Source organism: Sus scrofa, chromosome 17, assembly GCF_000003025.6.
Source record: "Sus scrofa isolate TJ Tabasco breed Duroc chromosome 17, Sscrofa11.1, whole genome shotgun sequence".
Classification (NCBI taxonomy): domain Eukaryota; kingdom Metazoa; phylum Chordata; class Mammalia; order Artiodactyla; family Suidae; genus Sus; species Sus scrofa.
Window position 1 is genome coordinate 20,839,754 of NC_010459.5, and position 72,089 is coordinate 20,911,842.

General features: G+C 41.7%; 1 protein-coding gene across 3 annotated transcripts; it reads left to right on the forward strand.

Moving 5' to 3' along the window:
- BTBD3 (BTB domain containing 3) lies at positions 5,007 to 38,464 on the forward strand. 3 transcript variants are annotated; one of them, XM_021078053.1, is made up of 6 exons: positions 5,031 to 5,192; positions 27,174 to 27,253; positions 30,031 to 30,313; positions 30,812 to 30,902; positions 31,468 to 31,586; positions 34,515 to 38,464. In XM_021078053.1, exons 3-6 carry the CDS (start codon positions 30,171 to 30,173, stop codon positions 35,545 to 35,547), a joined length of 1,386 nt encoding a protein of 461 aa, XP_020933712.1. In that variant the 5' UTR covers positions 5,031 to 5,192; positions 27,174 to 27,253; positions 30,031 to 30,170; the 3' UTR covers positions 35,548 to 38,464. The 3 variants fall into 3 exon arrangements, with proteins under 3 accessions (XP_003134302.2, XP_005657722.1, XP_020933712.1); XM_003134254.5 differs by lacking the exon at positions 27,174 to 27,253 and having other exon boundaries at positions 5,007 to 5,192; XM_005657665.3 differs by lacking the exon at positions 27,174 to 27,253 and having other exon boundaries at positions 5,030 to 5,192; positions 29,469 to 30,313.

Here is a 72,089-nt window from a genome sequence, read left to right on the forward strand (position 1 = left end):
TTGAAAAGTATTGTGTCAATCAATGACATTTGTCAGTAGGATGAAATATTAAAGGGAAGAAGGAGGTAGAACCTGAAAAAATAACTAATATTGTGCCTACTAGTCATTTTATTAAATTTTGATTTTTCACACTCAAATATTCTTTTTTTTTTTTTTATCTTTTTGTCTTTCTGTCTTTTCTATGGCCGAGCCTATGGCACATGGAGATTTTCAGGCTAGGGGTCGAATCAGAGCTGTAGCCACCGGCCTACACCAGAGCCACAGCAACGTGGGATCCGAACCACGTCTGTGACCCACACCACAGCTCATGGCAACACCAGATCCTTAACCCACCGAGCAAGGCCAGGGATTGAACCCGAAACCTCATGGTTCCTAGTCAGATTCGCTAACCACTTAGCCACGACGGGAACTCCTCCAATATTTTTATAGTAAGAAATAATTATATGGCCATTGTCTTTATTGAAGAGACAACATTCTACTTGTGTTACGGATCAGGTTGAATTCTTATTTTTCTTTTTAGGGCCACACCTGTGGCATATGGAATTTCCCAGGCTAGGGGTTGAATTGGAGCTGCAGCTGCTGGCCTATGGCACAGCCACAGCAATAGCACATCTTTAACCAAATGAGCACTGCCAGGGATCGAACTCACATCCTCACGGATACTAGTTGGGTTCATAACCCACTAAGCCACAACGGGAACCCCTGAATTCTTCTGTATAGCTTTAATTTTAAAAAATCATGGAAAGAGAATGCTGTGTATTAATATGTAATATAGAGCTATTTGTGTTTTAAGTCTAATTTTAAACCATTTAATGCTAATGCATTGGTTAAATTTGCAAGGCACCATTCCAGGGCTTGTAAAAAAAATTTTTTTTAATTGGGCCAGGATGTATTTTAACTTATTTCACATCTCCTATTATTGTCATTATTATTCATCAGATGATAATTAACATCCACAGCTACAGGCCATTTCTTTTGATTTTATTAAAACTCTTCCTTTTCTAGTATAGAGTTTCCTTTAATCTCAGATTAATTTATTTCCCACTCACTATAGCAAAGCTCCTGAAATGCATATATTCACAAATTCTTATAATAAAATAACATCCTGATTCTTTCTTTCATTTTTTTAATCCTGATTTTTTAAACATTACGAAAAGGCTGTGTATCTTCCCCAAATCATTTGCTCTTGTCTGTCCTGCTGTTCCTTTACTCTCATTCACAGTGGAATACTTCAGCCAAAAAGAAAAAAGAGGTTACGTCATGGTCGACAGCACTGGCTACAGGACAAAGCTAATGGCTTTGTCCACCTAGTTGGTTTCCAATGCATTTATTCCTCATCTATGAATCCCAAGCCCCACTGTCTGTTATTGTCATGTTACTTTTTATATATTTTCCTCATATATTTCCATGAGGTCAGGAAAACTTAGTTTTTTGTTTTTAACTCTAAACTCTCCCTTAAGTACAACAATAGCCTTGACCAAAAAAAGAATGAGAAGACAAGGAAAAGAGGAGCTTTGACCCTTGAATGGCCTGCAAAGGGCCCTCTTGCCTCACTCTTACTGTACTCTGTGAGCTCTGAAGAAAGGGACTCAAGACAATGAGAATGTTATTTTATTTATCAGCTTTGCTCAAAACGTTTTTTAAAAGATGCTGTTTTACACCATCTTTTAAAAGATGCTGCTTTGCACCTAACCAAAGTGTGCAAAACTGGGAGCCGCAATGGAGGCAGGGCTAGGAGAGTGAGCCCCCAGCATGAACTTCCTGAACCAGGTACAACTGGCCTTATCATTTATGTCCCTCCTATGGCACTAGCTACAATCTGCCTTAAGTTATAGCTGTAGTTATTTACAGTTTTCCCTAGGGCATCTGATAAATTCCCTGAGGGCAGGGATGTTGCCTACTACACAATAAATGGTAATATTTGTAGATTAAATGGAATATCTTAACCATTTTGCATGCTCCCAATAGCTACAGGCTTGTCCCCAAAGGGATTCAGTAAACACAGTGATTGCTATATCATGCATCTACTCTAAGACTGGGAATTATTTCCAGCATAAACTCTTCTTAGGTTTCTCCTCCCTAGTAGCAAGTAGAGTTAATCGAACCGACACTTAAATTGAAACGAAATGTTCAAATGTGAATTCATATCGCTGCTTTGCATGTTTGGAGTTATAACAGTACTGCTAGAATCTATCTTTACTTAATGGCTCATTAGGCATTCATTTGCAAATAATTAAAATATTCATATGTATCACCTTTTTGGTATATGGTAGCTATGGCTAAGAAGATCAAAATTATGTTAGCTCCTAAATCAATTTTTTTTTTAATTTAATAGTATTACCCAGTGAACTGAGAAAATCCTCTCACAGTGTCAATATCCACCTTCTCCCCTCTTTTGGTTTTTGCCTCTGGGATTCATTCATAAGTAATAACAGTTACCACTTATTCAGACTCTAATATGTGCTGAGTGCTTTATCCATTTTTATTTAATTTTTCATTAATAACCTTCTAAATTAAAGATCATAATCCCCATTTTTCAAATTAAGATAATTATCTTATATAATCTTCACAACCTGGCAAGGCATAGTAGTCAGGTTTCTTCAGAGAAACAAAACCAAATAGACAGACAGACAGACTTACTTTAAGGAACTGACTCACATGACTGTGGAGGCTGGCAAGTCCAAAATCTGCAGGGTGAGCCAGCTGACTGGAGACCCAAGGGTAACCTGCAGTTCAAGTCCAAAGGTAGTATGCTGAGATAATTTCTTTTTTTCTCAGGGGAGGTCAGTCTTTTCCTATTAGGACCTTCAACTGATTGGATAAGGCCCACCCACAATATGGAAGGTAATCTGCTTCAAAGTCCACTGACTTAAATGTTGACCTCACCTGAAAAAAATACCTTCACATAAGCATCTAGACTATATTTGACCATATATCTGAGTTCTGTGGCCTAACCAAACTGACGCATAAAATTAACCATCATACAAAGTAAATATTATGATTCTATGTTACTCTAGGGGAGCAAAACTTGCCAACCCAAAATGTCTCTAGGTATGCAAATAAATGGTATGCAGATCTTTTCCACCTGAAAACAATCAAGGCCTGAAAGACTCAGGAAGATGCTTTAACCTTTACCTGAACTGCTTACAAATTTTAGATAGAGGACTTATTCCAGGAATAAAGCTGTCACCAGACATACTCTCAAAGAATATGGGTTGGGTGTGGTGAGGGAATAGGGCCAAAGAACAGAGTCCACTCTGTCTCCTCTTGTCTCTTCAAGGCCCAGCAAACATTTATTTACCAAACATTTGCTTTTCCACTTTTATAGGAATTGCCTTCCTCCCCTTTGAAGTCCCAAACCACTCGCTGCAACATCTTCTCTTGTCTTTAAACTTGAGATGGTGTTTATGATAAGGCTTTGACCATTTAGGTGAGTTACTCAGTTTTTTCTGGCTCTCTCCAATGTATACGTTACTAAACTTTTGTTTGGGATTCATTCATAAGTAATAACAGTTACCACTTATTCAGACTCTAATATGTGCTGAGTGCTTTATCCATTTTTATTTAATTTTTCATTAATAACCTTCTAAATTAAAGATCATAATCCCCATTTTTCAAATTAAGATAATTATCTTATATAATCTTCCCCTGTTAAACTCTCTCCTGTCAATTTAATTCTTAGATCAGCCAGAAGAACCTAGAAGGCAGAGGAAAATTTCTTTCCCCCTGACGTTACAGATGAACAACAGTAAGGCTCATAGATATTGAGTAATTTGCACATCAGATAGTCTGTTATAAAGTATCTGGAATTTATAAAGGTTTTTTTTTTGTTGTTGTTTTCCAAAGCCCATACATTTTTAATTATATATACTGTCTCTCAAATTAATAATTTGTTCAATTAAATAGAAATACGTTCGTTCAGGGCCAAACTCACGTTAAAAGATGCATTTAGAGACAGTAGCTGTATATTTTAGAGATCAAATTTATCCACTAATAAATATCTATTAAGGACAAACATCTAATCTAATGAAAGAGGTGTCTGTCATCAGAAACAACTCTCTACACCCAAACAGGCAGTGACAAAAACTAGGGAAACCTTCTGCCCTTCATAAGCTCTGAAGACTTTTTTCCATGCATTCTATTTCTGGTGTCAACATTTGAATTCAGGACTTTCCTACTTCTTACCTGGAATTTATATGACAACATTTCACATCCTGTTTTCACTTCATATTCCTAAATTCTGCATTTAGTCAGATCACACAAACACCAAGTCCTTCTCCCCCTCATCTTTAGTATTTCTCAATTATCCACTAAAAAAGCCAAAAATTTGAAGTGAAGTATCAAAAATCTTTTCCAGACAAGCTTCACCAGTCACCATTTTTGCCCTTCACTATGAAAAATGAACTTGTTAAACTTGTCCCCAAGATTCATGAGCTCCTATATTATTATTATTATTATTTTGCCATGTCCGCCTTTCTATTGACCTTTCTCCCAGATGAATTTACCTCCTAACTCCACCTCTTTCCTTCTAGGATTCTCAAAGTTTTCTCTTCACCCAGCCAGAGGCAACTGTCGTTCATATTGCTTAAGTACATAGTTAAGGTTTGCAGTTTTAGGTACTGGGTGATCTCTATTTATGCACTTTTCTCACCTGTTCAAAGAGAGGTCTGGAATCATTGCTGGAAGAGGAATCCAAAAAATAAATGCAATTCATTCCCCATTACCTGAGGATACCTTGTCCTGCACAAAGGCTCTACCAAAGTAGGTGCTCAATAAATGTTTAACGCATTCATTGACAAGTGATAGAAAGAAAACTGAAGCTTGTGGGGCAAGGGCGAACATGCGGCTCAAGGAAGGGGGAGTTCTGGCTCTCTCCCACCTCCCTACCTTTCACCGGTCCAGGGTCACCACCTACTTCAACACCAGACCCTAGGAAGAGACAAGGAGTGCGCATGCCCCGTATCGACCGGCGCCTCCAGGCGCGTAGCCCACTCGGCCCCGCCCCTCCCGCCACTCGGGCGGGCGGCGCGGCCCCGCGGAGCGTGCCCTGCGTGCGGGTGCCCGCCGAGCCCGCCGGGCGGTGGATCCCCGAGTGCCCGGGCCGGGGCTTGAGGAGCCGGCACCGGGCCGGGGCGGCGAGGGGCGAGCAGCACAGGAGGCAGCAGTGTGTGAGAGGACGAGGACCGCCGGCGGTGAGTGAGGGCGCCCAGGCGAGCGGACGGGCGCCTCCGCGCGTGCGCAGCGTCGGACCGCCGGGCCAGGGGCGCGCTCCCGGCCGCGGGCTGGAGGGGCCAAGCGCGGCTGGGCTGGGACTGGGTCGCCGGCCGGCGTCGGGCCCCGGGATGTAGGGGCTGCTGGATCCCCCACCCCGGTTAGAAAGGCGCTGGCGGCGCGGGCGAGCTTCCTGAGGGGCTCCAAAAGGGACGGTGCCGGCCCCGCGCGGTGGTCCGGGCCCGAGGGCAGGGCCGACTGCAGCTGAGGACCCCGGGGAGGGGCGAGGCGAGTACCTCGGGGCTCCTGCCGGCGGTGCTGGTGCCTGCCCCAGTGCAAGACCCCTGGCGGTGGCCGAGGTCCCAGGAGGGGGCGCGGCCCGGCAGCTTGGGCACCGAGCAGGTGGCGGGGCCGCGCCCCTCGCCCAGGGAGGCGCAGGCTGGAAAAGCCAGCAAACTTCCCTCAAGTAACTTTATTGAGGCGTCTCCTGCAGGGTCCGGGGACGGGGCCCGAGGTGGGGGCCCCGGGACCCCGCACCCCGGCTTCGCCCAGCCCTGGTGGCCACAGGACCCCGGCGAGTGACGGTGGGCTGCGGGTTCGGTTTCCTTCTGGTCCTGGAGCTCGCCCTCCCAAGTTCTTGGCCGGTTCGCTCTTGAAATAGGTGTATGAGTTTGGTGTTTTGGTACGAAGTATGTTTTCTCTCTTGGGAAGAAAAAGGCTTTTATTGCCCGGTCTTTTTTATCTCAAAGAAAGTGTTGTTAGGGCATGCTGGGGACTCCAATTTATCAAGAAAGCTATTGTCCTGTGAATGCTTGGAGAAAGCCGGCTAATTTCTATTATTAGCAGTAAAAAGACAAAGGGGGATAATTGTGCTTTCTTTTTTCTTCTCTCTCTCTCTCTCTTTTTTTTTTTTTTTTTTTTTTTGGTTTACATTTTCTCGTCCGCCTCACCCTATCTTGGAGTACTGTAGTTCGCAAAATTGGCCGCACAAAAAGATCACTGGGGAGTTTTAAAACTCTCGAGCTCAAAATTGCACCCCAGACCAATTAAAACACGTTATGTGTTTTGAAAGTTCCCTTGGCTATTCCAGTGTGCAGCAGAGTTTGGGAACCACTGGTTTAATCTAAGAAAAGTCAAGATTTTAATTTTGCAAAGTAGCATTCAGTTTGTAACTGAGATGAAACTCTAACTTCATTTTCCTGAGTCGGGAAGGACTCACAAAGGGTGGTTTGTTCCTCTCCCTGGGAGGGAGGAAAGCGTCTCTAATGACTCAAACTTTAGCTGAACTATATGATGCGACTCTAGCCTCCAGAACTTTGTTCTTACTGATGTTCTGAATTTCTCTGCGGAGTGTTGAATTTCTTGGTGGTAAGCCCACCTTCTCTGACCCCTGCCGCAGCCTAGGGCCTTGTCTTGGTTTTAACCTCTCAGCCTTCCTCTCCCTCCTCCCCAGGTCCCCTCTTTAACCATCCCCCTACCCCAGATTGTACGGACTCTTTGGGGGTTACAGCACGTTACCATGGCAACTGGTCTTCCAGGGGAAGTGGGCGGGTCCTACCTTTGGTTTTTTGAATAGGACTCTTCCTTTTCTAAAGATTTTGAATCACTCTTTTCACTTCTTGGCTCAGGTAAGGGTGAGCTCTTGCAATTCCACTTTTTCTTTCGAAGTAATTACAGAATTATTTATAGATGTTGTTATATAGAGTGATAATGCTAGAAGCTTCCTCCCCTGAATATTCATTCTTTACCAATCTTTGCACTAAGAACTTGTCTAACAAAGTTCCCAAAGAGGTGGAAATAACTTCAAAAAAGATCCTTTGGGGCACACAGGTCTAAGAATTGTATGCATCATTTGTCTATGTCCGAAGACATATTTGAGAAATTTTAAAAGTGAAATGTAATTCTGTATCCACGCAGAAAAATGTCATTGTCCTCTCGTAAGTTGTTTCGTTCCTAGAAAGTGCTTTGCCATGATTCTTTACAAAAAGTTAAACCACTTGTAATGTTATACTTTAAAATAACAAAGGAAAGGCACAGTTTGTCTGCAGATCCGCCCACTCCTTCAGTTCCCCAACACTCAACACATCCAAAGAAAAATGGTTTTTTTAAAATTGTTCATCCTTTTATGCTCAAAACAGGTACTCTGTAGTCATTCAATTCCAGTCATCTTTCAAGGAACTCCTAAATCTGTTCCCAACAAATAGTTCAGGCATATTTACATGTCTTCAGGCTTTTCTATTTTTTGAAACTTTTAAATTTTTACTGTGTGAATAATAGAATTCGATCAGTCAGTGTGATTCCTAGCATGTATTGGGAGTTGAAGAGGTTCTCTCTTGTGTTATGTGCTAGTTAACTTTTGGTTAATTGGACTATTAAGTTCTGTAAAGCTAATTTTCTCCATTTCAGTGAGAAAAGAATAATGAAAAATCCTCATTCGGTGGCACTTGTAGTTCAGTAGAAATGCTGTGCAGCTAAGGGAGTAAACTCTGACCTTGTATTTTCATTGCACATTTAAAAATTGCAGTCTAAGTCACTGCAGTTTAGAATTTCTATTGTTTCTGTAATTTTTAAACGTTTTAAAATAACAAGCAATTATCTTTGTCGTATATATTTTGGGAATTACCAAAAAAAAATTAAGAAAATAAAAATCACAGTGACATCATCCAGAAATAAACAACTGTTCACAGGACAGTGTACTTCAATTTGTCCCTTTTTTGTCTGCATAAATACGTATTTTAAGCAGAATTGGCATTTTAATTTCATTTGTAGTTTTAAATACTGCCCTCTCACTTGGTATATCACCAGCATCTCCTATGCCCTTAATCTTCTTTGAAAATAAGACTTTTTAATGATGGGTTTGTCATAGTTTGTTTAACTAGTTTTCTCTTGTTTGGCATATTTCCATAGTAGTGTTTGAGAATACAATATTAAACTGGTTTCGAATCCTAGCTTGGCCACTTCCCATCTAAGTGACCTTAATTACCTAATTATTTGATTGTATTTCCTTTATCCGTAGACGGAGGATAACAAGTGTGCTTGCAGCATAGTTTTGGAGCAAGGTCTTCAATAGCATCTGGCAAAGGCAGTAGGTCAGAAAGTAGCAGACACATAGGCGGGGCTGGGGTAAATGCCCTAGTCTGAAGGCCTCACTATCTCTGACTTGCTCAGGCTCGATTTACAGATTTACAGCAGAATTCCTGGGGCAGAGGTGAATTCTTTTATGACTCTTGAGGCCTGTTGCCAAATTGCTTATGCCAAGACGCATTGATTCCCTTGCACACTAAATGGTCTTTACATAGTTTCAGCACTTCAGTGTTTATTCTTTCCTAAATTTTCTATAAAAATATGGTCTTATTTTAATTTCTGTCTTTTGGTAACTAGTAAAATTACTAATTTATGTTTGTTTTAACTTTTGAGATTTGTCTATGCAGGTACTTTGCCCATTTTATTCTTTTTTTTTTTTTGTCTTTTGTCTTTTTGTTGTTGTTGTTGTTGTTGCTATTTCTTGGGCCGCTCCCACGGCATATGGAGGTTCCCAGGCTAGGGGTCAAATCGGAGCTGTAGCCACCGGCCTACGCCAGAGCCACAGCAACTCGGGATCCAAGCCACGTCTGCAACCTACACCACAGCTCACGGCAACGCCGGATCGTCAACCCACTGAGCAAGGGCAGGGACCAAACCCGCAACCTCATGGTTCCTAGTCGGATTCATTAACCACTGCGCCACAACGGGAACTCCCCATTTTATTCTTAATTGATGATTTTAAAACAGATTTAAAATAATCTGTTTAATATAAAGAGTATTGTGCCTTTATGAAATGTGTAGTTTTTTTTTTTCCTCTGTGACTTATTAATTGTCTTAATTTACATAATGGTGTTTTCCAAACAAGATATATATTCAAATCTATCTTGTCTTTCTTTAATGAGTTTTCCTTGTAAATATTTATGTTTGGAAAAACCAGAGGTGAGTAAATGGGAAAAAAAAAAGTAGGAAATATATTAGATTTTATCATTCTGTATTAGCACATGGGCATGAATTGTCTTACAGTACCTCTTCCTCCTGAGCCAGCGCCTTCTACCTGCACCATCTGTTAGACAGCCCATGCTTTCCTCATTGGGTAGTGGTCTTTATTAAGTTCTTGACTAGCTTTTGGGTCTAATTCTGTTTTAGATCTTACTCATCTGTCATTGATCTCTAATCTTAATAGTAAATTGTTTTACTTGTACATTTAGAATCTATAGAAATACCTGGTAGAGCTAACTCACTCTTTAAAAAAATCAAATTATATTCATCTTTCTTTTCAGATAAAGATTATTAACTTATCTTTATTTTAAAATTAATACATGCACATAATTAAAATCTAAGAGCACTAAAACACTTGTGTAAAATCAGTGATCCCCTCTCCCATCCCCTTAGTCTCCCTCCTCAGTGGCCACCTTTTGACAATAACAGTTCCTTTTGAGTTAATCTCTGGGGCCACACGTAAGGTTTTTTCCTCTTGAGTTGCTCAGGGAGTGGTCTTCCGGCGGCAGGACCCTGCACTGAGGAAGCATCCAGCTGCATGTGTCCGGGAGGCATCTGGCTAGAGTCTTAGCATCCTCTTTGTAATGAGGCACTTTGGGGAAGGTGATGGTGTTCTCTGTCTCACAGTTTTCACTGTTGTATCTACTCTCCAAGCATCAACCTCCAGTCTTGCTGGGCTCAGGGACTTGGGCCAGAGCAGTACAGCAAGAGGGTGGGAAGGGCTCTGGGAAGCAGGGCTTCTTAGACAACTTTACTAACCTTATTTTAGTCCCCTACCCATTCACCTTGAGTTTTGCAGCAAACTGAAGGGCTTCTCAGCTTTCCCCACTGGTGGTGTAGCATTTCAGTCTCAGGTCAGCTAAGTTGCTATTTGTCTGTCTATCTGCTTTCCACTTTGATGATTTTGTTGTAATTTCCATTATAGTTCTTTACATCCTTGGGCCTCTGTCTTCTGAAAAGATCTCTTTACTGCCATTTTGTGGAGTTTAGAGAGAGAATGTGCTTGAATGTTTTGTTAAACCTGCCATTTTAACCTGGAAGACTCTGCAGATTGATTTTTAGAACTAAAAAGTGTCCAGTTTATTTTGATTCTTTGTCTAATGTCATCACATAGAGTAGTCAGTGTTTCTCTTAAGGGACATTAAAAGTTATGCTGACCTTCTCTCTCTTAACAGAAGTGCTATTTGTTTGTTTAATCTTTATGTAAGTCCTAATATTTCTTGTTAAGATTCTTCTTGGATAGTTATGTTTTTGTTGCTGTCGTGATGGGTTCTTCAAGTTGGCTATTGTTGGTATAAGATGGCTGTTGAGTTTTGTGCCTTTATTTTATAGTTGGCTCTTATTGTAAGAGCTTTGCAGTTTATTCTCTTGGGTATCCTAGTTATATAATCAGTTATATATAATGACACTTGTGTCTACTTCTTTCTAATAATTATACCTTTTATTTTAGTTTTGTGGCATGCTGCACTAGTATTAGCATTCTGAAACATAAAATACTTCTGGAACATTATCAAATAGTAAAGCAATATATTGGCTTTTGGTTTATCATAATTCTTCATAAAGACAAAGGAAATCCATCCTTTAATTTCCAATTCACCTAGAGTTTTTGTTGTTGGGTGTTTTTGATTTTAGTTTTAGGTGGTGGTTTTGTTTGTTTGTTTTTCTTTGAGGGATAGGAATTGAATATTAGCAAATTACCATTAGCAGCTACAGTTTAGTTAGCACTGGTATTTCCTAACACATCTACTGCCTTAAGTCCCAAATATTAAATTGGATAAATCTTCTTTTTGAATAATCCTTTAGAAAAATGAATTCATGACAAAATTAAAAGATAACATATTCAATGCATATTTATGTCTTCTGTAGTGAAGCTGAGTGAGATACAGTCACCAGGGTTTTTTCAAAAGAAAATATTATAAATTGCCAATTTCAGCAATCAGTTCGCATATTTATCTATTGGCAGCATTTGATATAATTGCTCATTCCCCCTTTTCTTTAGGGCCGCACCCATGGCATCTGTGGGATCCCAGGCTAGGGGTCTCATTGGAGCTGTAGCCACGGACCTACACCACAGCCACACAGCCACGTCAGATCCGAGCCACGTTTGCGACCTACACCACAGCTCACAGCAATAGCGGATCCTCAACCCACTGAGCAAGGCCAGTATTCCCTCTTTTTTGATTTGACTTTCTTCATTTGATTTTGAGGACACCACAGTTTCCTGCTTTTCCTCCTATACCCCTATTGTCCTTTTCAGTCATTTAAAAAATTTTGTGCATTTTTTTCTTTTTTCTCACACCAGCCTGTTAATTTTGAATGCTTCAGGGCTCAGCTGTTATAGGATTCTTGTCACAAACAGTTGTAAGACTTTAATAAAATACCATGTAGCTCCTTACGACTTGCAAATGTTTATTTCCAGCTTGGGTAGCTCTCTTAAACTCCTGTTGCATATATCCAACTCCTTTTTTGACTTCTTCACTTGAATATTGAAAAGTCTTCAGTTTTATGGACTAATATGGAATTTCTGATCTTCCCTGCAAACCTGCTCTCTCTGTAGCTGCTCCATTTTGGTGGGAGATAGCTCTATTTTTTAGGTTATTCAACCCAGAAACCTTGGAATCATCCTGACTCTTCTCTTTCTCTCCCACTCTATATCCAGGGTGTTAGCAGTTCCTGCTGCCTTATCTTCAAAATGTATCCAGGATCCTGTCTTTGAAATAAATCCAGGAGTTCAACCCCTTTTCCTGCCTCTACTGTGAGCACCTTTGTCCCGGTCTCCAACACCTGTTGCATGGATGGTTTCAGTGGCCTCTCCTTTCTCCTTCGCTGACTTCGTTTTAATGTTACCAGCATAATAACCAGAGTGATCTTTTTAAAATATAGGTCAGATATGCTTAAAACCCTCCACTGTCTTTTCATGTCACTCAGAATAAAAGTCAGATTCCTCATGATTCACAAAGCCCGTCATATTCTGGGTACCATGAACTCTGACCTCATCCCCACTCCTCTCCCTCTGCTGCTGTCCATTCCAGCCATCCTTACCTCCTTGCTGATCCTGAAACATACTGGGAATATTCCCGCTTTTAGGTCTTTGTGCTGGATTTCCCCTCTGCCTGTAATATTTCCTCCCCAGATATATTCATGGCCAGCTGCCTCACCTCCTTCACTAAACTGTCACCTCCTCAGTGATGTCTACCCTATTTACAGTTGCAAACTATTCCCTGTATCTCTCTTGCAGTGCTTTATGTTCTCTTTTTCTGTAGCATCTGTTACCTTCCAGATGACTATATGTCTTATTTATTGTGTGTTTATTTTTGGAGAATTGTCTCTTTCCCCACCCTACTAGACAGTAAGTTACATGTGGGCAGTTATTTTATATGTCTTCAATAATGTGCCCCAACTGTCTGGTACATAGAAGGGGGTCAGTAAATGTCTTTCCAATAAATGGATATAGTCTGCCTTATCTTTTTCGAGTAAATTTCTTATAAAGCAGTGTAGTCTTTCGGCATCTGTGGATACAGCATTGGTGATTTACCATCTCACCAGCAAGGGAGAAGTTGAAGACTGTGTATAATTGATATGAATACAGTAATACAGAGAGTGATTATGAGGATTAAATAGGATGATGTCTCTAAAGTGCTAAACTGTGCCGTTGTGTTCAGGAACAGGTCTCTTAACTGTCAGAGAGCCTAGCCAACTGCCTCCATTCACATTTGAATGATGTGGGTTGAATTCTACTAGAACCTACTCTCTTTGGATTTCAGTTTTTAATCCAGGTGGGCAGTGACCTCAAAATACCAGGAGCCTGAACTCCCTGGTAGATAATCAGTGATGTTCTATTCCTTGATTTCTTCTTTAAGCCATCCATCTGTTAAAGTGGAATGCAACCACTTGTTTTTCTTCTTTTGTACTTCCTTGCTGTTCAGACCATCTCCCCATCTCAGTCCCCTTTAAATCCTTTCTCCTCTGAGCTTCTAGCTGAAGTAAGTTCTTTTATAAGGTGATTTTGAAATCCTTGAGAGCCACAGAGAAGCACCTAGTTGAACATGATATTAAACCCACAAAATCAAAGGGTCTCAGTCCTTGGCCCTCAGTTTTCCTGATGAGTGTGCACTGCAGTCATCCCTGCAGCAGTCATGAGAGAGTCGTTCTGAAGTTTTGCTTATGGAATTTCTAGTCTCTTTTGTGTCCTTCAAACCTGAGAATATCTCAGAAACATCAGATTCCCTCTCTTTTGATAGAACAAGAAATATTTGTATTTCTGAAACATACTAGGAATATTCCTGAAACATACTAGGAATATTTGTACTATTGCAGTTGCTGTGCAGATAAGTGGAGTCATGTGCAAGAAAAAAGATAATTATTTCAGAGACCATGTAGGTAGTCAAAGAATAAACAATAACCCCAAACCATAATTTATATATCTGTGGAACTGCATAAACCCCATATCAGTAACCTAAACACAAAAATGTGAACATTTTCTTCAATTTTTGTTTTTTCTCCAAACATAATCTAGTTCCTTATTATTATTCTTTAACCTCCTGAAGTTTTCCTACTAGTATAGGAGCAAGGTGTAAACACTTTGGCCACGGTCACCATACGTACTAGAAATAAAATTTCAGAAGCACCATTGTTCTGAATGCATCTATCCAATGAATTTGCCTTGCCGTTGATTCTCAGACTGATATTCTGTTTGGATTTTGCTAGTGTGAAGATTCATTCTTCAAGAAATATTACTGTTACAGTTTATTTAGAACCCTGAACAGTCAGTACTGTTGACCAAGGCTGAGTGGAAAGCATTGAAGATTGACCTGCCTTTCTGTTGCTGAATTGTGAAATATCCCTTAGGTTAGGCTAAAACTAAATTTTAAAACACACCTTGTTTTTATAGTTCTACAGCTGGGCAGGAGACCTGTGTAAGCATTTGTTTCCTTTGTGAAGGTTTTATTTATTATTATTTTTTTAATTGCCACCTTTTCTTATATTTTCAGTTTTTTGGAAGTGGTGATCTTGCCTACCCAGCACCAGCAAATGCACCTACTCTGTAGAGAGGGGCTGATTTTAGCCTTCAGCTGTTATATTTTAGGTCTCTGGAAAGACAAGGGATTACACCTAGACTGCCACCTATTTTCATGCCTTTGGTTGTGGAAGGTTAAGTAGAAAGTCGAGTATAAAATATACTTAGATGTGTTATTGGAGGCTTATTAGGGAATGATCTACATTCCTAGAAAGTCTAGAAAATGATAAAATTTTTGAGATTATAGCAGGCCTTTCTTCTTAAAATAATCTCACTGTTCACATTAAAAATGGTGACAAGCTGCCTCGAAGCACCTCCTGCTCCAGATGCAGGTTCAGTCACCAAACAGCTGTGCTGGCTATTGCTTCCTCTGTTGCATAGCTCTTCCCCTTCCTCCTCCTGTAAGATACCCATCCTGGCAGGGGTGCATCTCAGAGTGCTCTTTCCCCTCCTGCAGTTTCTTCCCTCAGGCCTCCTATAGCCTCAGGAGATGAGGTGAACAGGTGCTAGGAGCTGGCCCCTGCTGTTGGAATGGGCAGTCACTGTCACTTCTCCCTGCACAGTCTCTCTCCTGCCAACTCTCCCCGCACCCCAGAGGATTACAGCGCATATTTCAATAAGCACTGTAGAACTTCTTCATGGGAATCAGTAGATTTTCTAGTTAACATACTATTCAATGAGTGCTTCTTTGGAACCTATGGGATCAGCCCATACTTTCCTGAAGTTCTAGGTTACTTTATTATCTACTTTCTCCTGTCAGTGCCATGAAAGACTCCTCAAAATGCCAAAATCAGTCCTGAACTCTCGGCCAGGACACAGCTCCCTTTGCATATTCTCAAACTCATCACCCTTGATGTACTCTACCAGGTGGTTGTTGGTTAAGGATCTCAATACCTAATGGTGTGTGGGTTGGGTTATAGGAAAATCAGATGCCCATGATCAGGTCAACCTGTATTTTTTTTTCTTTTTTTTTTTTCTTTTTTTTTTTTTTTTTTTTTTTTTTTTTTTTTTGTCTTTTGTTGTTGTTGCTATTTCTTGGGCCACTCCCGTGGCATATGGAGGTTCCCAGGCTAGGGGTTGAATCGGAGCTGTAGCCACTGGCCTACACCAGAGCCACAGCAACGCGGGATCCGAGCCGCGTCTGCAACCTACACCACAGCTCACAGCAACGCCGGATCGTTAACCCACTGAGCAAGGGCAGGGACCGAACCCGCAACCTCATGGTTCCTAGTCAGATTCGTTAACCACTGCGCCACGACGGGAACTCCTCAACCTGTATTTTTGATTTTACAATCTCTCTATAGTAATCTATAGTTACCGAATGTAAGGTGATCTGGAGGATCATAAACCTACTAACATGCACAACATCTAAAATCTTAAGAGTGAAGCTGGGGAAGTGTTAGAACATCAGCTCTTTAGTAAAAGGCAGTTTTTAAATGAAAAGTCACTGCTAGTAGATTAAGTATTTCCTTTGTGTGGACTTTGCAAACTCAACCTAAATGTTATTTCCAACAGACTATTTTCTACTAATATAGAGAAAGATTTTGATATTACATGGTATCAAGTACTCTATATAGAAAGATTGCAGTGGTATGAGGGTAGGCAGGTTCTGCCAAATGTGGGTCTCTAAATGAAGGGAGAAAGTGAAAAACAGATTCTCTTAAATACAGCACTGTGCTTATCTTAGAGGAACAGCAGAGGTTATTACTTCTGATTCTCCTAAGGAAGTATGGTGTAGAAGAGAGCAAATTATCAGAGAGAGAAACTTGCTTCTTTCTTGCTGGTTTGTGTGAAGCTCCTAGAGGCAGTTGTCTGCTCTAAGTCCATTTTAAGTTTTTCTCTTAAGGTCTTCAAAGAAGATATCAATTGTATTTGAATTTTCTGAGATTGGGGCAAAGATAAGGTGCCACACAGTGTCATAGAACAAGTAGAATATTAGTTCCTTGACTGCTGTTAATTTTTTTGTGATGGAGATTGTCATTCTGTTTTGTGTCCTCCATTCTGTTTACCTATGTCCAAGAAAGTTGTTGAGAATTATGCTCTGAGAAATAGCTATTATTTTCTACAAGAGTAGAACCAAAAAGCAGATATATGTAAAAACCTGGCTCTGATCACTTAGTTTTTTTTTTTTTTTTTTTTTTTTTTTTTTTTTTTTTTTTTTTTTAAGAATCTCTGTTAAAAACCACTAGTAACTTACCACCAATCACGCTTACACTAAAACCCAAACTTCTTATGGTGCCAGATGCACGTTAGTGGTTCTTACACTTTTTGGTCTCAGGAATCATACTCTTGAATATTTCAAGCCTAAAGAACTGTTGTTTATAGAGGTTATATCTATTGAGATGTACTGTAATAGAAATGAAAACAAAGAACATTTAAGAATATTTATTTGTTAAAAAATAAGTGTTTTGATTGAAGCATATCAAGAAAATCTGGCCACACAGACATATAGTTGGAAAAGGAGGGAGTATTTTAATAGTCTTTTCAGACAGTGGTGGATATTGTATGATACCTCATCAAAATTTGAATAGTAGTTTCTTAAAGGTCAATTCCCATGTGGAATCTAAAACCATCAGTAAACTTTTTGTACTCATTTTATACTAAAATCCATTAGCTTGTCTCATACTTTGAGTGGACCTTTTATTCATGCATGATTCTGTAATCTAATTGCATTGTTTTTAGAAAACATTGGTTCACTGAGTTGTGCAAATCTTTAAAATGTTGGCATGTTTCATTATATCATACCAAAAAGTTACATGTATTTAATATCACCAGTCTTATCAAAAACAATCTTTAAGAGGTCTTTACCAGTCTTAGGAAGCTGTCGGCCTCGTGGTGGCATAATCAAGATTTCCAAAATTCTAACTTTGGCTTGAAAATTTGAATTTTTTCATTGGCAATAAATACCAGTTTTCCTTGAAGTGACAGGCACATTTCATTCATTTTTAAGAAAATGTCTGCTAAATACTTAAGTGTGAATAAGCATACTTTGCATATTTTCTCAAGTGCAGTGGTGTTCCATGAAAAGAGTGGCTTGGTTCAGCTCTCACACAGTGCTCGAGTATTTTTTTTTTCTTCAAGGCAGCCATTCTGTTTTAGTTTCACCAGAAATGATTTAAGCATACTTCCCATTTCATCACATAGAACATTACGAGAATGTGTACTCAAGGATTGAGATTTAATAAAATCAACAGTTTTACTGCTGCATCTCCTACAAATTCTCCATGAAATAGTTACCTTGATTATGGCAAAGGAATGCACAGTAGCTAATCTGCATTAACTCAAGCTGTTTTGTCACTGTCCCTAAACCCCAGGAGTGACTGGGGAGGCATGGGGAAAGCAAGGCCACTAGACAGGTCTGGAAAAAAGTCCCTGGCTGTGGATGGGTCCTAATATGTTTGAGGCTCCCTTTCCGTTTGGAGCAGATGCTTCCTCCTATGTGGGCTTTTGATTATGCATCACCACTGCCAGATATCACTGGAGGTTTCAGAGGGTTTCAGTCACTGCACCTACATCAAGTACTTTCTGAACCAGTGTGGTTTAAAACTGCTTAAAATACTTACTACTTTAAAATCATACGCACTTTAACCAACAGGCGCAGAGCATTGTTTACTTCTTCCCACCTTCCAAAAAATAACTTTTATAACCAGCTGAACTTGTTCGTTATTTAGAAATTCAAGCCATATTTTTTGCCAACACACAATTTAAACCATAGCTTTTTAAAGGTTTGTTTACATCATCAACCGTAGTAATGATTTTAAGTCATTGCTGGTGCTAAGTTTCCTTTCATAAACACACCAGCTCAGCAAGAGACTTTCCAGCCATGGCTAGGATATGCAGCTCTTCCACTAGTAATACTACCATTTCCATTTATTCTTAACTCCAATTAATGTATGATAATATATACACGGAAGTTGAGAATTTTTAATTTTTGGGGAGGGAATCGAACGCTCCAGATCTTTGTAAAGTGTGTCACCTAACACTTCGGATCTTAGTAAAGTATGTCATAGAGATGCACACGTGCTAAGAAGTGCATTTTTCTGCTTGTGCTCTGCAGTAATCTGAAATTTGACATTGCCCATCTCTAGCAGTGTGGTTTGTTTTCAGAGTAGGGGTGAGTTTCTAGACTGTTCATATACTTAGCTCTGTACACACAAGCCTCTTTTATTACTGTTTGAAGATTGGGTGTGTCTAATGTAGTGGAAATTTATCCATTCAGCGTTACGTACAGACGAAACACATTTCAAAGCCACATATAAAAGTCTTTTTAATTATCCATTTTTAAAAGATTATTCATATGACTGCTTTCTTCCTTTCATGTGAATTGCTGAGAATTTATTATCCTTTCTAGTTCATTAAATCAACGCCAGACCATAAATTGAGACTAGTTGATAAAGGCAGCTTTGTCCTGGTAACTGAGCCTTGCTCTTGTTAACCCACACTTCTCTTTGAGTAGGTGAATATCTGTATTACATGAAATTTTAATTTGTAATGAAGCAAAGCCTTGCTCTGAGCACATGTGGGGACCTGCTTTAAGTGGAGCTTTAGTATTTTCAGTTGGACTAGCTGCTTGATGAATGCAGTGTTATAAAACCACATTTGTGCTGAGACATGTTTGGAAGCCTCAAGACACAGCTCACAGATGTCTCGGCTTTTTACCACTGTACTTTGTGTAAACCTGCATCTTAGACAGCTGGAAACTTCATAACCCTCTGTTTCAGACCATTTTAGCCCAGGACCAGCTACATTCCACAGTGCACTCTGCAGTTCTAAATGGACTTGGAAGTGCTAGACCTACTTCATCCTTCTAATTAAGTAATGATTGAAAGCCAGGTGTGGGTGTGGTGCTGTTCACTCTTGTTGGGAGGAATGGAGAGAAGGCCCTCTGAGAGCTCCTCTAATCAGACCACCTAAGGCAGGACAGAATGTGAGAAAGTGTGGCATTCAGAGTCTGAGTCTCCTTGCTGAGTTGTCTGTGGACTGCATTGTGAAGGATGGATTGGCCTCCGAAAGGTGGGCTGTGAGGAAGAAAGGGCAGTGAGCCTGGCAGGTAGCAGTGAGCTCATTTCAGTTTGGGAGTAGTCTTGTTTGCAAGGTAAGTGAATGAAGGGGTCAAGTCACGGAGCTTGGAGGCATTACAAACTGTGTGCTTCCTCTCACTGAGAAAGATGAGACAGAATTTCTTGGTTTTTTTTTTTTTTTCCTCCCCCGGGTAGGTGATTGGTTTGTGCTCCCAGCATGCTGGTGCAATAGGGGAGACCATGGTACGTACCATCAGTGTTTCACATGGTAACCTCTTTAGGAGTGGCGCAGAGTTAGTTGCTTAAGAATTGGCCAGATTCCACTTAATAAGTAAGTATCCCTTTTCATTTCCTTTGTATGCCATATTTAAAATTTTATGAGAGTGTTACATAAGGAAATACTGACATCAACCAGGTCTCCTGTACTGAACTCAGTGGATCATGTCATCCCTTAGCTGACTAGTCAAATGCTTATGCAGAGACTTGACTTGTATACAGTTTGATGACCATTTTCAGAGTGTCAAGCTCTTCCTTGATTTGGTTCCTGTAATCATCCTCACTGTGGATTTTGTATGAGTCCATGCAGTTCTTGACTATGGTGAAATGGTTGCTTCTCTGTGTGATACTTAAAAAAAAAGGAAGCACTAACAGTCGCATTGCCACTTTTTGAAGATGTATTTTGACTTGAATGCTTTTAATCTGTTCATTATAGTTAAGATACACATGTAAATACTGTCTGTTTATTGTTATGTGATGCAGAGATTGGGGAAACTCAAATTTGAGAACATATTTTCATGAATAGTCTTGACTTTCCAAGTGAGACTTACTTTAACATTATTTTATGAGCAATTAAATTATTTTATTCTATACCACTGGGCAGTTCAAGTACTGACCTACTTATACAGTAGCTCTTAATTAAAAAAAAAAAAAGAATTTGCTGAATAAGTTATTAGAATACAGAATAGAATTTTTATTTGAAATACCCTACTTTCTTAGTTCTGACACATGCAATGAAACTGTGTATAGAAACCTCTCTCAATTTTTATTCTGATTAGAACAGCATGAGAAATGGAAGCAACAAGGAGTACTTTATCAGTGCCAAATTATTATTTCCTGCAGCAAAAGGTGGCAGTCTTTGAATGTTACTTGGTGTTGATACAGTTAAAGTTATGCCAACATTGATGGTATAGTGTGCCTTTATAGTGTGGCCTTCACCACAGTCATGGGGAATTGTAGACTTTAAAGCTAATTAAAAGTAGCATAAAACATATTTTTTAAATTTGGATTTAAAACAGAACAGATTTTACTTTGAGTTTTTGCCAGAAGCTGATTTCTATAATAACCCTTCGTCACAGGCTTTTAATTCTACTTGGATTTTTTGTTAGATGATATTTTTGAGACTCAGTTTAGAAATGTATATGCTTTTTTTCATTTTTTCATTTGGTGGTCTCCCGACAAGATATGCTAAAAATTGGTCATGAAGATGCCTTGTAATTTCAAATGTATTTGTGTTTTACTGAGGCACAGCTTCTTTCAGTGTAACAGATCTCTTATTTTTAGATCTTGTATTGTTTGCTTAAAATAGCTATATTTCATTCTAGTCACATACGTTGCAGAAACGAAGGAAAGCATTTCATTAAATAGTAATTAATTGAGGCCCTTGTGTATTGTGATGGTCAAAACACAGAATTGGTAACTAGTCTTTTCTATATGGTTTTACTAAAACAGAAATGAAAGGCTTTTTTTTGTTTTGTTTTTATTTTTGTTTTTTTCTGGCCTTGCCTTTACTAAAACTATCCAGCTCATTTTACAGTGCTGCAGTTTTTTAATCTAAAGTAATGTGTACTGTTCCTTCAGGTGTTTGGGTGGTAGTTCATTGAGGGAAAGTAGATCAGTGCTCCTGTCTACGCATCCTTGAGTGTCTGAGAGCAAAAGCATGGTGAGGTGACTTGTGTTCAGAGATCTTGTTTTATCTTGCAGAGCTTTTCTGCTAAGTTGTGAACATTAAGGAATTTGGTTTGTGACATGTTACCTGTTAATAATCAGTACTGATACACAATATGTGATGGTTTGAGGTTGTCTGGATTTTTCTTCCTGTTCCATGTGCTCATTGGAAAAGGGTGACTTTGACAAATAAAGCCAGACATTCTTTGCTGTAGTACATAAGTGAAGAGGACCTTTAGATTTAAGTGATCTGATTGTGGAGATGTTTTGGGTTATTATCTCCCTAATACTAGAAAAAATATACCAGCCAAAGTAAAAAAAGTATTTTCTTTGACTAGAAACACATTATTTTCCTCCTCTGTCCACTCAAGCCAACAACCAACCTAGAGAAGTCCGAAACAGTGGTTGAGCCGAGTCATTCAAACTAGCATTTATAGTAGGATTTATGTTCCCTGTTGGATAGGAACAGCCTCCCTTCAGGCCTTCTCAGAAGATACCTCCTGAGGCCTGATTATACTTTTCTTGGATAAATTGTTTTCAGGTACCTAGGAGAAAGTCATACATATAATAAGGTCACTGTAATATGATAATAACATTTCTCCCTCTTAAAACTAACATTTCAAAATAAAGTCTATTTGTTTGAAAATTATTAATAACTTCAAAAAAGTCATTTAGCTCCAGGTTTAACCTGTGCATAACATTGTTGTAAGTTAATAAACCTTTTTTTTTTTTCTTTTTAGCCTGCTGGGCAGCATATGGAGTTCCTGAGTCAGGGCTCAGATGCAAGCTGCAGTTGCAACCTAAGCCACAGCTGTGGCAATGCTGATTCCTTAACCCACTGTGCTGGGTGGGGGATTGAACCTGTGTTTCAGGGCTCCCAAGATGCTGCCGATCCCATCGTGCCACAGCAGGAACTCCATAAGTTAATAAATCTTTGGAGTTGCTGTCATGGCGCAGCAGAAACGAATCTGACTAGGCATGAGGTTGTGGCTTCGATCCCTGGCCTTGCTTAGCGGGTTAAGGATCCGGAGTTGCCATGAGCTGTGGTGTAGGACCTGGCATTGCTGTGGATGGGCATAGGCTGGCAGTTGTAGCTCCAATTAGATCCCTAGCCTGGGAACTTCCATATGCCGTGAGTGCGGCCCTAAAAAGACAAAAAAAAAAAAAAAAAAAAAAAAGTCTTTTATTGATGGCTGGGTAAAATATCTTTAGCAAATATTACCCAGAGAGAATAGGCTTCTGTTAACCAGTTTTGTGTACATGTATAGTTCTGTGCTATGAGAACATGCTAGAAATACACTGTATTAATGCTGGAACTCCTACCAGTCCTGGCAATGGAAATTCTCATTTTGGAATTTCCATCTGAACTTTCTACCATATCATTGGTTGTCATAGTAGCAGTCTCAACTGAGAATTGTGATTATATACTTGATCAAAGGGCTACTTGATGAAAGTTCAATTATTCTCATGTAGTTAAGCCAGGATTCTGAGCTGTCATCTTGCCTGGTTAGGAGAATAATTAACCAACCTAAATTAGAAAGCCCCTTTTTTCTGTTGGATTATGTATATTTTTGCCTTATTTCACTGATTGTGAGGTGCTATCAGCTGTAAGACATGCATTTATTTTATGTACCAACAAGAAGATGGGGGCTAAAGTTATACTCATAAGATTGCCATCAATTATAAGAAACAACCCAATTTCAGAGATGTTAATGTATAGAGGGGGATAAAAAGGAATCTTATGATCAATAAAATGTGGAATACAGACACAGTTTTTAGTTGGGTTTTCTTCACTAAAATGTGAAGAAAACTACATTAAATAAATCATTATTTCTGCCAAACATTATACAAATTCTTTAACTCTAGAAATCAAGAATTGGCAAAGATAGATTATGTAGTCAATACTTTTACACATGAGGAAACTTAATATGAGACCATTAGAGTATATGAAAATTAGCAATTGATTACCTTATTTACCTAAACTTTACAAAAGAGTTCATAGTAGTATTCTTTTAAATGCTTATCTTTAATGAGTATCTCATATGGTACATTTATATATTTTTTATGTAATTATAATTTTCTAAATTTTATATAATCTTTTCAGGATCACTTCATTTAACATTTGATGGAGAGTGATTTGGCATTTAGATGGGTTGTTTAATAGTTCAAACAAGGTACACACAGACACAACTATAATCATCAAATAACCATGGTGAACACTATATGAAACTTTAAAATAATCATTGTTCCTGTCTTCAAAGAATTGCCATGTTCTACCTTTGGGCATTTTTTCCAAATGTAAGAACAATTTAAGGTTCACCAGAACTGTGTAGTGAAGAGGAAATGACTTAGTGAAACAGCCCATGAGCCTCATCCTGCCAGCCAGCACTGAGGCAGGTCTTGCCCAAGCGTTTGTCTTAGTTATCATCACTCCTGGTGCTAGAATTCAGGTTGGGTCATTGTTGAGAGGTCAAATTGAGTTGCTAGTGTAGACATTGCCAGGTGGCTCTGAACTTGGAGCTTCGGGCTCTCTCAAGAGGTGGGTATAGCTGTGTATTCACCAGCCGGTGGCCTCTAAGTTCAGTGGACATGAGTGTGGATTCCAGGTGCACAGTCAGGCATTGGATGGGACCTGATCTCAGAGCACAACATAGATCATGATTATTGAACCTTACCTGCAAAATCTGAACAAGATCCACAGCAGCTCCAGACCTGCTTGGTGGTGCTGGAAGTAACCTGTAGGTGGATGAAGTGTCAGTAGCTGTGAAGCCGTGAGGATTACAGGACCAAGAGCCAGATTAATCTTTGTAATTTCGTGGTTTGGAAGATTATATCACAAATATTTCCTGTTTTGGGTAGGATTGTTACTAATAGTGGAAGTTTACCTATGCAGAATGTTTTCAGTTTTTATTAAAGTGCTTTCACACACGTACAATCTTGCCTTCATGATGAACCTGAAAAGGGTGAGCTGGGTACAATGACCCCATTTGGCAGATGAGGAGGATGAAGTTCACAGATTTTTAAGTAATAACCTTAAGTTGCTCTTTATTGGCTCTTACTTTTTTCACCCTACCATGCAGCCAATGCTTGACTCCATATTTATTTCCAAATTTAGCTCACATATAGTCTGATTTCCAATGGCTGCTGCTCTCTTTAGGGACTGCTAACATTTTGTCACTTAATCTTTTCTACCTCCCAAATCACAAGCATAACTTTTGCTCAGTATTGAAGGGAAAGGTAAGACCAAATATTGTTCCATCATAATATATCTGGTTACATTACTCTCCTCTGTTTTGTTCTGTAAGTGTCCACCCTACCTCGTTTAAACCTCAGTTAGCTTCCCTGCTATAGCCGTTTAGATATCTGGTAGTGAACCAAATACAAGTTCAGACAAGGACTGTAGGGTTAGAGCAAGTTAAACAAGAGTTGCCAGCATTGTTAGTTGTTGACATAGGATTTGTTGGTGTTAAGGAATGGCTGGTTTTCTGACCTTCATTTTACCGGGAGAGCCTCTTGTGTTCTTGAGCAGCTTCCTCATGACTGCTGAGTTCTTATGTTCCTTCCCGATACAGTTCCTTTCCATTTCTTTCCAGAAAGTATCCTTCTGGCAGTTACCTCCTGCAGGGTACAGAGCATATATATATGTTCATGGCTTTCATGTCTATAAATTTGCACATGTATTTTTCTTTTAAAATAGATGAGAAGTATGAAAATAAAGCATTATGTAAAGATGTGGGGTAATTACTGTGGGTGAAAGTTAGAGTGAATGGAACAGACAGAATTAAGCACAGAGTCAGGAAATCTGCGTTCTAGTCCAGACATTGCCCCACAACCTAATTGTGGACTTTGCATAAAACCCTTAATCTTCTGGACCCCTAGTTACCTTATCTGTGGGACACAGTTGCATTCAGTAAATGATTTCCACAGTCCCTTTTAGTTCCAAACCTCACTCAAGTCCCCCAAACTGAATAAGATTCTACTAAATAAAGGTAGGATGTCTGACAAACCTTCCACTGGTGAAGAGGATCATCTCCGTGAGCTTAAATTCTGTCCATAACTTTGTTATTATTGGGAATTGAATGGAAAATGATAAAGGTGATTGAACTTTCTGGCAATTATAAAATTATCTGAAATCTACTACTATTAGCTAACCATTTAAACTTGGTTCCTAATCTTATTCACCATTGCATGCCTGCCACCTAATAATACTACACGTTGTATTTTGAGAATACTGTCATAAAAGATTGATGGGCTTCTTGAGTTGACCTGTTTATTTACTTTATTAGGGCAAATTAACCATGTCTCAGCAGCTTTAAAATTCAGGACATGTAGGAACAAGCAATGTACTAGTCAGAAAGAAATATTAGAGGTGAAATTTAACAGCAGATGATAGACTAGTATCCTTTATTCTTCAACCCAGTAAGTGAGTTTTCTGGGTTACAGATTCAATAGATGGGGTTTTAACTATTTCTATTTAATTTAGGGGAGGGGTTAAGAAGCCATAATTTGTGTTTAATGAGATAGACTATAGAAATGAGAGCAGAAGACAAAAGTGATACAATGAATATTTTGAATATTCATGTTAATCTGAGGTTTCTGAAACATTTTATTGTATTCTACATAATGGATTACTCTGAAAGACAGCCATAGCTTCTCTTTGCAGAAAAATTAATGCAAACTTCCAAGTTTGCATACTTTTTGAGGGGTTTCATGAGTTTCTTTAAGTGGATGCAATTTTACCTTCTTCCTCATCGAGTGGTCCAAATTCCTGATAGGAAAGAACCCTGGAATGTTAAGCCTTCAGAGTTCTTAGAAATAATCTAGACCAGTGTTTCTTAAATTTTGGTCATGAAATCAATGGAATATATCAAAACCAACATTAAAAAGAAAAGAATAAATAGAAAATATCAGATTATCTCATAACATGCTAAGCATAAATTTTGTTTTTGTGAACTGTCTTTCCATTTGTATATAGATGGATGTGTTTAGGTGTCTTTGTACCAGGTCTAAAAATGGATTTCTTACCGTGGATTGAGGATAAAGTTTGAGAAACACTCATTAATTCTAGATGAACCTCTTCATTTTGTGGGCACTTTAAAGGCTAAATGTTGTGCTCAGATACTCCCTTCCCACCTCTGCCAACTCTTTCTCTTTTCCTCTTTAATTTTTAGTGGCCAAGTTAGGACTGAACCATATTATTTGATTGCTAATTGTACTACACCACAATGCATATATATATATATTTTTTTTCTTTTTTTAAATGGCTACTATATTCGTGGCATATGGAAGTTCCTGCGCTAGGGATTGAATCCAAGCGCCAGCTGTGATCTGCACTGCAGCTGGGGCAATGCCAGATCCTTTAACCCACTGCACTGGGCCAGGAATAGAACCCGCACTTCCGCAGCAACCTGAGCTGACTGCAGTTGGATTCTTAACCCACTCACCACAGCGGGAACTCCCCAGTGCTAATTTTTTGAAATAGAATTGTGAAGTAGAGTTTTAAAAAGTACTAAGTAGTTCGTCTGTTTCACATTTGGCATTTTTTTAATCCTTTATGTTTCCCACTGATTGTCTCTGTCATTACCCTTTAAAATAGTTTGGGCTCCAGCTTCTTTCTCAGAATTGAAAAATATTTGGAGGCCTCTCAGTTGGCTGTCTACACACCAAAATCATAGAATTTAATAGGTAGGGACTAATCAGAATTGACATGAAGGTTGTTAAGTTTTATGTCCAAACCCAATTAATTATTTTGAATTATTTGTCCATTTACTTGATAATTGAATGTGAAATGTGGCTCCAGATATTGATAATGAATCATTGGGAAGACCTTGTAATGTTCCCTTAGTCATCTCTATGAGGTTTTTTCCAAACTTGAATGTCATACAAATTATTTGGAGGGTTTTGTTAAAATGCAGGTTCTGAAGCAGAATCTGGCTGAGATTGTGGGTTTCTGACAGGCTCCCAGGAGATGCTGCTGCTGCTCCTTGGATCGCACCTGCAGTAGCAGGGACCTTCTATTAACTACCTTATTATCATGGTAAGAAAAGGTAGCTCTCAATAAATTCTTCATTGTCTTGATTTTATTAATGTTTTCATGCTTTTCCAAATTGGCTACAAAAATTAAAATGTCATTCTTTTTTAAAAACTGGGTTCCTTTTTGCAGTTAAGAAAATATCTTTAAAATGGCCATGCTTATCAGTCCCCACATCCATGAGTAAGGAAAAGGCCCCTCGTTGCCACACTGTTCTAGGTGATTCCGATTTTGTGCCACTTCATTTAAGTAGTATTTACCAAGCTTCTCCACAAAACTTAATTTTCTAAATAACTGAGACTTTTAATTTCAGAAAGAATATTTTGTAAAATAAGAGCCAAGTTTTTTGGAGGCTTTTCTGGTGAAGGGTGTTGAACTTATGCAAAATGAATAAAAATCACAAAACCTTCTAAGTTCTTGTGTCTGCTTATTATGCTTTTCCTATTTTGTTTTTCTAGCTGCTGGTATGTCTATCTCAGAGCCCTTCATTTCCCTTCTATGCCAATTGATTATTTCTGACCTGGAAAAGCCAGATACTAGGTTTATTAGAAATAGGCAAGAGATAAATCCCAGTCAAAAGGAGCTCTGATGAGGGGGCTTTCTAGGAGGGTAGTGGTCAGGAAGTTCAGTAGCACCTGAGCATGAGAGAAATTCTTTGGTTTTAATCATATTCTGAAAAGTTAGCTCTAACAGGAACACTCGTTTCTTCTTCATCCCTTTCTCCATGTGCTTCTCTCTCTCTCTCTCTCTCTCTCTCTCTCTCTCTCTCTCTCACACACACACACACACACACAATGTGTTAAAGTGGGTTTTTGCAGGAGATTTGGAAGTGTGTGTTAGGTGTGTGTGTGTTAGCCCTGTGACTGGGAATACAGTAATTGAACAGCCTGTGCTAAAGACCATGGTCCTCTTTGTACACAGTCTGTCTTGCAGTGGCTTTGTGAAGTTTTAAGAATGATCATGGCGACAATAAAGAGAGCATTCCTTGGTTCAGTTTAGTGATTTAAGGCCCCAGGGATTTGAGTCTGATTTCATTGTGTTATATTTAGTAGATCGTTGGTTATAGTAACAACCAAAGCTCCCATTTGTTGGGCCCTCAACTCTGTCAGAAACTCATTATTCAGATGGATGTTGTACAGCAAGCAGGGAGGTGGTCCTGAAAGTGTGTCAGGTGTGGGGAGTACCTGGTTGCTGCCCTTCAAACCCTGAAGAGCAACCTAGTATTCAGGGTGTGGTTAAACCTGCCCTTAGCCCCTCTAGATGTGAGCGTACATGTGTGGAGCCTAAAGCAAGTGTTTTGGTTTTTTTCTTACTCGTCAAAGCTGGAGATTGTCAGAGGATTCACATCTATGAAAACTACATAGTAGTTAGTGTTCAGATTCAAAGCAGAGAGAACCTGTTTGCATCCTAACTAGAGGCAGCATTGGAAAATGTATCCTTTTGGATAGCCTTATTATTAATAATTGGCCTTATTATTCTTGTGTTAGAATCTGTGGATTATATTCTTTAAAAATGTGAGGAAGCCAAATGTAACCATAACATTTAGGTTGGATTTTGAGGTCCTGAACAGGGCCCCATGTGACATATTTTTAATGAATTATAACCTTTAAGCACTGATTACCAGATTTGTCTCATTTGAATCTTATTTTTACATCTATAATGTGTTTTATGTTTCAGTGCAGCTAAGCTTACTGGTATCATTTTAGTCTAATTAACAGTATTTTGTGATCTGGGGCTCCTGTCAAAGATCATTATAGGAGCTAGAAAACACTGGGAGGTAAAATGAACATGTGACCTCATCTTCTATTTTGCACTAGGCTATAACTTGCATTCAAAGAGACTGAAAAAAGGAAAATAGCATTCCTTCCTATTAAGCTGTAATAAATGTGTTTAATATGGTTTTGGTATTAATCCCTTTTAGCTGATAGAATGGAGGATTTTGTTTGAAATATTAGAAACTAAATGCTTCCAGGAAAAAGATTTTACTAGAAACATAGATACCAGTCCCTGCCCTTTGTTAATTGATCCTGTCTGTTTAACTGGGAAAACAAAAATGCATGAATATGTCTACTGAAGAGAAATCTGTGGACATAAACTCTTCTCTTCCTGTTTTCAAATGTATTTCTTAGGTTGTTTATCTTATTTAAGTGCACAATAATACAGTAGCCAAGAGAATGCAACTGCTGTTCCTTTAATATCAGCACTATGCACGTTACAATAGGTGTCACTGTTTTGCTTGGTCCAATCATGATTGGTGACTTCAGCTATTGGCTCCGAGCACTGGCTGTCTGACTCCATCTGCAGGGCTGTAATACCTACTCTCCTCCGATCCATTCACCACACAACTTCAGCCGGCTGAACAGACTCACGCGGCTCCAGCACATCTTGCTAACCTAATTCAGAAAACAAGTGCTACGGCTCCCTGCCTGTCATCTTCGCTCAGTGTAGCATTTTCAGGTGATCTAGGAAACTGGGTTATTTTTATGAGCAAATAAGAGAAACAGAAATCATGATGGGGATGTATTTAACAGACCCAGTACTGGATAAAACTTAAAGCCAGTTTCTAATTCAACATAGTATAAAAAGGTCACCTTGCTCGGCTGAGAAAAGAAGCAAAATACCAGCTTGTTGGTTTCTGTTCACATCTTAGCTCATGCTAGACTCTTATCCTTGATGCTCGCACCGATTTGGGATATCTGGCTATAAAGAGAGCCCTACTGTACTCATGGTAGATGACAAGGAAAAGAACATGAAATGTCTCACCTTCTTCTTGATGCTTCCAGAGACGGTAAAGAACAGGTCCAAGAAAAGCTCAAAGAAAACAACCCCCAGCAGTAGCAGCAGCAGCAGCAGCAACAGCAGCAGCAAGTTGCCTCCAGTTTGTTATGAAATAATTACCTTGAAGACTAAGAAGAAGAAGAAGATGGCTGCTGATATATTCCCCCGCAAGAAACCAGCCAACTCCAGCAGCACTACTGTCCAGCAGTACCACCAGCAGAACCTCAGCAACAACAACCTGATTCCGGCCCCAAACTGGCAGGGCCTTTATCCCACCATTAGAGAGAGGTAAGTGCCGGGCCAGCATATTTACTTTAAAAGTTTTCCTATGTTGAAGTTTCTGCTTTTGCACAACCTGTAATGTATTTTAACATAAATCTGTGTTTCCTCGTTTCCCAGAAGCTTTACTGGTAATGGAAAACTGCCATGTAACTTTTCCAAAACAGTACAGCTGTTTTCCTCTTAGAGAAAAATGTTTTTGTAAGCTGTAACATTTAAGAGATGGGGTTGTATCTGTGTGTTACAGAAGATAGAAACCTTTTATTTGTCCTTAGTGTGGAGAGTTTGGATAACTTTTGTTTTTGTTTTTTTAACTTTAAGTTACTTCCCATGTGTTTGCAGTGATTACAGACACAGTTGTATAGTTGGAACCTTTATTTGTAGTTTTTACCCTGAAGTTATTATTATTAAACTGTTCCTTTAGCTTGTGACTCTTCTGTGGGTTTTGTATGTTTTGAGGAGGGGATGTAAAAACACTGTGAATTAATGAATTGCCTCTGTTTGTAGAAATGCGGTGATGTTCAATAATGATTTGATGGCAGATGTACATTTTGTGGTTGGGCCACCAGGTGGGACTCAGCGGTTGCCAGGACACAAAGTAAGCAACAGCTGCATTACCAGTTTCGTCCTGAGATTTACAAAGAGGGACCCTCTCCGCAAGCCTGGAACTTGGGGTGGGCAGCTTGCCGATGGCAGGCAGTACGTGTTTCACCGGATCCCAGAGAAAGAGCAGTTCTCTCCAGAGGGCCTTGGCCACGCTTAATTTTTTTTCTTTGTTTCCTTCTACCCTGCTTTATATCCCACACAAAAACATGCCCTCTTAACTCTCCAGTCATGGGAAGTCGTTGTGATAGGTTAGGAAAGTCATATGCTTTCCCTTCTCCTACAAATCATTAAGATAAGCCTTTATTTTATTTATTTTGTAATGAGGGAACTTGTGCATGAACCTGCTACAGCCTAGTAATGAGCAGCAGAAACTGGCTTGTGTGAACTTCTCTTTTTAGCTTTCCAGCCAGATCTACTGTACCTTGGCTTTGTTAGCAGAGCAGGTGTTAGGTGCCCTGTGTCCACTAAAGCTGATTGCTTAGAGTTATTTTTCTGGATTGATTTGCTGAAAATGTTTTCAATTTAGTGCATGAAATAAGATTTCCCTTTCTCCACAGTATGTTTTAGCTGTTGGGAGCTCTGTGTTTCATGCAATGTTTTACGGAGAACTTGCTGAAGACAAAGATGAAATCCGTATACCAGATGTCGACCCTGCTGCTTTTCTTGCTATGCTGAAGTAAGCATCACGCATGTGTTTGGAAAGAGTTTGTTTATGCTGTATTTATACTGCGCTGGCTTCACAGTTAAGTATAAGTTCCAGGTAATAGGAAAGGGAGACTGATGAAGAAAGAGGGTGCTGCTTACCTTGTAAATATTCTTAGAGAAAACTTCTGTGCATCTTTCCATGGGAAGCATGTGGAATGAAGTGGGCTTTTATAATCACACCTTGGCATGAGGTTTGGGAGCAAGTGGCATGTTTAGTGATTTCATTTTTAATGACTTATAATTAAGGAAAAATATCTTTCTGGTGTAGGCATCATCTAATAGATCATGTTCTCTCTAAAAGCGTTGTATGTGAAAAAGTCTTTAAAAAGACGTAAGTTGTATTTTTGCTTTATAATTCCAGAAATTATATACTTTATTTAAATACTACCGTCTCCTGTCAGCAAATATAAAACTCATTATCTGTTGAAATTAGCTGATCTTTATATACACATACATAGTCCGTGCTCTTACATAAAATCAGACACCATTTCTCAAGGATAGGAAGTATTTGCATTTTGTATTAGAGGAGACATTTTTGAACTATATGAATGGTTTTCTATAGATTTTTTCAGAAAAAAACTTTACTGGTAACATAGAAATGTAAAGTTATAAGACATATTTATTTAAAAAAATAGTTTTCTATCTTGTGGGTCTTTTTTAGAACCCAATACATGTTAAGTAGATCAGTAGACTCTGTCTCTTTGACCTGTATCAATCCTATACATTGTGATGGTCTACCATGTAATCCAGTGATTGTTCTAAGTAATATTTAGATGATTTTTGTTGCTCTTTCTTCCAGCACACCAAAGTATATCAGAGTTCAAGGTTATCTGCTGCTGTAGGGATTTTGAGTCACTAGAGTAAATCATTATTGAAAAAAATTATTTATTGGGTCAACCAGACAATAATCCCATAAACAGTTAAAATGTTGATATATACTGTCTTCTGCCAACTGAAAAATAAGTTTATTGTAATGAGTTCTAGAACTTATTTAATTCTTTATTTGTCATATAGTTTTGAAATCCATTTGCTGCTGACCAGAACTTTCACAGTGGAAGGTAGGGAAATTAAAGGCAAGCAAGCATGTGAAGTACCAAAATGGAAACTAATCCATCACTTTTAACTAGGAGACACTTTGTGACCTTTGTAATCTTTTAGAGATAAACATACGGAAACCAATTTTACTTGTAGGGATTTTTGTGTTTTGTTGTTTTTCCCCCAGTGAAGTCAGCTTTGTATATTTGACCTTGTCTTCCTCACAGAGGAGAAGGCTGGCACTAGTTTGGTGTTTTGGCTTCACTGTAGTCAAGTAGAGTGTTTTGTCACTGCAGATATATGCATAGTAAGGAAACCTGAGTAAGGGTCATGAAGTGCCATTTCAGCAAGCATCTCTTCATACGGCTTTTTAAAATTATACATGCAGTCCCATAAAGTGTTGAGAAGCAGAATGTAGCAGGTGCCATTTATGGTTTTGCCATAGTTGATCGGCACCACGTTGCTGTCTGGGATAGTGGAGGCCAGATTTCCCTCACCCCTGCAGTGTGGGTGAGTAGCCAGCACTACTGGAAGAGGCTTGTCAAGAAAAAGGGAAGGCCGCTCACTTGCCACTTCCAGGGTAAGAGCCACAAAGTGCTGACCGTGCTGCAGAACCTCCCCATGGTCCCAGGGCTCTGCCCAGAGCATCACTGTTAGGCAGTCTGGCCATCTAGCCAGTAGCTGGATTTTTCTATCAGAGAAGAGTAAGGGCTTCCCCAGAGCAAAAATGCAGGTTCCTTTTTTAAGTGTGGCCATTTTTTTTCATGACCATCCTTTTTTTTTTTTTTTTTTTTTTGGTACTTTCTTAACAGAAGCCATTGCTTATTTCTTATTAATGTGTGTTTTACTAAGGAAAACGTCACAAGTAGCTAAACACCTCAGCTAGAAAAATTTTGAATCATGTTAATCAGCATGTATTTTTCACCCATGTGCAGTTCTCACTGACTGTCTCTTAGTCAACTCTAGCAATCTAAAAGAAGCAGGAAATTTCTGCCTTTACATACCATTTTAGGAGACTGCCACTGTCTTCCCCCCAAAAAGCGCCTTATCTCCTGAAGTAGGGACACTTCACAGAAGCACACAAAGAGTACATGTTCAGGCTTTCTTACTTTGTCTTTTTATTAAATGTATCTGGAAATAATGTATTCTTTAATTCTGAAGGTGGAAGGAATGTGTGGGGGAGAAGAAAGAATTTAGAGTTTAAAAGAAAGCTAGATACAAAGCCTGTGTTAGATTCTATGTAAAGTTAACTGGAAGATCAGAGCCCATGTTTGAAAATCCATTGAACATGCAACTATTTGAAAAATCTTAAGTTCAGATTTTATTTTGTGTTTAAGCAGAATACAAGTCATTCTTAGTTAAAAACATCAAGATACAGTCATTGCTAATTATTATTAGTAGTAAAGGTATTTTTTTTTCATCTGAATGTGCAGAAAAAATTTTAAGTAAAACTGCTTACGTATATTTTTCCTAAAAATGTGGGGATTATTTTTAAGTAAATAGAGTATATATAATAGAATTTTGCTGTTTTTTCCCTAATGTTAACTATCTTTGATCATAGACCTTTTTCAAACAGTTTCTAGTATCTTCTCTTTTCTTTGAGAGGACACTGACTGTACCTTTAAAATAGAGGCTAGAATGGTTACATGAAGTTAATGTCTTTAATGTTGTAAACTTTCTACTGAACTGAAATATTAATAATTTATTAATATATTTGCAATGTTGCTTTAATGTCTATCATTTTTGTAATAACTGTCATGTAAGATGATTTTCTTGGAACTAACTTGAAAGTAGTTGCATCTTTTCTTGCTGGACACGCTCGTTTTGTGAAAGTTCCGTTTACATGCTGTGCTCTTTCTTGCAGATACATCTATTGTGATGAAATTGACTTGGCTGCTGACACAGTGTTGGCCACTCTTTATGCTGCCAAAAAATACATCGTCCCTCACCTCGCCAGGGCCTGCGTCAATTTCCTGGAGACCAGCCTGAGCGCCAAGAACGCCTGTGTCCTCCTCTCCCAGAGCTGCCTGTTTGAGGAGCCGGACCTGACCCAGCGTTGCTGGGAGGTGATCGACGCCCAGGCCGAGCTAGCTCTCAAGTCTGAGGGCTTCTGCGATATTGACTTCCAGACGCTCGAAAGCATCCTCCGCAGGGAAACTCTGAATGCCAAAGAGATTGTGGTTTTTGAGGCAGCTCTCAACTGGGCTGAAGTGGAATGCCAGCGACAAGATCTGGCTCTGAGCATCGAAAACAAACGCAAGGTCCTGGGGAAGGCGCTTTACCTGATCCGCATACCCACCATGGCCCTGGACGATTTTGCAAACGGTGCCGCACAGTCTGGAGTCTTAACTCTCAACGAGACCAACGACATCTTCCTCTGGTACACTGCGGCCAAGAAACCCGAGCTGCAGTTCGTCAGCAAAGCCCGCAAGGGCCTGGTCCCCCAGCGCTGCCACCGCTTCCAGTCGTGTGCCTATCGGAGCAACCAGTGGCGCTACCGGGGCCGCTGCGACAGCATCCAGTTTGCCGTAGATAAGAGGGTGTTTATCGCTGGCTTCGGGCTCTACGGCTCCAGCTGCGGCTCTGCCGAGTACAGCGCCAAGATCGAACTCAAGCGGCAGGGCGTCGTCCTGGGCCAGAACCTGAGCAAGTACTTCTCAGACGGCTCCAGCAATACCTTCCCTGTGTGGTTTGAGTACCCGGTGCAGATCGAGCCAGACACATTCTACACGGCCAGTGTGATACTGGACGGCAATGAGCTCAGCTACTTTGGGCAGGAAGGCATGACGGAAGTTCAGTGTGGCAAAGTCACCGTCCAGTTTCAGTGCTCCTCGGACAGCACCAACGGCACGGGGGTACAGGGGGGCCAGATCCCTGAACTTATATTCTATGCGTGAGAGCACTTCCCCAGGCGTCGGTGTGGGCTCCTGGGTGCACATCACATCCACATCCTCCCCGCTTGCTTGATGCTTAGCTCAGCTGTGCAGGTGATTCGCAAGGAATGAGCTGTAGGCAGTTTCTAATTTCTTTCAACCTTTCAATTATGTACAGGCAAAATGCAGCAATCCGCTTTTAACTGTATGCCTAACAGAGCCAAGTTCTTACCAAGGCTTGTGGGTCTTAGAGTTGCATCTGCACATCTGGGGAGATGGTGCGTTCTTTTCCAACTGCTCCACTGACCTCTCAGTTTTGTCCCTCTTAAGATTTTTGGATCACCTCAAATTTCCTTTTGGGCTTTATTTTGACAAATAGAAATAAATAGTCTAAAGTAACAATAACAAGAATTATTTTTAAACAGAACTGCTCCCTCCCCCAAAAAACAGATAAACCTCAGTGTACAATTTTCAAAGAAGCTTTGCTTGGTAATAAGTAATAATTGAGCAAGTAGACAGTAGTCATGTTGACCTTCTTGTTTTGTTTCCTTTTAAATATTTTACTTTCAGGCATTGCTTTTTCCGAAATCCTAAATTCATAAGATTGTTAAATTTTAACTCTGCAAATGTAAAGTAAACAAATAAGAAATTGGAAGTTTTAGGCTATGACTTTTCCTGCAAGCAGATTTATACTCTTTTGGTCAAAACCAAATATTGCAATACAGAGACTTCTTTTCAAAGTAACTGAATTATGAAATGTTAGTTGTCATTAGAAAAACTTGCAGGTCTATTAATTTAAATTAAAACAACTTAAAAAGGAAGACTAAAAAAATCTCATACTGCAAATAGTTTAATCGATGGTGTGTTTTAGAATACACACTGAAAAAGTCAAACTCTTCTCCCTGCTTAGCTTCTGATCCTCACTATTTTCTGATTTTCAAAAGTTGTACTATACAGAATTCCTGTTTACTTTTTCCCATGAAAAGAGGACCAAATGATTTTTTAGATGAATGGAATAACAATTGTGTAGCATCACATGTTAACGATACTTTTATTTGTTGAATTTTTTTTAACCTGACATACACTTTACCTGATCTACTTTGACCACATTCTATCTCCTTAATTATAATTCTGTCCTGTTTCTGGACTGCTAGAATCTGGCCTCTGACCATCTTAAAGTGCTAATATATGCCTGCAGGGTTTAAAAAAAAATGGTTTAGAGCGATACACTTGATGATAGCTGATATCCACTGCCCCAGCATCACATCCAGCTCTCTTATTTGTCCACAGATAATGAAAACAAAGGAGGGAAAACTCATCAAAAAATTCTCCTTCAGTGAAGGTTCGTGCTGGTTTAGTGCCCATGACCCTGGTAGTGTCTACTGTGTTCACTCCCAGTTGAAGTATCCATGTGTTTCTGGGCAGCTTTTCTGCCCAGTGTGATCCTGAGATGGCTTCCCCGCCACCCAGAGTGTGGTCCCTGGCCGCCTCCTTCTCCTGTTCCCTTAGCCTGAAGCTGGCTCTGGAGCAGGGGCTAGTCCTGGGGTGGGTGTGTGCGTGGGTGCCCACGCGCGTGCAAGTGCGTGCTGGCTCAGGAATTGTCTCCTCCCTGTCTGGCCAGTGAGGCGTGGGACAGAAATGGTCCCCCTGCTGGCCCTGGTGAGTGACTGCCTGTGCTCTGGGCCGCATCTCCCCTGGAGACGTGGCTTGTGGCTTTGGCTGGCTTCCCTGATAGAGGAGAACACTGGATTATGGGACATGTTTTCATCATGTTTGCCATTACGTATGTCTCTTAGCGTAGAGGATCAAAACTCTTGCTGGTGAGTACTCCCTGGATGACTTTCCAAAATGACCTAACAATGATTTCTCATCAGCAAGATGGCAAATAGTAGTTTTGGCAAACCCTCTATGAAACAAAGGTACATTTTCAACTCAAAAACTACTCCTACAATGGGTTTTAGATGTAAATTATGGCTAAACATTTCTGTAACTCATAGCTACCCTGCAAATTGGTAGACTATATGCTTGATTCGAAGGCACTCAATTTTAAGCCAGAGGAAAAGAAGCTTTATTTAGCACTAATTTCATCCTATCAGATGGCCGCGGTGGCTGTGATAACCTCCAGAGTGAAGATTGTTCCTTCCGTAACACTCATGGTCAGCTTCCCCAAAGGCTGGGGAACCTCCAGAGGCTGGGGAACTGTGGGCTGAGAGCCGCAAGGGATCCTGTCTACTGGGTGTGGAAGAACCTAATTTTATGTTAATTACTATCACTCGGAAAAAAGAGAAAGACATTCACCCTCTGATTGGCTGGTGCTGAGAGCTGTGGGTTAAATTTGAAAATTGTATTTAAAATAAGAACATTTTATCTTTTAAATCCTATTCTCCCTTCTGCGTTTTCAAAAACATGGAATTAAGGCTAATGTGCTTGCTTTTGTTTTCTTTGGTAATCTTGAATTTTGTAGCTTTTAAAACTAGAAACCATTGTTCTGACAAGGCAAGCCACTGTAGTATATAAACACAACTTTATTAAACAATGCCCTGTAGATGCTTTTCCCAATGTATCTGGCAGTCTTTGTCGTTGTTTATATCCTGGGGATAAGGGGAACTAGGCTAGCAGTTCTAATGTAACATTCTTTAAGCATATCTTAATATAGTATTTAAGTAAATGGTCTAATTTCTACATAATTATTGCACTGAACTGTCTTTTTTTATAAGGTGTTTAAATAAGCTCACTAATTCAAGGCACTAGCCACTTGTGCATCAGAGTGCTTGAATTCAGTAGCTTACAGCATTATTTATGAAGGAAAAATATATAAATATGAAGTACCTCATGTTGAATGTTATTGTACTGTATTTTTAATGTAACAGTGCAGATCTTGTTAGACACATGAATGTGTATAATCATGTTAAATGCAAATAAAATAAAACCGGTTCATAGATTTGTTTTTCTCAGCATTTTTGTAGGTCCCTTGAAGTAGTGAAAATTTCATTCTGGCACTTTGAGTATCACTTAGATTTTACAGAGATGGTTTTTACAGGAGCATTTGTTTGCTAAGTATTTATATATCCTTGATCCCTAAAGAAGTAAAGAATTTGAGGCAGAGGCATAATAGAACAATGAATATGTTAATCAGTTGCGTTTTTGAAAGCCTGACTGTTGAATTGATGAGGAGTGAATGGATGTGCTTATATTCCAGTTATGGATTCGTGGTGGCTGGCATCCTCAGGGTATTGTGCTTGTCTGTAGATCTCCCTATACTCAAGGGCATTGATGCTAAATGACATCTAGCTTTAGGTGTGACCAGTGTGGCTTATTCCTGCTGTGTTATATATAATAGTTTACATCTAGGAATAAAAAAGATAGATGTCTCATGACAATTTTGAATATGATTTTGTGCCCTCAACTAGTTTTCCATTGTATTTTCCTATATCAAGTACATATATATACACACACATTCATATATAATATACACACATACATGTATTTTTTCTTTGTAATGTTAATTTTTATTGGAGTTTATTGTGAAATCCTGTATATTTGCTTAACTACTTCATTTACTCATGGTTCAATTTCTGTAGCATATCTGCTCAAAAGATTTTTGAAATTATTCCAAAGAATAAGGGAACTGGAAATACCCCTTCTCAACAACTTAATTACAGATATAACCTGAATTGCAAAGATCTTTAATCCAAGAAAGTTTTAGCCATTATCTCTTCTCTGGTGCTTCTCAAATTTAATCCACATGTGTTTGTTTTCGATATCCCAAGACAATTAGAAGTGATCCTCCTCCTTTGTCGGTACTCAGGATCAACATGTCACTGAGATTACTCCTTATTCCCCATTGACTTTTCGGCTTGCTTACAAAGCCATGGACTTAAACTTGGGGAAAAACAGGGAGGAGGAAAGCATTCCTGTGGAACTAAATAGCATGGAACTTAGAGGCTGAAACAAGCTAGTGGCCCTGAAAACTTGTGGACTCTTCAGTGTTAGGGCTGTGCCGGCCTTTGAGATGCTGCAGCAAAAGATGATTACACTTTTGATTTCTAATGAATAAATTTCAACATTTTTTTTTCTGAGCCATTTACATTTATTGGCCACTATTTCCTTTGCTTGACACTTCATGTTATCCTTTACTTCTAGAATAGATCATCTAACAAAAATAAAACTTGAAATTTGTTTGTTTCCATAACCAACCTGAGCACTAAGAAAGCTTCTCAGCTAAGATATAGTCAGGTCAGTGAGATATCAGTATTTGTGAGGAAGAGAGGAAGACAGTAGTTGACGTTGTGGCATACCAAGCAGTGTTAAGACACTAGCATCTGTAGAACAGCAACTGAAGAATCTTTGCGTACATTTTCAAAACTTGGGCATCTCGCTTCTGTTGCTGCTGCTTTTTTGAGGAAAGGCAGTGGGGAAGGTACAGTTCCTATTTACGCAGATCTTAAATATCCTTATGATGGTAGTTTTTTTTTTAATTTTTTTATTAGAGTTGATTTACAGTGTTATGTCAATTTCTGCTGTACCGAAAAGTGACCTAGTCATACATGTATATAAAGGTAGTTTGCTATTTGCCTGTTTACCTAAATGTCCATTGGACAGCAGGTTTACCAGCAGATGCTACTATTTTATGCTCGGGCATCTAAAAAGTCCCTCACTTCAAGATACATACGTTAAGTCTGTGTACTGAACATAGTTAAAGTTGCCTATTAGACTCCTAGCAATGAAACATTTGTTCCTACTTGTTCCTCTTTAAGCTATTCTCTGCAGTAACCAAGCTAACTCTTTATATGAGGGACTGTGCATTAGACTTTATGGATGATGTTCTTTTTCACTTCATGCAACAGCACAGACAATTTCAAAACTAAGGCATGTTTTTGGTTTTTATGCCTGGTGAACAGTTTTATTTTATTTGCTTTTTAGGGCTGCGCCCAGGGCATATGGAGGTTCCTTGGCCAGGGGTCACATTGGAACTAGAGCTGCTGGCCTGCACTGCAGCCACAGCAATGCAGGATCCAAGCCATGTAGTGTCTGGGACCTACACTACAGCTCATGGCAATGCCAGATCCTTAACCCACTGAGCACGGCCAGGGATCAAACCTGCAACCTTATGGTTACTAGTCGGATTCTACTGCACCACAACGGGAACTCTGAACAGTTTGTATTTAATAGACTATCTTTTTCTATCATTTGGTTTTAGAGGAATGAAATTATACCTGGAAAATTGGCCTTGTTAATTTAAAATTTATTTTATTGAACTATAGTTGTTTTACAATGTTTTGTTTCTGCTATACAGCAAAGTGAGTTTTTTATATATATATAATATATATCTTTTTCATTTATATAATCTTTCATATATAATCTTTTCCATTATGGTTTATTATAGGATATTGAATATAGTTCCCTGTGCTATAGAATAGAACCTTATCGGAGTTCCCGTCGTGGCGCAGTGGTTAACGAATCCGACTAGGAACCATGAGGTTGCGGGTTCGGTCCCTGCCCTTGCTCAGTGGGTTAACGATCCGGCGTTGCCGTGAGCTGTGGTGTAGGTTGCAGACGCGGCTCGGATCCCACGTTGCTGTGGCTCTGGCGTAGGCCGGTGGCTACAGCTCCGATTCGACCCCTAGCCTGGGAACCTCCATATGCCGCGGGAGCGGCCCAAGAAATAGCAACAACAACAACAACAAAAGACAAAAAAAAAAAAAAAAAAAAAAAAAAAGAACCTTATCTATCCATTCTGTATAACTGGCTTACATCTGCTAATCTCAAACTTCCAATTCATCCCTCCCCCTTGGCCACCTCAAGTCTGTTCTCTGTCTCTGAGTCCATTTCTGTTTTGTAGATAAGTTCATTTGTGTCATATTTTGGACTTCCCATGTAAGTGATATCAGATGGCATTTGTCTTTCTTTTTATGACTTATTATGAGAATCTCTAGTTGCATCCATGTTGCTACAAATGACACTATTTCATTCTTTCTATGGCTGAGTAGCATTTCATTGTGTGTGCATATACATATATATATACACACATATATGTACATACATACATTGTGTATGTATATATATATATATATATAACATCTTTTTTATACCTTCCTCTTGATGGACGTTTAAGTTGCTTCTATGTCTTGGCAATTGTAAATAGTGCTGCTATGAACATAGGGATGTGTGCATCTTGTTTTTTCCAGATGTGTGCTCAGGAGTGGGATTTCTGGATTAATTGGCCACTCTATTTTTACTTTTTTGTACTGTTTTCCATAGTGACTGCACCAACTCACATTTCCACCAACAGTGTAGGAGGGTTCCCTTTTCTCCACACCCTCTCCAGCATTTGTTATTTGTAGACTTTTTAATGATGGTCATCCTACCTGGTGTGAGGTGTACCTTATTGTAGGCTTTGTTCATTTTAACATAGTGTGCTATAATTAATCTTCATGAGCAGCACACAGCATAAAGACTGTTCTGTTTTGTTATAAACTGGAAAAATCTGAGATAATCTTTTGATATATAGCAAGACTTACTGTGGCTGTACAATTTGTATTTCCCTTCCTAAACTAACATTTTTGAAAAATAATCAAAAGAAAGAGAATATCTATTTAAGGAAGCTGCAAATAATCTTTCAAAGCTTGAAATGGAGGGTACCACAACATTCTGCTATATAGTTAAATACATAAAAGTGTACTTTTGAGAGACATTCAGGCATCTTATGGAATTGTCACTTTTTAAAAATTTTTTATTATTATTTTTTAAACAGTTGCTTTAAAAAAGTTGTGGCATATGGAAGTTCTGGGCCAGGGGCTGAATCAAAGCTGCAGCTGCGGCCAATGTCATAGGCACATCAACTCCAAATCCAAGCTGCATCTGTGACCCATGCTTCATTTTATGGCAATGCCGGACCCCCAACCCACTGAGTGAGGCCAGGGATTGAAGCTGAGTCCTCACAGAGACGTTTGTCCTTATCCCACTGAGCCACAATAGGAACTCTTTGGAATTTTCACTTTTGTGCTGGCCATAACCAGTTCTAAACTTAAAATCATTTTAGCACTTATGATGGTGCTGAAACAAATACTCAGAACACCTGAGCTTTGTCTAATTCAAAATTAAAGAAAAATTTCAATTCTAAGGATATTTGGAAGTCCCCACTGTGGCACGGTGGGTTAATGATCCAGTATTGTCTTTGTGGTAGCGCAGGTTCGATCCCCAGCCCGGCCCAGCGGCTTAAGGTTCCAGTGGTGTTATCACAATTATGGTGTAGGTCACAGCCACGGCTTGGATTAGATTCTTGGTTGGGGAACTTCTGTATGCCGTGAGTCCAGCCATGAAAGATAAGAAAAACAACATTTGGAGGCATTAGTGGAGTAAAAGTACTCAGTGATTCCTGTATAACTTAGCTCCCCAGAAAAGATAGATAAAGTTTCATAAGTCATTCAGAGGATTAACTCAGTGTTCATTCATTGATCGTTTTTGCATCTTTTGCTTCATCCCAGCGGTAAGAGGTATTAGGAGACATGGTGAGTGTTTTCAGAAGCTTCTGATCCAGCGTAATGCTGCTCTGATAGTGCAGAGAATTGTGGTTCACAGGCTTCCACCCCCAGAAATTCTGATTTGGGGTGGGTTTTTGTTTTTTGTTTTTTGTTTGTTTTTTTTTTTTTTTTTTGCAGATCTGAGCCGTGTCTGCGACCTACTCCACAGCTCGCAGCAACATCAGATCCTTAACCCACTGATTGAGTCCAGGGATTGAACCTGCATCCTCATGGATACTAGTTAGATTCCTTTTCCCTGAGCCATGATGGGAACTCCCTGGGGTGGGTCTTGAGTGGGCCCTGGGGAATTGCATATCCAAGGAGTTTCTGCAGGATTCTGACACTGTCTGCAGGTCACACTTTGAATAGCACCGATCTAAGTTTTTGGGGAGGAGCCTGTATAGCAATAAAGCAGTAGTGTGAAGGGGCAGCAGAGAAATGCCTTGGCTGACACATAACCAATGAAAACGGCTAGAACAGCCTCGGGTGGAAGAAAAAGTGATGCTTGAACTGGGGTTTGAAGGACGCCTTGTAGTTACCTAGTGTTGACTGATGATGCTGATGGGAGGGAGGGGATAGGGACTAAGGCAACTCCGGAAAAGAAACAGCAGGGGTATAGGATGGGGAAAAGCTCAATGTGGCTGATGTAAAGGGTACCTGTGGGAGAATGAGGCCACCTGTGTGCCACCAAGGAGCAGGATAGTGAACCTGAACTGGGCAGGAATGTGGAGCACCTCACATGTTAGGCTAAATTATCTGGCATTTATTCACAGAATAAAGCCATGACATTGAAGAGATTTACGATCAGCAAGAATGCATTTTCACGTTTTAAAAACATCTTTCTGAACTTAGCGAAGGATACACTGGATCAGACTAGAGGCAGGAGGATAGTGTGGGGCTATGAGTAATGCAAGCAAAGATCAAAAGGGGTCAAGGGATGGAGAGAAGGATGAAGATTCTGGGAACATGGAGAGGAAATAACCATGGTGCCGTGGCTGTAACATACACTTAAAAGGGAGCTTTTGAAGTTGGAATGAAGCTTCTTGCTTTGAATTTGCCCTTGTGGAGATGGAAAGAAAACAGTTCTTACTCTCCCATCCTCTGTAGCTGGTTTATGGGTACCCACCCTTGATACTAAGATTCTTTTAAGAAGAGGAACAACAAGAGAGTTGACTCTTGTGTGCTGGTTAATAACAGACTCTGGAGAAAGCACAACTGCCTGGATTTAAAGCTCAGCCTTAGCTGCATGTGACTTCAAACAAGTTACTTAACCTTTCTGAGCCTTAGTTCCCTCAAGAAAGAGGGCAGTAACAATAGCGCTTCCTCATGGGGTGATGATGATTAAATAAATGAATATTTCTAAAGCACTTGTAACAATACCTGGCAAACAAGAAGTATCATGTAGCTGTTGTTAAGTGGAACAAAATACGAAAAGGCCACAGATTAGACCCCTGCATTTCCCTCATATAAGCCTTTGTGAGAACCAGTTTACTTTAAGTGGATATACAGTTTTTAACAAGTTGTCAATGCAGACAATTAAAGAGTCACTTTATTGCTGTTCTTTAAGCAGGTCAATAGGTAGGGAGTTACATAAAGTTACAAAGGGTTGTATTGTTGAAGAATTCCCATGTTTTAATTGAGTTTCTACTAAGTATTTAAATCCTGTCATGTTATTGAGAGATGAGATAGGTGGATTCCAGTGCATCAGATCCTTTCTATGCTGGGAAATTATCTAGGATTCCTTGAAGATCACTCTAAAAGCTGACTATGAGAGTACATAATGAGTTTTGAAAGACCTTTTGAAGATATTTTCTAGGAGGGATCTATTTTGCAGGTAAAAGAGTATGTCCCCTTTACTGTTTCTGCTAGAATCAAAATTAGCTCTTTTTTTTTTTTTTTCTTGGCTTACAGTCTTAGATGATTTTGGATATAACCCCTTCTCCAAATACTTAGTGATTAAAGTCAGTTTTAGCATTGGCATTATTTGCTCTGCATTGAATTCAGGCATGACCTTTATTATGAGCAATATGAATATTACAGGGAATATTTGCATGGCTAATTATTTTATTGAAGTAAACACAGGTGTGCCAGAAGCCCTGGTGGCTCCCAGTCCCTATGCCCCACTGTGGGTGGCATGCCACCTCCCTTCTGCTGCCCTCCCCACGGACATCCTCCATCTGCAGGCTCCCCTAGTCCTGAGCCAGTGCCTGGTCCTGGTTTCCCTGGAAGTTGGTTTCTGGTTCCTTATTCTGGATTCTCTATTTTGCAAAATAAGCCTTACCCTCTGCCATAGATTCTTATTCTGGGGCCAGTCATTTTTATGTGAAGTGGGGAACAGGTGCATGGGATTCTAATGCACATGAAAGGTCAAGAACCCTAGTGTAAACATAAACTGCCCAAATATCCATTTAGCAGTTCTCCTTGCCAGGTTAACTAGTTGGTTCTGCTCACAAGAGTTGCTTCTTGTCCCCAGTCCCCCGGGCACAGCTGTATCTTCTCCTCAGGCCACCTCTTGCCCCATACCTCTAGCTCCTCAAAACTGGAGCCTTTACCTGGAGTTACTAAACACCTCAGGGTAAGATTCATCCTGTCCCTTACAACATTGCTTCTACTCTCATATACCTTCCACCCCCCAGCATTGCTGTACAGTCATGCCCAGACATCCGGGCCCTAGTAAAGCAAGAAAAGATGAGGGAGGTAGATGGGAAGTAGCCTTTCCCCCTGTGTTTCCTCATTAAAAGCAATACCCCAGGAAACCTAAAATGGTCCAAGAGGTCGTTCCAGAGACAAGATGGAGAGTGTCAGCTCTCAGAGGATCAGGAAGAAAAGAGCAAATTGGACTTTGATATAACAGCTTAGCCAACTCTTGGGTAGAGAGGGAGGGTGGGCTGGAGCAGGGAGAAACGGTGGGGTCTCTGGTGAGCAGGAAATCTCACACAGCTTCTCCACCAGGAGCCTCTCATTTTCTCATCTCCTCAGGAAGCCCTGACCAGGGATCCATCGACTGTATTTGACCTGGGGAAGCTCAGCAGGTGGCAAAGTTTAGGGAGAGCCCACCAGCAAGTGGCCTGGGTCTGTACCTATACTCCTAAGGTCTGTTTGGCGAGAATTCGCTTAATCTCTGTCTTTTGTGACCATAATACAGAAAGTGTCTTGTGTGGCCTTTATAACACTGCTTTGTCCCTTCACACGTGCATTTGTAAAGTCAGCTCTTTACTCTCTGGCCTTTGGGGAACTACTGCAGCGCCCTCGATCCTGCTTATGCCCTTTTCTTCTCTGAGGATCCCCTCCCTTGCTAGAGCCCCTGATTTCTCAGTATTCCTGTCCTGCAGTACCAGAGGTTTTAACTGGTGGAGCATGCCAGATCCTGCATTCCTCATTGAGGAATCCTACTTGGCTACTGCTAGTAACCAGTCAAACCCTTCATCACTGGAAGAGTTGCTAAATTGGGAGAAGTGTTGCATTCCTTCCCCGAATTCCAGATTTATCTGCCACATGGCTTTAGTGGAAATCAGGAGAGAAGCAGCTCAGGTTGTTTCATGACTGTAGGTACAGTTTGGATGGGAGGCAATATCCAGAGTGTAACAGGAACTTAGGGACCTGGTGGCTTTCTAGAGATTGGTTGTCATCCATCCAATCAGAAACCTGGGCTGAACTTGAGCATCTCCAAGGTGGAACCTCTTCCCAACATAATGTTAAAGGTTCTTCCTCCTTGCCTCCCTGCTTCCGTCTTACTCAGGAGGGAGGTGCCTCCCTATACAGACAGCTCCTGAGAAAGCATAATGGAGCAGAGCAGACTGCCACCATTTCTTGTTAAGATTCCAGTGTACAGACCAAAAGTGCAAGAAAACTATTTGGGGTGGGTTTTGGATGTTCATGGTGGGTCTTATTGCTGTAATTCAGCGTTTCATTTATTCAGAGTGAGTTCAGGAGTCAGAGAGGAAATGAACTGAGCTCAATTGCAGAGAACCTTCCCCCTTGCCAGGTAAACAGTCACCAGATTGATAAAACCAAGTCTTTCATAGATACAAAGTCACCTTGGCCTTTGACCCATGAAGCTTCAGAAATGAGCATGGATGTGACTAGAAACAGGATGGTGCAGGCAAAATAAATAGGAGAAGGAATGTGGGGGGGGGGGTACATTTTCCCAGGAGAGGCAAAGTGTTTGGAAGGAGGATGAAGGAAAGCAGTGGGTGGAAGGAGTGATGCTGAACAAGTGACAAGCCACAGGGTCTTGGGGACATCACTCTCAGACCACCTGGGCTGCCGCCCGCTCTCTGTAAGGGGCCTTTGTAGGTTTGCCAAACCTGTAGCTAGAGTCCCACGGATGGCCATCTCAAGTCTGTTCTTCAGGGGCTCTTCAGCTTATGAGCCTTCAAATAGAGCCCAGAGTGCAGGCTAGCAGCCATTCAGGAGTGAGAGGTGAGGCAAGAACCCAGGCTGTCCTTATGCCTCTTTGGGAGGTGTTGCCCTTAGGGCTTGGGACAGCTGAAAAGGTGTGTGGATTTGTCCTTCACCAGAAGGACAAGTTTGGCTCACAGCAGCCTGAGACACACCTGGAGCCCAGAGGATGCTGTTGAAGTTTCCTTACCGCTCTGCAATGGCCCCCACCCCTCAAGGCCAGGTGAAGTCGGCCTCAAGTGGGGAGCCAGAGGCGCTCTTGGCTTGACACATCCCTCCCTTTCCTGTCCCTCTTGCTTAAGTGGTATCATCCCACTTCTGCTCACTGGCTCTCACCCTTGAACTTGTGTAATCCGTCTCATTTCCCACCCCACCCCCATCCCCACATTCATCAGCAAAGACAGTGGAGGAGGGGAAGTTTTCTCTTGCAGAACAGCATTTGCCTCCCACAATCCAACAGCTCTTCATGACAGGTGAGAGAATAGGAAGGGGCAGAGCCATGGAAGAGGCCACAGATTTCTGTCACAGTGGGACCAGAGTCTACTGTAGTCAGACTCCCGATTCCCCACCGACCCACAGATAAGAAAAGGCAAGAAGGGCACGTGTAAATAAATAAATAAAAGGAGTGAGTTTTCTGGCTTTGCCGTGTGCTTGCCATTCAAACAAGAGCTGAGCAGTCTTCCCAAACTCCCACTAAGATGCCCTGGTTAGAAAACAAATTACTAAGTGCAGCCAGAAAGCAGCCTTTCAGAGGTCATTATCAGGGCCTTGTCAATGCCATGCCTGATTGGGAGCAGTGTTCAGAATCATTTTATTTCTCTTGTTTGGGGAAGCTTTTTTTAACTGCTCCCTGCTGTCCTGTTATTTTTGTGCTGAACCCCCAAAGGCAGTGTTAAGTGGATGTCGTCTTTCCAATTTCTTCCCAGAAGCATTTCTTTCTGGTTAACAATGGAACCATTTGCACAATAAGCAGGGAAGAAGAGTGGCCAAGCTTGAGCCCCGAGAAAACCCCTAACTGGGATGAAGGCTTGTATGTAGGTGTTGGTCCTGGTCCCCATCTTTCCGATGGCACAAAGAAGGATGAATCATACAGGTGGCCCCATAAGTAAAGAAAAATAAAGAAATGTCTAAGCAGTCCAACACCAAGAAGAAACCTGCTGCTGTCAGTCAAGAGGATTCAATTTGAGAATTGTAGAATTACCACCACCAAAAAAAAAAAAAAAACAAAAACCATTGAAGATGATGTTGATCATTGAACTGAGTAAGGGATATGTGGATTTCACTCCACAATCCGTTGTTTGTATGTGTTTGAAAACTTCCATAATAAGAATTATCTTAATTGTGATAGCAATCAGATCCAAGAGCTCAGACGTGGTGGTTCCTAGGCAGAGACCATTTCTCCCTAAATTAAATCAGCAAGGCTAGCAGGACCCATTTCAAAAACATACAGCTGAAAGCATGTTTGATCCAATCACTTGTGATAGAACATGGTGGAAGATGAGAGAATGTATATATATGTATGACTGGGTCACTTTGTTGTATAGCAGAAATTGGCAGAACATTGACAGAACATTAATAAAAAATTAAAAAAAAGTAAACCTGTCTTTTTTAGAAATAGGTGGACAGGAGTTCCTGTCGTGGCTCAGTGGGTAACAAATCCAACTAGGAACCATGAGTTGCGGGTTCGATCTGTGGCCTCGCTCAGTGGTTGAGGATCTGACATTGTCGTGAGCTGTGGTGTAGGTCGCAGACACGGCTTGGATCCTGAGTGGCTGTGTCTGTGGCATAGGCTAGCAACTACAGCTCTGATTAGACCCCTAGCCTGGGAACTGCCATATGCCATGGGTGTGGCCCTAGAAAAGACAAAAAAGACCAAAAAAAAAAAAAAAAAAAAAAAGAACAAGAAAGAAATAGGGGGACAAGGGGGACTCTGTGATCAACCCACCTCTGGCATCACTAAGGTTTTCACAGATGCTGGACTTTTGAATTTTAAAACTTAAAATTATGCATCCACTTAAATGCAGGGATTGACATTTATGCTTAGTTGCTTAAATGAAGGCTCCTACTTCATAAAATTCTTAATTAAATGGGAAAGGCATTCTAAATTCTTGATCTTTGTTAATCATATCTGGGAGAGGCCTGGAACGTTTAGATCATGATTTCATTAGGGCATCCTTATAGTTCCCCTGGTGGCAACATAATCTAATTTTAGCAAATTTTAATTGCAAAAACAGCGGTTTATGTGGATTGGAGTTGCATCTGAGATATTCTGGAAGTAGCACCATCAGCCCCTTCACCTCAGACCCTCCATTTAGCCATGCTTGACCCTAAGAGTTACACGGCCCAGAGCAGTTTTGCAAATGGCTACCTTCATATTATACATCCGAATACTAAAAGTTTTAAGTCCAGCGAACAAACCTCTAAATAAAATATTATGTCCTAGCATTCTACCTTGACAAATATAACTTTGTAGCCATCTGTAAGGCAAGGTTCAAATTTCAAATCCTTGGCTCCTCCAGGTTCTTCACCAGAGACTGTGGTGGTTAAAGAGAGAGGGTCCCTGCCTCCGAAGCTTCTGCCCATGGCCCACACCCTTTCTCCTAGAATCCTTTTCTTTACCCTGCAGTACAAGGGCTCTCCATGTTAATGGGCCTCTTCAGCCCACACACAACTCTGTCCATCCCAATCCAACACCAAAGAGCTGCTCCTTGGCCACCCCTAGGGCCTAGAGGTACACATCTGGTGTCCTGTCCTGTCCTCAGGAGGAAGTGAGCCTGAGGCCATGAGGACAGAAAACCAGATACTACATGGTACAGAGACTGGAACAAGGGGTCTAGGTAGGCATGTCCCCCTGACTTGCAAGGCTTAAGGGGATCCCTGGGAAGAGCTTTGTCTCCCCCTCCTCCTCTGTCAGGCCCCAAATGTTGGTATGTCCCCCAGGGCTTGGAATTGAGCCTTTTATTCCTTTAGTACTTTCTTCCTAAGTGATCTCATCTGGCTCTATGGTTTTATATCCATGTTCATTCATTCATTCATTCATTTATTCACTCAACAAACATCCCTATTTCTAGGTCCTGAGGATATAGTTGTAGAAAAAGAGACAACTTTGAGTTACAGAGCTCTCTTTGTAGTGGGGAGATGGATGAGTAAGATGTGACAGTTTTAGCATGATCCTAAATTATTTGGTTCTCCATTCAGTGCATGGTAGAGTCAATGTCTACTCGCTTGAATTTGGATGGTCCTTAGCGCCCAGTGGAAGTGATGCTATTTGACTTCCAAGGCTAGGTAAACCAAGGCCATGATCTTTTTCCTGGAAATGCTCTCTCCTAGAGCCTTGCATGGTCACATAGGAAATACTCTGAGACCACCAGGCTGGAGAGTACACATGTTGGCATTCTGGTCTCCGAATTGAGTCAGTCCTTCAGCCCAGACATGGGATGGAAGAGGAAACCCATCTTGGAAGTGGATCCTCCAGCCCAGCTGTACCAGCTCCAGCTGGTTTCATCACTTACGGCTGAGGCCCCCGACATCAAGGAACAGAAAGGATCTGTTCACCTCATGTCTTCTCCAATACTGATCCACAGAATCCATAAACAGGATACAATGATGATTGTTCACCCCACTGTTTTTGAGTAGGATGTATAATAAATTCTAAATTTATTTCTCCAGCCCAGACCTGAGTTCTGGGTTGTATGTTTAGCTGCCTTCTCACTACTCCCACTTGGCTCTCTCAGTGGGCATCTTAAAATGCCATCTTCCCAAATGAAGGTCTTCGTTATCACTACTGCCTCCCAACAAAAAACAAAGCAAATAAGCAACATGCTCCTCTCCCCGATCTTGGTAAAAGTCACAAAACTTCCAGTCTAAATGCTTAACAGAGTCATCCTGGCTCCCCACCCCCCATCATTTCCCATCCCTAATCCATCAGCAAATCTTGCAGTTTCTCACGTTAAAAATATATCTCTTCTGTCCATTTCTTCTCAATCCCACTGACAAATACCAGCCCTAACCACTATTGTCTCTTGCCTGAAACAGCCTCTAACATATTTTCCTGCATCCACACCCAGCACCTCTAGTCTGTTTTTCCAACGGCATCCAGGGAGATGCCTCAAAAACATAAGTCAGGATTTCCATGTTAGGATGGTGCAGTGAGTGAACGGAAACTTCACTGCTTCTCAAATCCACTACCGCTCCCAGTCTCTGAACAATTAGTAATGAAGATTATATATTAAAAATGAAAAATGGAAAAAACAAACCTGGGATTAAAGACAGAATAAACATGTCAAGGAAAAGGAAATGCAGTGAAACATACACACACAGTGAATGGGATGGCAGCTCCAGCCTTGCTATCTTCAAGTCTCAAAGCAAACACTAGGTCCTAAAAAGGTATAGGCGCTCAATGAGCTACGTTTTCTGAGGAGTCCCCTGCTTGAAGTCATAGGTGGGAGTAATTTTCCAAAATAATAAAAAGAGGTGGAAAAGAATTACCCCGCTGCTGGCAAGTGCAGACATGGGGAGGTGGATGGCACAAACACAGCCATGAGACTAGGAGCTGAGCCCCCACTGGCTCTCTGCCACCTTCTGAGATCTAGTTCTGAATTCTGGGAATAATGGTCCAGGTGTAGGCAACTGTAAAAGCATCAGACAGGGAGGAATACACAGAAAATGGAGGCATGCGTACTGGGGGAGGAGCTCTCCTTTAAAAGAAGTCTATAAACTAAAAGTTTCATACATATGAAATAATCTAATGCTAAGAGAGACAAGAAGTTTAAAAAATCAGAATGTAAATTCACTCAAAGAGCTGTGTATCAATTAGCTATTGCTATGTAACAAATCGTCTCCAAACTCAGTTGCTTTAAACAGTTAATTTTACAAGATATTCCAACAAAGGTTTTCAGTATTATTAAGACCTAAATATCAAATAGATACATCTGTTTGCACTAGAAAGAGAATAAGAATTTATGAATCACAACGAAGTTTCAGGCGTGTAGAGTCACATCAGATAGATAGACTTGAAGAGTGGAATAGCTGAAGCCAGATTGCAAGAAATAGCACTGGGGTCAAGAGGGGGAAAAAAATCCTTAAGTAAGAGAAGGTATTGGTCATTCTCAGTACCTGGGCTTGGAGAGGGGAGCAGAAATGTTAGCTTTAGTGGGAAAGCTCCAAGTGGTGGGGCTTCCTCTACATTCAAGTAAAGAGGGAGATATAGACTAAAATGGGAAATACATCTCACTAAGGTCCATGGACTTCTTTTACACACAAACACATGCACACACACACACTCATGCATACATGTAAAGAGAAAGAACGTTAACTTCCGTTCATCACAGGGGTGAGCACTAGAGCTCAAGGAGTGGCTGGTGGCTCCAAGAACATGACCCACTGGAAGCGTTTTCAACAGCATAGCATCCGGAGGCATCTAGGGGTTGGAGGTTAAGGTAGTAATGGCAGCAACAGCAGTAACATCAGAAGGAACAGGTGCCCAGGACAGGTCCATGCAGAAACAGCCATATGGGGATTTCTGCTTGTGGCTCAGAAGGTTAAGGACCTAACCATTTTATCTCCAATGCAGCTCTGAACAGATTTTGCTATGGCTGTGTTGTAGAATTTGACTCCGAGCCCAGGAACTTCCATATGCCACCTGTGAGGCCATAAAAAAGGTGAAAAAAAAAAAGAAAGAGGAAGAGAGGAAGGATGGAAGGGAGAAAGGAGAGCCAGAGAGAAAGAAAGAGCCACATGGACCAGTGAGGTAAGAGAGGCAACTGCAATGGGCAGAAACAGAGGCTAGAAAGCATTAAATATGAAACAAATAAGACCATCCTTTTCTAATGCCCATGACCTCTAGAGAGATAAAAGAAAAGGAATTGACCGAGATCTTGCCATTTGGCTATGGTAGCCAATGAGTACCCTGAGTTCGGGACAGTGGTTGGAGTAGCACTCCCTGGGACCTGCATGTTGGTAAAGGGAGAGGACATTCAGGTACTACAGGACACTGCCATCTGCCTCTACATGGATAGAATCATGAGCCGCTGTAGCTCCTGACCCTCAGTGCTCCCTGAAAGGAGCTCAGGGTGGAGATCAGGAGTCAGGCACTCTGTGCTCTGGAAAAACTGGCAGAATAGGTCTTCAGTCAGTTATTTCAGGAGGAGACCTTATGAGCCCAATTCTTGGATTTCTTCATATCTAGAAAAGCACTAAAATCTTTCATGTTGACACCTTCAGGAGCTAGCAGCTAACTTTTGTAATATGTGTGCTTGGTTACATGTCCCTCCCTCACCAAAATCACATGTATAATGACCTTCTCCCTTATCTCTTTGGAGCAGTATTTCAGAGCTCTCTGAAATCCTGCCTTCCAGGGTATAGTCCTCATTTTTCCCCAAATAAAACTTAACTCTCAACTTTTAGGTTGTGCATATTTTTTTTTTTTTTGGTCAACAATGGCAAACCCCTTATTCACACTTCTCTGTTTTCTACAGCTGTTTAATAGAATCCAATTGTCCTTAAGTTTTAATGAGCAAGTACTTAAATGTCCACAGAATTTTTAATGTTAAATCCCCTCCAATCTATTTGGCCAGTTTCACACCCATATTCCTTGGAGTCACCTTCTTTCATCTATTGCCAGAGGCTTCCCCTAAGCTTTGATAGGCTGTCTTGTAGTAAAAGCCTGAATCCTTTCATTTTTTTTTAATGCCATTAAATTATTTTCTCAGGACTGTAGCTCACTTTTCCCAGTACACACATGCCTTAGCTCTTTTTTTCCAAAAGCAGAAGGGAGATTCGAGAGAAAATGAGGTGCCGGGGGTATGTAATGGCAGAAATCCCATGATGATCTCTTCCCCCAGTTGAAGGAAATACTATTCCCCTGCTCTTAACGGTGGTGGCTCTTTGCCCTTTGGAGTCCTACTGCTGCTGCTGATTTTGTCCCGGGTGATTATTTTGCAACATTTATACCTTTCAGGTTAGCATGCTTACATTGCATGGGCTTCCTTTTCCTTTTCCTTTTTTTTTTTTTTTTTTTAATGTTAAGCATGATTTTAATCCCTTTCCAGTAGCATTTCAAAAAAAAAAATCTAGCATGGAAAATTTTAAAAGCATATTTAAGCAAAATTTGATGTTGTTTATACTCCAAACAGAGTTGTTACAAGGTGGTTTCATTTCACTGATGAGTGTTGCAAGAGGAATCCCCAGCTACCTGGTACCTAGAGAAAATGATGTGTGAGTTACAGGCCTTGAAAGTCTGCAGGGGATACTCATGGGAGCAGGTGCACTACTTCCTACAGTCAACTCTCTTCTTTGAAGGCTTTCTGAGTATAAAAGACATGAAATTTGGTCTATTACTATTTTTTTAGAGGGAGTATGAGACACCATTAGTACTTAAAACATTGACGTTGGCCGATTTGACATTTTGTTTCAAGAGTCTTCTGGAAACTGGAAATTTCAGAGCTGTTGGTAACTTGTAATTTTGTTGAGGTAGGCCAATTAATCTGAATGTGCTGTGAGGCTGGATTTTGCCTAAGAATCTCTCATCCCAGGGGGACTACCTCATCAGCCTCATCACTTTCCATTGTCACCCACCTGAGACCTCTTTTGAAGTAATGGCAGTAGATAAGTTGTTGCCTGTCCATCCCTACTGCCCAGCTCTCTCCTATCCTCTTCCTAATAATCTGTGATGTTTCTGCTTCTACTTCCCCATAACAAATCAAGGTGGGTCTTTATTGGAATAGATTCAACCAATAGTGATTGGTTTAGGGGGCACCAAGTAACTTAAAACAATACAATCAAGGCAACCTTGGATCTGTGTATCCTTTAGCTATGTAACAAACCACCCCAAAACTCAGTTGTTTTAAGTGGTGAGTATTTGTTATAACTGCAAGTCAGCTGTGTGGTTCTTCTGACCTGAGCAGTTCTTACCTATGTGTCTGTGGTCAGCTGCAGGTCGGGAAGTGGCTTGGCTGCTCCTAGCTGGACTCTTATATGTTGGGGGTGGCATTGTTTGGCTGTAGCTTGGTCAAGTTTGGGCTCTACTGAGATGGCTTATCTTTGCTCCATGTGGTCTCTCATTGCCCATCAGGGTAGCCAAGCCTTGTTCTTATGGTGGACACAGGATTCCAAGTGAAAGTGAAAATGTTCCATTCTCTTAAGGCTCATGCTCAGAACTGGCCCCTTGCCACTTCTACCATATGCTGTCGGCTAAAGCAAGTCATGAGGTCGGTCTACATTCAAGGGGTAGAGAAATAGACTCCACTTCATGATGGCAGGAACTGCAAGCTCACATTCCAAAGGGCACAGTTTCAGAGAGAAGTGGAGAATTGGGATCATTGGACTCTACCGAAGTCAGAGTGAAGTGTTAAGATCAAGATCAATTCTCTCCCTGTCTCACTTCTGGATATCAACAAGGAAGTAGACGGAAGCCTTCAGAGCTGCTTGAAGTCTTCTTGCTGTCAAGAGAGAAGCCATCCTGAAAATAAGGACAACAGACAGGGGAAGACAGAACCGAAAGAATTGCGGAAAGAAAGTGCCACAGCCCTCATGATGGTGTGGACATCTGGATCAAGCCAGCACTCCCCCTGGACTCCATAGATCCTTAAACCAGTAAATTCTGATATCATTCCAGCCTGTGTCATTCAAATTTCCTGTTTGGAACAAAAAAGACATCCAAATTTTACTGCAATTCAAAAAAAAAAAATTAGCTTTTCTTCCCCGTTAAAATTGCTCTTCCCTCAAGCAATTTGGCTGCTGGTACATCTATGGAAGTGAAAATAATGCAGATATATACGGGAGACCATTCTTAGTTAGAAAGCCAAAATTTCATATAAATTAAAGAGTGAAATATCTTACTCAACAAAAGTTCGCATCTGTGACTTTAATCCTATATTTATGCAATATTCAAACATCTGAACAGGTCACTTAAAATTTTGAGTTATAATTTACTGTCTCTTATGGTAAAAATTACATGTTTTAGGAGACAGTTACTCAAGCTGTTTTTTTTTTTTTTTTAATTATATCTTTTGAAAGGCTCTCTCAGCTTATTTTCTCTCTATTCCCGCCCATTGAGATTTTGTTAACCTTTATATTCGGCGGCTTATATTAAAAATACTATTGACATGTTCAATATATTTTCTTAAACTATACACAGTTCTTCATGATTCCAACAAAAATTTCAAGGGGGCATTGAATCCCTATCCTTCTAACCTAGTTTGAGAATCATAGCTTTAGTAGTATTTGAACATTTGAATATTCACAAAGGACCTTGGGATGTATTTTTCCCAAGTATCAACTCTATTCATCATCCATTTAAACAACAAATGGATATACAAAGCTTTGTATAGTCACCATGGGCCAAGTAATATATTAATAGTTTCAAATTCCACTGGAAAGAGCACTGGGAAGAATCCCAGGTATTCGGAATCTAAACCCATAAGTTATGCTGCTGAAGGGCTATGAAGCCTTAGGCAAGTCACATCAGGACTCCCTAGGATAGTTCCCTTGTTGTTTAAATCAGAATCACCCTTCATTTATCTTAGACTTCAGCAGTTCAAGTGAAGAAGAGGCAGAAGCACTTTAGATTGACTTGAACTCAAGATGCGGGAAGGTTAGATTATAGCATTCACATCTGCTGTAGCGGTGTTATAGCTGGGAAGACACAGTGTGTCATTTTCACTCCACTGTGATGAGAAGTCAACCATGGAATGGAGGTCTGTTGTCATCTAAAAGAGCATGGGAAATCATATATAGTTTCATCTCTGCCCAGATTCTCAGAAAAATTGTTTGGTAGAAACACCCATTCCAAATTTTGCATCAAGTTGTAGTAAGCCTGGTTTAGAGGAAGTTTTCAGTGTTTCCAAGGGCTAATACCAAAGAAAATTGGAGAATTTCCACATTAGCTTAATAATTTACAATTTCCCACCTGGCAGGGCGGCCAGGTACTGTGGAGCAGTTTGTGGACTGCACAACCTCAGAGAGCAATGTTTACACAGTTTGTGATTTGAATGGCTCCCTCAGCCTTAGGCAGGCACAATGTACCCACCTATATATGACATCTCTGCACTCAGGTCTTTGTGTCACTTGTTATTTGGCTCATGGACTATCCAGTTTTTTGTTTTCGTTTTTGCTTTTTAGGGTTGCACTTGCGGCATATGGAAGTTCCCAGGCTAGGGGTCTAATCGGAGCTGCAGCTGCCAGCCTGTGTCACAACCATAGCAACACAGGATCCAAGCCATGTCTGCAACCCTCACCACAGCTCACAGCAACTCTAGATCCTTAACCCACCGAGCAAAGTCAGGGATCAAACCCATGTCCTCATGGACACTAATTGGGTTCGTTACTGCTGAGCCACGATGGGAATTCCTATCCTGTTGAAGAAGCTGTGTATCTTCTTGCCTTGGCTGTTCAGTCTCCCAACATAAGCTTTTCCCTATTAAAGAAAAAAGTGTGTCTGGGACATCATTACCCCTTAGTTCTCTGTAGCCTAAGGACCCAACCCCTGAGGTCTGTTGTCATCAAGCCTCTGCCAGGTGACATGACCTTAGAAGCCTGGAAAAGGGAAGGGACAGCTTCCATCTAAGAGCCACCAATCAGCTTTTTCTTTCAGACTGTTATCAGCCAGATGTATGCAAATCCTATCCTTCCTGAGAGTGGTGTTTCTTCATCTCAGGAAACTGTTGGCTTAAATATTCATCAAGCCCTTTCCCACTGTCAATAAATCAGCTCTACCAATGCCTGTCCTTGCTCATGGATCTCTTGGCCCCACTCATTTTTCATTCCCTGCACTCTTCCAGTTACCTCATTTACCCAGATAATGACCATCATGACAAAGGCTGAGATTGACTCAGTGCCCAGCACTGCGCATTTTCTTTCCCCTTTTAAAGATGAGGAAGTTGGTCTTGAAGACTCCAAGCCAGTTAGTGCAACACTGGCACATGATCCAGGGTATGTCCTCCTAAGACCTTTGCTCAGTCAAGTCACTGGGGATTTCATGACAGTCTTGGCCTGGGGCAGAGAAGAGAAACTGCTGTGGTCCAAGACACTCGAGCTTATATTGTCTTTCCTTCAGGGCAGTCTTCTTTAGCAGTTCTCAGTCTCTCCTTGGTTTTCTCAAGTTTTTCACTTTAACCACTGCTCCATACTCCGCACCCCCAACTCAACAAAGCCCAAGCCCTCAGCTAATAGTCTTAGTGACATAGAGGACATATCAACTCAACGAAACCCAGGCCATACAGCTGACAGTCCTAGTGCCACAGAGGGCAGGTCAACTCAATAAAACCCAGGCCCTATAGCTGACAGTCCTAGGGCCACAGAGGGCAGGTCAGTGGTGGTGGCTAGGTTGCTCTGAGTGCCCACACTGGCTCTGCACTTGGCCATGTGATCTACTTTCACTGGAGGGACAGCAGCAAATGGGACACAAGCACAAGCATGAGTAGCACATGTGCCTGTCCACTCCTCTTTTCAATCCCTGCCACTGCTGAGAGAACAAGCCCAGCTACCCTGAAGAGGCATCTAAGAGACACATGGATTGGAGGCAAGTCATCCCAGCAGAAGCCATCCTGGAACCACCAGCCTCCCAGCAGAGAGTAGACATACCAACTAGCCTTGCTGAGATTAGCCACGCCCACTTAGGTCATTAGAACCAACCAGAAACTCATGGAAAAAAACCAAATACCTGGGAGTTCCCATCGTGGCTCAGCAGTAATGAACCCAAATAGTATCCATGAGGATGTGGGTTCCATCCCTGGCCTCGCTCAGCGAGTTAAGGATCTGGCATTGCCATGAGGTGTGGTGTAGGTCACAGATGTGGCTTGGATCTAGTGGCTGTGGCTGGAAGCTGCAGTTGTGATTCGACCCCTAGCCTGGGAATTTCCGTAAGTTGCAAGTATGGCCCTAAAGAGAAAAAAAAAAAAAAAAAAAGAACAATAGCAAAAAGAACAGGTAGCTATTTTAATCCACTGGTTGTCAGGTTGACTACATAGCAGCAAACTGATACAATGACCACGGTTGTTCCTGGACTATAGGCATTGAAGTGTCTTCCCTGAGGTTGCCCTGTGCAGCCCACACCTTTAATAAGGCTGCTCCTTGCTGAGGCCAGGATAGCATTTGCCTCTCAGACCCTCCCCTTGGCTGATGCTTGCTGTCTACCCTGTGTATGGTATGGATGTGCCTTGGAGCAGAGGTGAGCATCTTCCCTGACACACTTTTGCTCACAGCCTTGCCTCCACCAATACATCTTCTTACTGCTTGGATAAAGCCTCCATCAGGGTGAAAGCCTTGGGAGGCTGGCATCTGAGGTTTAAAGCCACCTGCCTGAATCACAGCTCTGAGGACCCTTTGCCGAATGATACAACCAAGCCCTGAGGCTAACACAGACATCTGTAATTTGCTGTGTTCACCAGCCTGCATCCTGAGCTTCTCCATTTGCTACTGTGACCTACCAATTATATCCCTTGATGCTCCTCCAGCTTCCTGGACCAGTCAGTCCTACACTTGCTGTAAGTTTTTAGGGGGCATCAGTAGAGATTATCTCTCTCCCCACCCAAGTTGTAAACCAGATGAAGAGATTTGAAAAATAGCAGATTGAGGTAGATTTTTATTTTAAATAAATAAAGATGACAGTGGAGAAAGTGGCTTATATCTGTGGGGAAGTGGTTTTCTGCACACTGAGCCTCAACCTTAGAGAGACTTAATCATCCAGTCGAGGCTTTTGCACTGGGTAGGCTTCCCACTCAAGGGGCTGAACAAAAAGTTTCCTTCTTATAAGCAGCATTTCTTGTTTCTGGAAAGCATTCCCATCATATCACTGTATGGATGGCTTTCTTGTCACTTGCATCTGAGCTCAAAATTGATCTTCTGGAAGTTCCTGTTGTGGCTCAGTGAGTTAAGAACCTGACTAATATCCATAAGCATGTGGGTTCGATCCCTGGCCTCACTCAGTAGATTAAGGATCTGGTGTTGCCACAAGGTGTGGTGAAGTTCACATATGGGGCTTGGATCTCACATTGCAATGGCTGTGGTGTAGGCCTCAGCTGTAGCTATAATTTGACCTCGGGAACTTCCATATGCCACAGGTACAGCTATAAAAAGACAAAAAAAAAAAAAGAAAGAAAGAGAAAAATACACCTTCTGAGAGTGGTCTTCTTTGACCTCCTGGTCTCTATCACATCACATGAGTGTCTACAAACACTTTGACACTCCTCTTAGCCTCAGATGGGACCTAAGTTCCTACCCTGTGAATCTGGGCCAACCTCGGAAGACTGTTAAAATGGACAGAATGCAGCAGAAACGACACTGCATACATAACTCACATAATTTCTGAGATCGGGTTATAAAATAAAGGTGGTAGAGTTTCTGCATTGTCTGCTGGGACCCTTGCTTTGGGAGCTCCGAGCCAGCATGGATGAAAACCGGCTCCCTTGAGGCTGCCATGCTAGGAGGAAGCCTAAGCTACATAGAAAGGCCCCAGGCAGGTGCTCCAGTCAGCACTTATAGCCTGTGTCCCAGGTGACGACCAGCATCAGCCACCAGACCTGCATGTGAAACCGCAGATGATGTCAGCCTGTAAGAGTCAAGCACCCTAGTCCTAGAATCTTCTGGGATAAAGCCTTATGTTACAGAGACTGTCTCTCTCTACTAGGCCCAGACAGATTCCTGAACTACCTAATCCCTAAGGTTAATTCAATGCACACTGTTTATATCATTTTCATAGTCCTATCTATCACTGTCACAAATTACATTGTTTGAAGTTCCTGCTGTGGTTCAGTAGGTTAAGAATCCAACATACTGTCCATGAGGATTAGGGTTTGATCCCTGGCCTTGCTCAGTGGGTTAAGGAAGGGTCCAGCATTGCTGCAGTTTGTGGCATAGGACACAGATGTGGCTCAGATCCTGCATTGCTGTGGCTGTAGTGTAGGCCTGTAGCTGCAGCTCTGATTCAACCCTCTAACCTGGGAACTTCCACATGCCACAGGGTCAGCCTTAAAAAATATAATTAAAAATTACACTGTTTATATATTGATTTATTTACTAATAAGCTATCACCTGTCCTCACATGTAGGTTAGCTCTGCTGGTTCAGGGCTGTGTTGTCTTCGACCTGGAACAGTGTTGGCACCTAAGCAGGCAGTCAGTAAATATTTATTGAATGAATGAAAGAGAGAACACACGTCTTTTCCCTTGTAGAACAGAAATAAGAGCTTCTGAGAGAGTATTTCAATCTTTTTATTCTTCATCTCGGCCTTGGGCAGCAAAACCAAGGCTGTTTATGTGAAGCATAAAATAGACTGTTCCTTTTATAATATCCAGGCAAACCACCCTGTGGAACATTCAATTATTCATCCAATGGTATGGGCTGAGCAACTGCCCTCACCCATGAAGCCAGGTGCTGTAATTCTCACTAGGGACACAGAGGTAGGTAAGACTCAGACTGCCCTCCAGGACACTTCTCCAGGGGCACAAACAAGTTAAAGGCTGGAGAAGGGTCTTTAGCAGAACATACCCTCAGAGCCACATCCCTTAAAAATGAGGGGCAGTGACTGCCATCCACACACTACCTTATCCCCGGATTCCGTTCAGAGCCTGGCACATAACAGGTGCTAGGAAGTATTTGTTGACTTTTTTTTTTTCCCTCTTTTGGCTGCCCCATGGCATATGGAGTTTCCAGGCCACAGTTTCAACCTATGCCACAGCTGCAGCCTTTAACCCACTCACTCTGCTGGGCCAGGGACTGAACCTGCATCCTAGCGCTGCAGAGATGCCACTGATTCCATTGTATCACAGCTGGAACTCCAAATATTTGTTGACTCTTGAGTGGAAGAACCAGAGATTGTTCTGAGCATGGGAAAAGGCAAAGTCCTGAATCAGAAGAGAAGGCTGAGAAGCTACTTGAAAGGCCACTCTTGCTAAATGTCTAAGTAACATCTGGTTTTCAACCAGCCGTAGTCTTCCATCATGAAGAGTCATTATCAAATCCAATTTAAAATAGTAAGGACCCCGCACAAACACACTGCTGGCTTTTTTTTTTTTTTTTTAAAGCAAGCCCATTAAAATGGCATGAAAAAATAATGGCATCTGCCTCAGGTTTCTGCTTGGAGATGGATTCATGCAGTCTCAGCATTTTTTTTCCCAGGCAGCTCCCCGGAGAAGAGGCACTGGGGAAGCTATTTGTATCTCTTTTAACTAAGATGGGAAGCCTTGAAGTCTGGGGGTTGTCCATTTCCCTAAGACTCCAGTCCAATCGTGGAGAAGGGTGTCAGATCTGAAGATTTCGAATGCTGTTAACTGCATATGGGTTTTTTTCCCCCCTGGTATTTACATCTAAGGCAACCCAAAGCCTCCAGTTTTACAGTCAATCTCAGATGCTGAGACTATTCCTGAGTAGAATGTGCCTGACATTAATTAAGATGCAGAGAAAAATTGGGCCTCTCACCAGGAACGGAGGAGGTCTTGCCTTATTATTTGTTGAATGAAAGAATGGGAATAATTTATATGATTGCTCTATGCTTTCTATGGTTTCATACATTTCAAATGTAGTCTCTTCTAGCCAGGCTTTATCAAGACAATTTCACAGAGGGAGAAGGGGACTTTAAAAAAACAACACCAGGAACAGTCTCACAGTATAAGAGGGAAGCAGCAGTTACTGGTTTACTGAGGCCTTACACATGGTGCTTCTACACCTCCTTGGTGCATTTCTGTGGCTGCAGGACCCATCGGGACCTTTCTGGTCCCCAGAGCATCACCATTAGAGAAGTCCAGGATGGGACCCAGACAGAGCACAGACAGGAGTCGCTGAGTCAGCAGGCAGTGTTGTCTGGGGAAAAGCATGAATATCAAAATGGTCAGCGATCTCAAACTTCCCCACATTTCAACACTGTTCTCTGGTGCCATTTCACCCTCAATAACTCACCTGACGCTTCTTGTGTGTGCATCTTCCTTCCTGTGCAGTATAATGTTTTGGGAAAACACAGGTGTTTGAGTCAGAATATTCTGTTTCCCAGATTTCATAAGCCAGGAGTTACTCCTTTATAAGTTAGGGACTATGATACCTCTCTTGTAGGCTGAGTATGACGATCAAACGTTCTAATGTCTGTAAAGTATCCATGGGCTGCCATATAGTAAAGCAAACAAACATTAGTAGCCTGTCCTTATGTTTAAGCCAGTGGATAAGATCCTTGAAGTCAGAAAGCTGGCACAGTGCCTTGCTTATGAGATTTTATGAATATTTATTGAATGAGTGGATGCATGAATAACCATGGGATGAAATAGCATATTAATCAGGGTAACTCTAGCAGCAGAAACAAATACATTCCGGTGGCTTATCATAATAGAATGTTATTGCTTACTCACCTGCGAGTCCAGTGGGGGTGTTCCAGTTAGCAGATGGCTTTCTGCCACATATTGATTCATGGACCCATGCTCTGTCCAGCTGATATAACTTGGTTCTTGGTGTATTGGTGGATCAGCCCCGACTGCTTCTTAACCACCACTTCCATTCAGTTTCCACCAGAGAGACCTGGTCATATGGCCATACCTGGATGCAAGTGAGGCAGAGGGGGCACGATCCTTCCTTAGACAGCTGCCTTTTGTCTACCCACTAGGAAAGAGGGGGCCAGTTCTTGCAGCCAAAATAGTTTTTGGTTTTCTTTTGCTTTTTGGTCATTTTAGGTCCAAACCCAGAGCATATGGAAGTTCCCAAGCTAGGAGTCAAATGCAAGCTGTAGCTGCTGGCCTACACCACAGTCATAGCAATGCCAGATCCGAGTTGTGTCTTCAGATTACACCACAGTTCATGGTAATGCCAGATCCTTAACCCACTGAGTGAGGCCAGGGATCGAACCCATATCCTCATGGATACTAGTTGGGTTCATTACTGCTGAGCCACAATGGGAGCTCCCAAAGTGGTTTCTAAAAAAGGAGTCAGAGACTTAGAGATGGGTGAACACATGATGATATTTTGAGTAGAAGGTACTTTGATAACATGCTTTAACAAGAGACAGCCTTTAATAACTGGCAAACCCAGATGCATACAGGAAACAGGCAACTAATATCATAAGTCTGTAGGAAAATGGGGTTAAAGGGAGAATGTGGATGGCTGGCTGGCACTGCTTAAACCTCCTTACTATCTCAGGCTTCTGGAGCAGGGTTAAATTCATCAAGCCCCTCATTTGTGTCATAGGTCTAGACCGAACAAGAGCCCTATTTTAACTAATTTTACTTTATTTGGACTTTTATTTTTTTATTTTTTATTTTTTTATTTTTTTGTCTTTTCTAGGGCTGCTTCCCACGGCATATGGAGGTTCCCAGGCTAGGGGTCGAATCAGAGCTATAGCCACCGGCCTACACCAGAGCCACAGCAACACAGGATCTGAGCCGAGTCTGCGACCTACACCACAGCTCACGGCAATGCCGGATCCTTAACCCCATGGTTCCTAGTCGGATTCTTTAGCCACTGCACCAAGACGGGAACTCCTTTATTTTGACTTTTAAAGTATAACATATTTACGGAGAAAAATCTTAAGTGTATAGTTTGATGGATTTTTACAAAACTAAATGCATTCATTGCAACCAGCTCCCAGAATAAGAAGCAGAATGTCCTCAGTATCTCAGAAGGTCTCCTCATGCTCCCTTCCCATCAGCCCTTCTAATATTCCACAGTAAGCTAGAAGTTAGAAATTTAAAGAAATTTTACTGATTTTTTTTTTTAATGGTCTCATCTACAGCATATGGAAGTTCCTGGGGCTGGGGATTGAATCCAAGCTTCAACTATAACCTGTGATGCAACTGCAGCAATACCAGATCCTTTAACCCACTAAAATGAGGCAGGGATTGAACTCACACCTCTACAGGGACCCCAGCCACTGTAGTTGGATTCTTAACCCATTGTATCACAGCAGGAACTCCACCTAAATTCTTAATGTATTTGGAGTGACCATATAAGAGGCATTTGAAGGGTAGACCTGATTTAAAGCACCCATGCTGCGTACCATCCCTCCATGCAGGCTGGGTGTCTATTTTCCACTGTGCCTAAGAAACCACCCCCACCCCCCACCCCTGCCCACAAATACAGTGGCTTAATAACAGTAAATATGTGTTGTTTCTTCTAAGTCTGGCTAGGCTCAAGAGGCATTTGTAGCCATCTGGAAGGTTATCTGGGAGCTAACTGGTCTAGGATGATCTCAGCTGGGATGGTTAATCTCTACTGCCTGTGGTGTCTCATCCATCCTCCAGGAGCCCAAGCTTGTTCACTTGGTGGCCAGGCAACCTTTGGAGGGAGAAAGTGGAAAGCCTATACTTAAAGGCAGAAGGAAGAGGGTCAGAGTCAGAGAAGGAGATGTGATGATCAGTGACCAGGAACCAAGGAATGTGGGGCAGTCTCTAGAATTCAGAAAAGGCAAAGAATGCCTTTCTCCCCCAGAGCCTCCAGGAGGAACACAACCATCAGATCCATTTCAGACTTGGGACCTCCAGAATTGAAATATAAATTTGTGTTGCTTTGCTGCTAGGTTTGTGGTCATTTGTTACAGCAGCAACAGTCAACTGATACAGCCTGTTCTTACCTTGTTGTGTTGTAGACTCTGATTTTCATAAGTCCTGGAATGACTATGGATGTTCTTGCATGGGCCAGAATATACCACCCAAGGGCCAGGCAACCAGGCCCTGCTTTGGACCCCTTCCCACCATGCCCCTACCCTCAGAGCCAAGGGTCTTCTAGGCCTACATTCCTTTGATTGGGTCTGCACAACAGCATAACCTACGTGATTGTTAAGTGCCAATTCCTGAGTCCCACCCAAGACCTACTGAATCAGGACCCCTGGGGGGAAGTTCAGGATTCTGTGTTTTAACTGACCTCTAAGGATTCTGGGGAAGAATTAAGATTCAGAACCATTGCTACCAGGGGTCTGTGGGGGTCTTTCCCCAGGGTTTATCCTTCTAAGGGTGGACCATGGTGGAATGCTGCCTAGGAGATGGCTCTTTAGAAGAGGGTTGGGAGAGGAGCAAGCTAAGTTATATGGACTAATGTGTCTGTTTCACAGACAGCACAGGAGTTCCTGGCTGTGCTGGGAGGAGCCAGGAGAGGGAAGAGAAGTGGGAGGGGATTTAATTTAATCACTTGTTCCCAGGAACTTCTGATCTCAACAATAGACTGAGGAGTTCCCTTTGGGACTTAGCAGTTTAAGGACCTGACTTGTCTCTGTGAGGATGCAGCTTTGATCCCTGGCCTCACTAAGTGGGTTAAGGATCTGTCATTGCCAGGAGCTTTAGTGTAGTTTGCAGATGTGGCTTGGATCTGATGTTGCTGTAGCTGTGGAATTGCAGCTGCAATTCCACCCCTAGCCCAGGCACTTCCATATGCCACAGGTGAAGCCGTAAAAATAAAACAAAAACAAAAACAATAGATTGAAATAGGGAAAAAGGAAAGTGCTTTGAAAAATGTTACATTCTGTCCACTTGGATAAATTATGATCGTCACCTTATTTAGGAATCAAAATTACTTTTTATGGCATGGCTGCAATACTAAAAATAGTTATCATAATGATAGTAATTAGAGTTGTAATAGTTACCATCTCAGATCTGGTTCCCAGGAAGCAGAGCTTGAGATAAGGATTCACTTGCAAGTGATTTATTAATAGGACATGCTCTCAGGAGGAACCCAGGAGCAGAGGAAGCAGGACAGAAAAGGGGAAGAAGCAATGCAACAATTACAGGCAAAGCCACAGGCTCAACCTGATCCGCAGGGCAGCTCTGGAGTGTGAGTTACACTCATTGTCCAGGGAGCTAGGCTTTGTGACTACTGCCCCATCAATAACTGTCTGCTTGGGATGACACCTGGCACCCAGGCTGCCTGCCTGAGCAAGTCACGTGGCTCGGTGGCCCAGGGGCAGGCCTGTGAAGGTTTCAGGTGCAAGCTGTTAGCAGCAAAGCACACAGAGCAGGAAAGTGGGTACCCAGAACCAGTGCCCTGGGTCCCAGAGTACCTGGACGGGGCACTGGCACGTCCGTTATGGCAACCCTGAGCTCTTTCTCCATGCCTGGCACTGTTCTCAGGGTTTCCCTTGTATTTATCCATCAAATCATCACCAGGTAAGAATGGTTGCCATCCTCACTTTATGAGGGTGGTGCCCAGGGCACAGGAAGATTAAGTAATTAGACTAAGGATCCACTGAGGTAGGAAGTGGCTAAACTGGGATTCAGAGGCGGGCAGGGCAGTCCCCAGCCATCATATTAATGGCCCACAACTGCCTCCACTGTTACAGGGGTCCCACCTGCCCTCCCTGCCTCAGGCTTCTGACAAGGTAATACTTCTTCGAGGGACTGCAGGAGGGTGGTTCTCCGAGTCTCCTTTATCTAGGACATCGGAATGAGGCTTGTGAAGAAAAGGGAATTTTTTATCAGCCAAGAGAGAAAAATCTCCATCTATATGCTTAATTAGGTCAGATACCCATTTTCCTCAGAGTCTTTTCGAGTTCTTTGAAGTCAGAGGAAGCCCTGGGCATTGGAGAGGGGTGGGGGGAAGTGGAAAGAGAATTGGGAGGAAACCTCGTATGTACATGTATAGGGAAAAAAAAATCAATCGTCAATCCTCTTTAAGGATTGAATGCAGATAAAGTCAGCTATCAACCTAATCAACATGGAAAAAAATGCTTAAAATAAGAACTAGGACAATCCCTGAAGGAGGGAAAGCTTGCAATCTATCTGAAGGCTTTCCTACCTTCAGGGCCTCACTCCCCCACTGTCTTACTAAAATACTGAACTTGTTTGCAGTCATTCCAGAGACTCCTTGATGATTTAGATATTTCAGGTAAAGCAGAAGACTCAAAATATAGATGTGAAAGTTTCAAGGATATATGAGGGAGGTCGTTATGGGGCAGGGTATACGGGGAGAGCCAGTATAGACAGAGCGGCTTAGGAGGTTTGGCTGTCCTTGTAGGATCAGCTGTGATAATCACTCCCTTGGTGGCTCCAGGCCAGTGTCATCCAGTGCAGTGCCCTGTGGTGAAAGGAACGTTCTGTACCTGTGCTGACCCATTCAGTGGCCACAAGCTGCATGCGACTATTAAACATTTGAATGTGGCTAGTGCAACTAAGGAAGTTGATCTTTAATTTCAGTTAGTTAGGTATAAATTTACATTGCTGCATGTAGAGGTTACCATATTGGACAGCTCAGCTCTGGGTCTTAACCTTTATGGACTTGGTCTTTGAGAAAGCACCTAAATGATGAGATATATATTTCCTATCCCTTTTTGTGCAGATGAAGAAACTAAGTATGTCAGTGAAATCTTGCTTCATAAAAAACCACCCCAAGATAGTGGCTTGAAATGATAATCATGTATTTAGCTCATGGTACTGTGGGTCCTACATTTGGGATAGGCCTAGCTGGATGGTTTTTATTGCATCCTTGGGCCATATTTGTGCATTTGGGGCAGTGCCCACTCTGCTGGGAACTGGCCAGTCTACGATGGCCTTGGCTAGGATGGCTTATCTGGGCTCCATGTAGTCTCTCATCCTTTCCAAGGCTAGGCTGAGCTTTTGTACCTGATGGCAGGATAGGGTTCCAAGAAAGGGATCCATAGGGTGCAAAAGCCCTGGGGCTTAGTCTCAGACTTGGCACTGGCATTCTGCTGCATTCTATTAGCCAAAGCAAATCCCAAGGCCAGCGCAGATGGAGGGGCTAGGAAATAGACTCCTCCTCTTCATGGAAGACGAAGTAGAGTCGCTGCAAAGAACATGGACACAGGGAAGCATGAACAACCACGGCCATTTTTATAATGAACCACACTGAGGCCCCGAGGGTACAGTACTTAGCCTGAGGTCACAAAGCAAACTTTTAGTAGAGTTGGGTCTGGGATCTGGGCCTCTTGACTGTCAGACCAGGGCTGGCCCTTGGTTCATTTATTGGGTTCTCTGTATCACCCTGGCCTTTGTGCATCTGTTTCTTTGTCTACAGAAAGATGGAGACACACTGTTTTTTTGTTTTTTGTTTTTGTTTTTGTTTTTGCTTTTTAGGGCCGCACCTGAGGCATATGGAGTTTTTCCCAGGCTAGGGGTTGAATCGGAGCTATAGCTGCCTGCCTACACCACAGCCACAGCAACATCAGATCCGAGCTGTGTCTGTGACCTAAACCACAGCTCAGAGCAACTCCAGATCCTTAACCCACTGAGTGAGCCAGGAATTGAACCTGAAACCTCATGGTTCCTAGTCAGATTCATTTCCGATGCGCCACGATGGGAACTCCAACACAATGATTTCTGACTGCTCCAATTCTCAGTTGGTATAAGGGTTGGACTTGGTGGTTGCCCTTGGGTGGGGTGCAGGGGAGGGGCAGAAACAGGGGTGTAGGCAGATTTGGAGGAGCCCGAGCGGAATTCCTGAAAGATGCCTCTTTTGCAACAGGCTGTTCGGAAGCCAGAAATTAAGGCACACTTGACCATGTAAGGTATTTACTGTGGAGCTCAACCTTTTAGAAAGAAGTTCATAAAAGATTGAGTTTGGAAAGGATAGAGTTTTTCCTTCTAGGTTTTTCTAATTTATAATCCACCCACTTCCTTTTCCTTTCATAAATATGATGTACATGAGGGGAATGATCTAAATATCTTCCTAGTTCCAAAAGCTTGACTGTATTTTCACACTGATCTCCCATTCGATAAATCAGGCCTTGTGGATCTGAGAACTGCAAGGACGATAAAATTCCTTTAGAGGAGAAGGGCTGCTGCTTCGGCGTTTCCAGTTTTGAGGCCGTGAATCTCTGAGATGGTGTTCCTGCTGACAGAAATGCCTTGGAGCAGCTACCTCACAACTGTCAGTCCAAATTTGTGTGTTATGCCAAATCACTGGCTCACAAGTCTTTACTTGTGACAATAAACAGAAATTAGTAGAAGGCAAAGTCTTTTGGGGGAAGGGCCCTGGGGGAAGGTGGTGATGATCATGAAGATGACGAATCTGCTGGTGAAGATGATGAGCTGGAGAGAGTGCAGGAGGGAGGAGAGGGAGAGGGGGAGGGAGCGGAAGGGGGGGGAGGAAGGCGGGGAAGGGAGAGGAGGGAGAGGAGGAAGTTGAGAAGAGGAGGGGAAAGAAGATGGGGAGGGAGGAGAAGAGGAAGAGGGGGAGGGATGGGAGGAAGAGGGGAAGGGAAGAGAGGAGGGGAGAGGAGGTGGGGAGGGAGGAGAAGGAAGAGGAAAGAAAGAGGGGAAGGAGGGTGGAGGAAGATGAGAAGAAGAGGGCAAGGAAGATGGGAAAGAAGGGAGGTGAAGAGGAAGAGGGGAATGGAGGGGAGGGGAAGGAGAGGAGGGAAGGGAGAGGAAGGAAGGAAGAGGAAGAGGAAAGAAAGAGGAGGTGGAGGGGAGGAGGAGGGAGGAAGAAGAGAGGAGAGGAGGACGGGGAGAGAGGAGGAAGGGTGGAAGCAAAAGGAGTGAAAGAAGACGAGGAGAAGTGGGAAGGAGAAGGGACAAGTTGGAGGAGGGGGGAGGAGGGAGGAACGAGGGCAGGGATGGGTTTGAGAGGAGGGGAGGGGGTGGGGAGAGAGGGTCACAGGGGCTGAGCCAGTTCCAAAGCCTGTTTCCCAGGATGCAGACCATCACCTTTTCTCTCTTTGGGGTGTAGACTCTCCAGGGAAACCAGCGGGGTCCCCAAGTTAGTGACACATTTGAACAGGACTCAAGTTGATGGAGCCCTGAGTGTGCTCCTCAGGGCCTGTGTGATTTCTAAGGAGTTGCTTTGTTTGTGTGTTTGTCCTTTCAGCCACATACACCGGCTGTATGGGGTGGTTTGTGATTTAAACTCTTATCAGCTAAGCAACTTATCTTTGCATGAAGAAACCATTTACACATCCCACATTGAACAGGGTTGCTCTGCGCTCTATGTAAGACTTTTGGGTGAGACCACGTCTCTGGAAAGAGCCCCCAAGACAAGGGTACATGTGCTCATTCCCTCTTAAGGAAGTGCTACCCCCAGAGGGAGTTAGGAAAGCCAGAAGGGATTGGAAAGAGGTGGTGCAAAGATAGAGTTTCCTGCAAATTTCCAGTCTCAGCCTGATCCTGGGGGTGCGTTCTGGAGCATTATTGATCCCTCAGAGTTTATCTCCATGGAGGTAGGAGCTGGGTTTTCTGCTTTGGGGTGGAAGCTGTACAAGAGGATGTACCCTCACATCTTCCAGCTCTGGTAGTCCAAGGGCAAAGCTCTGAAAAGGGTCACAAGGGCCACTTCCTTACAGCAAAGCACCACTCACCTGGGGGAACTGGCACATTGGGACGGGGTGCCATTGATGTCTGTCGTATCATCTTTGTGCGTCTCCCCAGAAGCTAGGCAGGCAGCTCTGTAGGCAGCCATGGAGAACATAAAGGGAGGCCATCCTGGACCAGTGAGTCCCTAGGCAACCTGCTGCTGACTACCGATGAAATCCCACGATGGAGCCCAGCCTGGGTCAGCAGAACCAGGGGGTAGACCCTCAGAATTGATAGTTAAGTAAATGGTTGTTTTAAGCCATTTAAGTGTTGGCAAGCTTTGTGGGCAGCAGTAGCTACCTGATGCGGAAGGAAGGAAGTTGTTAGAACCCTGAGTTTCCTTTTCATCCCCAAAAAGATCTGTCAGTAGGTAGAATCTGAACCTGGGGTCAGTGTTGGAGTCAGAATTGGCCTCTGTGCAAGTTTCGCTTTACTCTCCC

What these genes read in the sequence shown, in the direction of transcription:
- BTBD3 (XM_005657665.3), top strand. Translation starts at nt 29,973, where the DNA reads ATGGTAGATGACAAGGAAAAGAACATGAAATGTCTCACCTTCTTCTTG. An exon ending in TATCCCACCATTAGAGAGAG is followed by an intron (nt 30,314 to 30,811) that starts GTAAGTGCCGGG and finishes CTCTGTTTGTAG; the next exon opens with AAATGCGGTGATGTTCAATA. An exon ending in AGCGGTTGCCAGGACACAAA is followed by an intron (nt 30,903 to 31,467) that starts GTAAGCAACAGC and finishes CTTTCTCCACAG; the next exon opens with TATGTTTTAGCTGTTGGGAG.